Source organism: Vipera ursinii (genome assembly GCF_947247035.1).
Source record: "Vipera ursinii genome assembly, chromosome: 3".
NCBI lineage: Eukaryota > Metazoa > Chordata > Lepidosauria > Squamata > Viperidae > Vipera > Vipera ursinii.
Window position 1 is genome coordinate 174,203,920 of NC_139516.1, and position 68,669 is coordinate 174,272,588.

Below are 68,669 nucleotides of genomic sequence, written 5' to 3' on the forward strand. Positions count from 1 at the left end.
TTGCTGCCAGGCAAGAAGAAGAAACTATAGCAGTGGTCACCGGCCTTTTCAGTTTGGCAACCTGGGGGGGGGGGAAAGAGGGGCTGCTTCCATGCAGGTGGTAGGCGTGCACGCCTGCCACTCACACAAATGGAGCTTTGCACTGAGTGTGAGTGCCCAGTGCACAAAAAAGTGGAGCTGCACACATGCACACAGTCGCCCACTGCTTGCACAGTCTAGTCTCAAATGGGCCGTGGTCCACTAGTGGGCTATGGCCAGAGATTGGGGACCCCTGAACTTCAGGAAGGCATTAATTTATGGAAGATAGAACCAAGACTCCATGAATTAATTATAGCTAGCCTTCAGGGCAACAGTAAAAAATTGCAAGATCAATTAGGGGAAGCAAAAAGAGAAGCCCTAACTTCAACTACATCACTACATCCAATTCTAAAGAGAAAGATTAAATCTCATAGCAAGTATTCTACCTACTTCATTATCCTAGCCTGATAATGATATGTTTGGAAACCAACCCACAAGCTCAGAGAATGAGCCTCCACCTTCATCCTACACCCAAGCTACAGATATTCCCAACTACGTGAAAAGGATTTTAAATTCAAAATGAAATTTATTTTTGTACTGTCTCTGATTGTCCTTTTGATCATTTACATGACTCACAAGTGACCAACACTAGAAAACCATGCTGCAAAAATCACTAATCCATTTCTTCTTCTGGTAATTAATGACCAGGCTAAACCAATTAACCTGCACAAATAATAGAAAACAAGGAAAATCCTTTACACAAATTTCCTTAAATCCACACATGAGTTACCCAAACGTAACCCATACATCAAAGAAAGAACCAAGGCTAACTGGCTGATGGATCAACCCCAGACAAGACTTCACCCAGCCAACACCAGACCATTTTGTCTGGGGGTGCTGTTTCTGGACTCTGCCCACTTTTTTTTTTAATTCCATTTATATCCCGCCCTTCTCCGAAGACTCAGGGCGGCTTACAAGCTTAGCAGTAGCCTTCATTCTATGTATATGCCTGCTTATTAGGGCTTTCACACACACACCCAAGCGGCATTATTACAAAGTCAGCTTAATTGCTCCCAACAATCTGGGTCCTCATTTTACCTACCTCGGAAGGATGGAAGGCTGAGTCAACCTTGAGCCTGGTGGGACGCGAACCTGCACTAATTGGCATTGATAGCATACTTTTGGCTCTGGAAGCAATCCAGGCAAGAAATAAATATATTTTCATGTATCCTCCCAACTTTGCAAAACCTCATTCTGGAAATTTATTAAGAAATGGGAAATATCTTTGCAGCTGAAAAAATGGTCAGGTCAGGTTTTGCCTTTGTTATTTATATTCACTTATGTATGTGGGTCTGCTATCTAGGACAGTGTCCTCCACCTGGGAATGGCATGCTAGCCTAATAGCCTCATCTTAACGTTGTATAATTATATAATTAAATTAAAACAAGGCTCAAGAAGCACCCATGATTATTTTAAAAAGTTCAACTAAATCTAAAATCTTCCATCCCTTATTCAGGAGGGTCAAACTGCTGGCCTGCGGGCTGGATGTGTCATGAGAAAACCGTGCCCACCCCATTGCTGGTAATGGGTAAAAAGCTCCAATACATTGCACAGTGTTACATGACATCACGAGTTTGACACATCTGTCTTACATTGTAAATTCACCTTTTTGGAATCTTTTTGGACTTTGACACCTGACCTTTCACAGGTACTTTGCCAACAGGGAAAATAGAACATGTGGAATTACAACATAAAGAAGGTTCTGGTAAGGTAGGACATACACTTCCTCCACCTAAGATTTTCCTGGAGTCTGTGGCAACAGGCTGATATCCAAGGAAGTAATTTACCAGATTTTGAGGCTTGGAAACAACCCAAACCCTTTCCATCACTTGTCAATTTTCTTAAGGTTTCTTTAACCATTAATCTGTTTCTTGTCTGATCATTGGTCACTGAAGGAAGGAAACCCCTTTTAGATTCAGTTCTGAACTTCCAGAAGTCCATTCTGGGTCTGGGCAACAAAAATTAGCTGCCGAAGTGGTGCGAACCAGCTGAATCCCACCGCTGGGTGTGCTATCCTAAGAGTTTGGAATAAATCTAAAAGCAGTTCCTCTCATAAGATTCCTCTTTGGCTGTCATCCCAGGAACTTTTTTTCAGAAAAGAAATGACAGTGAGACAAAATTGGTGGCCTAGGGTGAAATACATTTCATTCAAGGTGAATCTAATCTCAAGATGAAACAAAAATTGTGTCTGTCATTGGCTCACACACTTACAACCTAAAGATTTGATGTAGAAAATAATAGCTATAGTTATGAATCTGCAAAACAAAATTTGAAACTGCGTTGTGTACTAATGATGAACATGCTATTGCTAAGATTTATAAAATGTGACTGAATCTGTTATGTATGCAGGCATCTGCATAGCAACAGCCATCAGGGGGCGTTGGCCTGGACAGTTTCGGCAGGAAACCTAGGGCCAACCCCATTGGCTGTTAGCTTACCTGGCCAGGTATATAAGGAGGCCAGGTAGCCCTCATTCCCCAGTTCACTTTCCCTTCCAATAAAGAGCTGAACTCACACACCGGCTGGCGTCTCTCTTGCGTCGGACCCACTACACAATAGTGGCGACGAAGGTGGGATTGCTGCCGACCAAGAGCTGAAGTCACTGGGGAAACGCTCCGCGAGCTGAAGGGAAAGGCATTTTTCCTTCTTCCCCCCACGACCGCCAGCCGAACCGGCAACGCCAAGCGCCACATCCACGACCAACTGCCGCCATGGCTAGAGCTGGACAACCCCGCAAATTCGAGACCTGCCGCCCCGAAACCTGGACCCGTTACCTGGCTCACGTTGAACTGTACATGCGGTTCAATCAGATATCGGAGGACGGTGCAAAGGCGGCCGCCCTGCTCTGCCTTGGGGGACCAGCGCTGCTGGAAGTTGCCGCAAACCTGTTCCCCCAGGAGGCCATCAACACTGTCGCGTACCGAGACCTCATGGCCAGGCTCAATGCACATTTCAGGCCCCGGCGCTCCAAGGTGGCCGCACGGTCACAATTCGAGAAAAGGGACCAGCGCCCTGACGAGACCGGCGCCGACTTCCTCGCCGCCCTGCGGGAAGCTGCCGTCGCTTGCAGGTTCACAAATTTGGATGAGCGACTACGGGACCAGCTGATTTGCGGCCTACGCGACAGGCGGTTGCAGGAGCGCCTGTTCGAAAGAGAGGAGGTCTCTCTCCAGGAAGCCGAGGACGCCATCCTAGCACACGAAGCGGCCTGCGGGGCCGTCCAAGCCTGCCAGGGAACCCGGCCTGGCAACCAGGCAACCAGCGTCCACCGGCAAGGGGCCACAGAGGAGGACGACCTGAGCATCGACCTCCTCCAGCGGAAGTCGACCCCCAATCAGCGAGCCAGACGCCCAGACAGGCCCAGGCCTCCCAGCAACACCGCCGTTTCCCAGAGGTGCGCAGGGTGTGGTGGGAACCACATGCGCAGCCTCTGCAAGTTCCAGTCCACCACGTGCCGGGCCTGCAAGAAAACAGGCCACATAGCCGTCGTCTGCCGTAGCCGCTGCCCCGGGAGGAGATCCATGAGCTGCAGCTGGAGGAACTGCCGTTTGTAGGTACTGGGGCCCCCACCAAAACAAAAATTGGCTATGTTGAGAGCCGGCTGGCCATTAACCACACAGGTAGCCGCCGGCTGCTCAAACCCAAAATTAGATTAGCAATCCGTTTGCAAGGCGTCCCTTGCAGCATGGAGCTTGACTCCGGATCAGCGGTCTCGATTATTTCAGACGAGACCCTTAACCACATAATTAGCCGAAGCAAGCAACGGATTAAATTACGGCCTACTAAATTAACCCTGACCGATTTTCAGAATTCGCCAGTCAAGGTGAAGGGGGAGGCCACCATTTCAGTGGGGTTTAAGGGTCGCGAAGGGCACCTGGACGTTGTAGTGGTAGAGGGCCGCAGAGCCAGCCTGGTCGGGCTGGACTGGTTTGAGGCCCTGGGAATCTCAGTATCCGGGATCCATCGGATCCAGGGAGACCCCATTGAGGCCGTTTGCCGGGAGTTCGCCGATGTCTTCGACGGATCATTAGGCAAGTACACCGGGGCCCCCATATCATTCAAGCTTAACTCGAACGTCTCCCCCGTTAGGGTCTGGCCGCGGCAAGTCCCGTTTGCGCTCAAACACAAAATCGAGCGCGAACTAGACAAGTTGGTGGCCCAGGGAATCTTAGAGCCCGTAGATGGAGGGGAGTGGGAAACCCCCATCATGACCCCCCTCAAATCCAATGGGGAAATAAGGATCTGCGCCGACTATAAGTGCTCGGTGAACCGCGCCCTAAACCCGCACGCTTACCCGGTTCCCGCGGTCAGTCACGTTCTTGCTTCCCTCCAAGGTGGCGCCATCTTTGCAAGGCTCGATCTTGCACAGGCGTACCAGCAACTCACGGTCACTAGGGAAACAGCTGACATCCAAACCATAGTAACCCATAGGGGGGCATTCCGGGTGAACAGGCTGCAGTTTGGAGTCAGCGTTGCCCCCGGCATTTTCCAGGAGGTTATGGAAAAGACACTCAAGGGCATTCCAGGAGTCTGCCCCTATTTTGATGACATCCTGATTGCAGGAGCGTCAGCAGAAGAACTGGCAGGGAGGCTTAGGGAAGTGCTGGCAAGGCTGCGCACAGGTGGCCTCAAACTCAAAAAGGAAAAATGCAACATAGGCGTTCCTTCCACAGAATTTTTGGGGTTCAGAGTAGACGCCAGGGGAATCCACCCCACAGAATCCAAGGTGAGGGCCATCAAACTAGCACCCACACCCAAGAACAAAGCAGAGCTTCAGGCATTCCTGGGTCTGCTGAATTTCTACCATACATTCGTCCCACACAAGGCAGCCATCGCTGAACTGCTCCACAGGCTGCTAGACAAACAGGCAACATGGGCCTGCACAGCCACCCATGATCAGAGCTTCAAGGCCCTGAAGGCATTGCTGTCGGACAAGTCCACAGTAACCCACTTCATCGAGTCCAAGCCCATTTGTATCGCCTGCGATGCATCCCCTTATGGTGTGGGCGCTGTCCTAAGCCACCTTGAGCCCAACAGGGCACAAGTCCCCATAGCATACTATTCTAGGACACTGTCTGGAGCAGAAAGAAACTACGCCCAAATAGACAAAGAAGCCCTGGCAATCGTGGCAGGAATCAAGAAATTCCACGATTACTTATATGGCAGGGAGTTCACTGTCTTCACGGACCACAAACCACTCCTGGGCCTGTTCACCACAGACAGGCAAACCCCCCAGATTCTGTCCCCCAGGATGCTCCGGTGGTCCACCTTCCTTGCAGCATACAATTGCAAGCTGGTGCACAAGCCAGGGAAGGAGATGGGCCACGCAGACGGTCTAAGTAGGCTCCCCTTAGACACACACGACCCAGACCCAGCACCAGCCACACAGATCCTAGCCCTGCAGGAACTACCCGAGTGTCCAGTTCTTGCCAAGGACATTGCCAGCCACACAGCCACAGACAACATCATGGGCAGGGTGCACTCATGGGTTTGTACAGGGTGGCAGGACAAATCCCCAGGACCAGAGTTTCAGGCCTATTTCATTAGACGTGATGAAATCTCCACACACAAGGGGTGCCTCCTTTGGGGTAGCAGGGTCATCATTCCACCCGCACTACGCACCAGGGTATTGGACTCCTTACATGAAGGGCACCCGGGGGTGGTCAGGATGAAGGCACTGGCTAGGAGCTATCTCTGGTGGCCCGGGTTGGACAAGGAGGTTGAAGATTGGGTCAAGGCCTGTTATACGTGCCAGAGATCCAGGCCAGAAGTGCCACATGCACCAGTACACCGGTGGGAGGCCACGCACACGCCATGGTCCCGCATTCACATTGACTATGCGGGGCCATTCCAGGGTCAACTATTTTTAGTAGTGGTGGACAGTCACTCCAAGTGGTTAGAGGTAGTCCCTGTCCCCAACATGACCTCAGGGAGGACAATCCAGGTGCTCAGAGCGCTCTTTGCCACACACGGCCTCCCCGACGTAATTGTGTCTGATAATGGGCCTCAGTTTACTGCTGCTGATTTCCAGGCGTTCTTTTTTTTTTTATTGAAAAGTTTTAAGATACAATTTTCCTTTAAAAAAACCCCCTTCCCCCTCCCTCCTCCCCCCCTACCTCCCCCCCTCCTCCCCTCCCTCCTCCCCCCCTACCTCCCCCCTCCCCACCTCCCCCCCGACTTCCCAGAGCTAAATACAAGGTATATATAAAAAAAAGCAAACATAAACAACCATATACTAACAACTATAAATTCTAAAATCCATCACTCTCTAGCTTATATAGGATAAAACAAACCTTAGCAATATTAAATATATATAAAAAACTAAAATAAAAAAAGAAACACTCTCTAGCTTATATAGGATAAAACAAACCTTAATAGTATTAAATATATATTAAAAACAAAAAAAAAAGGAAAAAAAAACCCCAAGATAGAAAGAGAAAAAGAAAAAGAAAAAAAAAGGAAAAAAGAGTTATTCAAATACTACATAATACTTCCCAACCCTATACTTATCCTAAATAGACTCCATCCATTTTGTCCATTCCATGATATAACGTTCTTACAGATAATCTTTCAAATTAACCAAAATCTTCACCACCTCAACCAAATCAGAAAACTTTAAAGTCAACTCTTCTATAATCGGCCGTTCCTCTTCCAGTGCCACATCTATAATTATTCCAAAAAAAAAAAAAAAATTGCGAACAAAACTTTAACCTCCATTTGAGAATCTTCTGTATATTCCACCAAACTTTAATCCAAAAAACCTCACCCTTTCCACAAAACCACCACATATAAAAATATATTGCGTCTACACCCAAACCTTTTCCCACCTCCCATACTTAACTATAAATACGTCATAGAAATTCCATAGACTTCTGCAAATTCTGCTATTTTCTCTTCTTAGATCGTTTTGCAGCAGCACGCGTCACCCTCTGTTCTATAGGATCATCCAACGAGGTTATATCTTGATCTCCTCCAACACCGTTGTCTTCTATCTGACCATCTTCAGCCTCTTGATGCACTCCTTCTCCAGATCCCTTTTCAGCTTCCAGAAGTGTTAATGGCGTTGCATTTAAAACATTATTGTAGAAATCACGCGCTTGCATCACAGTAACCAGACGGTACCTTTTACCTTCGTGCGTCACCATCAACCCAACTGGGATCTCCCATCTGAACCTTATATCTCGTTGCTTGAGCTCTTGCACAAGAAATGTAAAATCCTTCCTTCTCCTTAAAATCTTTGGAGGAATTTCTTTTAAGACCAAAACTTCTTGATTAGCAATCACAACTTTAGTATCATAAGCAGCTCGTATAACTTCATCTCTAGTTTCCCTTTTTGCAAAATATACCACCACATCTCTAGGCAACTTTCTCTGTCCAGCAATCCATGAATTCACACGAAACACTTTATCCATGCCTCCTTTTATTTCAGATGCTGGCTGTTTCAATACTACTTCGAAAGCCTCAGGAACCAGCTGCTTTAGATCTTCCTTAATATTCTCCTTTAAGCCTCTAATTCTAATGGCAAACTGCATCTGGTAATATTGAGCAAGACTCAGTTCCTTTTCCATTTTATCTTCATTCTCCAATACTTTTGCTTCTAATATAGCATTCTTTTGAGTCAAATCTTCTAGCTTTTCCTCCAATTCTTCCACACAACGAGCCACTTTACACACTGAAGACAAGATGTCTACCTTCATCACTCTAAACTTCTGTTCCATCCTCTCCTCCATTCTCTCCTCCAATTTCTCCAATTTCTCCTCCATCTGTGCAAATCTATCATTAATTGATTCCAAAATTACCTGGGTGTGTTTTTCAAGAGCATCTTGTAAGTCCTTTGATGTCAATACATCAGGAGGATGCAGCGCCTGAGTAATGATTGTTGCACCGGCGAAGTTCCAGCACTCCGAAGAGTTTTAGGGGGTGGTTTAGCCGCCATCTTTTACCAATTGTGACGCACTTTCACTTCAGATTTATAATCCAAAAAAGTCCATCAAGCTGGAGAGTAAAATATAATAATCCTCTTCACCTTTTCCTCTTGTATCGCTCTGCCTGCTCCTTTAATCCATAGTCATTCCTTCAGGCAGGGGTGGTCGCAGACACCTGGCTCTGCTCCAAGAAATCAGGAGCAGAGGCGTGGCCAGCTGGGAACAGCCCAGGCTACGGGGGAGTTCAATCCTTCAGCCGCCCAAGCCATAAGCTCAGGCGGCCCTGGAGAACTCTACCCCTACCTGGGAGCTCACCCCCTCCTCTTCTCCCGAGGAGGGGGCTTCAAATTCGCCCGAACAGCTGATCGGCGCTGTTTCGGGCAAAAATAACTCAGCTGAGCCGCGGGCAGCCCGGAGAGGCTGTCTTCGGCACCGCACCGCCACCGGAAGCCGATTTCCAGGCGTTCTTGAAGGCGAACTGGATTATGCACGCCACCTCCGCGCCTTTCCATCCATCTACCAATGGGCAGGCCGAACGGATGGTAAGGACGACCAAAGACGCACTCCGGCGCATCATCAGCGGGGACTGGCACCACAGACTGGCCAAATTTTTACTAGCCCAACACACAACACCATGCGTGGCTACCGGCAAGAGCCCAGCAGAACTGCGATGGGGACGGCGCCTCATCACCAAGCTGGACCGCCTACACCCAGACCGGGTAGCAGCCGAAACCGGAAGGGCAACATCACCATCAGCACCATCACCACCAGCATCACTACCATCACCATTGCCATCATCACCCACACACAGGGTCCTCAACCTGGGGGACCTGGTCTGGGCAAGGAACTATGGGGCTGGACATTCTTGGGTTCCGGGGACAGTGGTCGGGAAAACAGGACCCCTTTCATACATTGTAAGGGTGGAGGGGGACAGACGCATAAGGCGACACATCAATCAGCTCAGAGGAAGAGTCCCTGAGCACGTCACACACGCCCCTGAGCGCGTCACACATGTCCCTGAACTCAACGCACACGATCAACAGGAGGACCACACTCCAGGAGGGGTCAACCCAGCTGAGGACGTCACAGGGCAGGGACCAGAGGAGGAGGACTTCCTGATGCCGGCTCCTTGCAGCCCTGCACAAAGGCCTCAGGAACCCACGGGCCAAGCCCAGGGGCCAAGCACACCCAGACGATCCACCCGTCCACACAGGACACCAGCCTACCTGTCGGACTATGTGTGCAAGTGACCCTCACACAAGGACACCATTGTTTTATATATATATATATATACTCATAGTTATAGTAGTTGCATGTTGTTGTTATGTGGGTCTTCTCTAAGGGGGGAGGGGTGTTATGTATGCAGGCATCTGCATAGCAACAGCCATCAGGGGGCGTTGGCCTGGACAGTTTCGGCGGGAAACCTAGGGCCAACCCCATTGGCTGTTAGCTTACCTGGCCAGGTATATAAGGAGGCCAGGTAGCCCTCATTCCCCAGTTCACTTCCCCTTCCAATAAAGAGCTGAACTCACACACCGGCTGGCGTCTCTCTTGCGTCGGACCCACTACACAATAGAATCTGGGTTCCAGGAAGAGCAAACATGGCAAAGCAAATACTGGAGTGCATAAGACCAGACATGTTACTAGAAGGCAAAATCACAACACTGTGTTTCACTTATTTTGGCCATGTCATGCAGGAGAATTCACTGGAGAAAGCAATTATGTTTGGAAGAGGTAGCAGTAAAAGGAAACCAAACCTCCAAAGAACATGGTGGCTGTACACCATTAAAGCTGACACCAGCTAGAGCATAGAACAACTCAAAGAAATAGTGCAAGATTGAAAGATGTGGAGAGACAGGGATCACAGACTTGCCAAGAGTCTCTAAGCCATTGGACTTGGTGAGTAAAGTAGAGATTAGGCCCCTTCCAAGTAAGTGAGTGATTATCTTAATTAAACATAGCTGGCTGCAGCCTGATTTAAGATGCAGTGCTGACCCATGTTTCTCTGTTGAAAACAATAATCTGATCTCATCCTTTGGTGTTTTGTTCCTATGTATTTTGCTCATGTAAAAACAAAACCTAAAACTCAGACTTTCTGACTGAATGACAAACCTGGCTTGACTCTTTGGATTGGAATAATAATAATAATAATAATAATAATAATAATAATAATAATAATAATAATAATAATAATAATAATAATAATAATAATAATAATAATATCATCATCATTGGAAGGGACTTTGGAGGTCTTCTAGTCCAACCCCCTGCTCAGGCAGAAAACCCTATATCATTTCAAACAAATGGTTAGCCAGTCTCTTCTTAAAAACTTCCAGTGTTGGAGCATTCACAGCTTCTGGATGCAAGTCTTCTGCATGTTCCTGTTGAGAGCAAAACTTTCCAGGCATGTTCTCTTTCCAATAAACTGTGTTTTGATTTATATTCCTTTCCCTACCTGCTGTTTATCTACTTAGCTTTGAAACACCTAGAAACTGTGTGTGTGTGTGTGTGTGTGTATTTGAAATCTAAAACAGGACAAAGGGCTGGCTTCTCCCTGTGAGGGAGTAAAGTTGGAACTGCTGCCTATGCTTTGAAAAAGCAGCTGCAATTAGGCAAAAAAACTTCCGTTGAAAGAAAAATCTTCATCAGAGTCCAGTCCAAGCTGGGAATAAACAAAATGGAGACTGCTTTAGAAAGTAGGTTGGAGTTTATTGAAGAGCAGAGCCAGACAGAAAGGTGGTTCTGGAAAAATTGACCACATGTAGTAGGGAGCGGGTTTTTATACCTTCTGGGGCTCTTGAGGTTGCTTCCTGTTTGAGGCTTTGTATTTCCTGTGTCAGTACTTTGACCTGAATCTGAGTGTGCCCTTTTGGTATTTGTGGGTTAATCCTATTATGTTTCCTGTCCTTAGAGTTTAGGTGGGGGTATGTAGATTTTAGGGGTCTTTGTCATCCTAATCTCATCAGTTTCTTCTAGCTTCCTGGCTCCAACCTTCCTGAATGGATTATTGAATTTGCATTTCTAAACACTGGCCTCAGCCTAGGGGCTGGGGCTGATTTCTGGGGGCTGGTTTCTGTCTTTTTAAAGATCCTCTCCATTATTCCTTTAAGGAAATATATTCTACCTTTTTAATATTTCCTAAAATATTTCTTTCTCTGGATTCTTTCCACACTTCCCTTGAACTTCTCTTAGATAGTGAGATTTCCACTCATACATTTACTCACAGGCATCTAAGATGATGTTGCAGCTGCCTGTACTGAATCACACCTTGGTGTTTTCAAGTATGTTCTGACATTAAGTGGCAGCCTCTATTACTGATGTTAAGCCCCATTCCACCCAGTCTTTTGAGCTTACAAAAGCAAATCCTAAAACAGAGTGGGAAAAGAGGTGATGCAACAGGAAAAATAAAAGCAATCAGCCTACATGTGGGGAAGGGAGGTGATATCTGAAGATTGGCTGTTATTAGATGCAGACAAGATGTGTTTTGTTCAAATGCCAAACCCACAAGCTATGTTGAACATATCCTGGTGAGAGTCCTGCTTGGAGTTTTGAGTTGGAGCTCAGAAGCAACTAGGAAAGGTGCAATCAGCTTGAAATGGTACCTCACCCAAATAGCGCAAGACAATTTGAAAAAAAAGGCAAAGGTTATATGTTATCTTAAAGATTTTGTGACTTTTGTTTGAACTAATAACAGAATTAGTATTCAGGTAGTCCCTGACTTATGACTGATCACTTATTGATTATTCAGAGATATGATAGACCTACCTGGAGGCTACATACAACCCAGAATTGAAGTTCCAATAGTCACACCACTGTAGTCACATGACTGAACTTTGGTGCTCAGCAGCCAGGCAGCATTTATGCATTTGCAGTTTCCCATAGTCATGCGATCACTTTATATGACAGTTTTGCAAAAAAAACCCAGAATTTTTTCAGTTTTCAGTAAAATCACACTCATAACAAACTGTTGGTTCACTTAGTAACTAGGGTATTCACTTATCAACAGTAACAGCTACTTTATAACTGCCACAGTTGCCTAACAACCACTGCAAAAAGGAAGATCATGTGACTGACCTGTTTTATGACCATCACAACTTTCAGTGGTGATGGGTAGTCTCTGTTATGGTCATAAGTTGAAGGCTATCTTTAGGGCACTGAGTATTAAAGACATTTATGTGTCAACATAAGCTGACAAAACAGAAATGTGGAGCTGACCGGAGCAGTAGCCAGTTGTTGAGGAAGGTATGTGCTGTAATACAGTATTTTGTACAGATCTGCTATGCTGTTGTATGTCCAGTCCTTGGAGAGTACCAAACCCACATAATTCCAAACCCTTCCCCCAAGAATGTGATGACTCCCTTGGACACTTCCTCAGATACCTCTCCAGATGTCAATTCAGAGGAGGCACATCAGGAGGACAGTTGGTCAATGGTTCCAAGCAGCCATCTGAGAGTGATTTGGCTGAAGCACAGCTGCAGCAGGACAGCCCTGAGGCTTCAGGTGGGGAAAGCACGTACTGCAGCCGGTCACTGATGAGGAAGAAGAACTGCCTTCTGCATCTGATCCAAGAACATGTAAGGCAGAGAAAAGGCAGGAGCAGTGAAGGTTAGTCCAATTATTTGTGAGGAGGCAGTCTCACCCCTCTTGATGGGCTGCACCAGAAACTGGCTATTTAGCACAGCTGACAGATGGAGACTATGCTGAGAACAAAATATTCATTTCCTTGAACTTTGGATTGTGTCTGTTCAGCTATGGCCTTGCCTTTGCCCTGTGGACTTGCCTTTGTCTTGAAACTTGCCTTTGTCTTGGAAACTTGCCTTTTGCAGCTGTGTGCTTTCCCCACCTGAAGTTTCAGGGCTGTCCTGCTGCAGCTGTGCTTCAGCCAAATCACTCTCAGATTGCTGCTTGGAGCCATTAACCAAATCCCTCCTGGACTTGCCTATTCCTTGAGGACTAATGTTGGCTTCATTTGAGTAGCTTGTAGAACTCATTGGGGTTGAGCTGGTGTTTGCAGAGGAAATTGCTGGGGAATACCAATTCAGGCTTGGAAGCCTTAATAAAGACTCCTTATACCCGTGGTGTATGTCCTTGCAGGAGTGGGACAGCACACAGCACATTACACAATGGGACAGGGAGAGCTTACAATCAATTAATTAGTTTCCCAAGGACTATTACATACTCCTAAGAGGCAACTCATGTCCCAATCTCCTAAGTACCAAACCAATTAACCCTCTATGCTAAAATACTTTATTCTTCATTTAAATATGCAAGTTAATTAGCATGGGTTGGCTAATTTGAATTGAATTTGTATTCACCCCACCCTTTCAGGGAGTGACAACAGAACATTGTGTTGGTTTAAAAACAAATGATATCAGAGTTCAAACTTATTTTTTTAAGGAAAGCGTCTGAAACAGATCCCTTTAGAAAACAGGTGATATACAGGTGAAATTGATTTCCTTTCATTCAAAGGGGGGACTCTAGTTTTCCTTTGTCAATCAATAATGTTATGTTTGTTTATAAATTTACAACTTTTCCTTTAATGTTTTGATACTGAATTCAGAGTAATATTTTTATTATAGAAAGGTTGGCTGGTGAGGGGTTATTAATGTATAAATTACACTTTCATTCTGAAGTAAATTCAGTTGAGACCCATTTTCATCAACTCTTCTAAATGACTTGGGGTGTCAGAAAACTGGATATTATTTTAAAGATTTAATGGACTCTATGAAGATACTTCTCAAATATCTGCAGAATCTAAAATATTACTTCTATTTTCCTTTCATTTATGAACAAAACCAAGATGAGAGGCTGATAATGATACCAGCTATCATAGTGAATGGAATACTGATAGTTTTTGCCTTCTGATAGAAGTTCTTTGAGCAATTAGCTTATAGAAAACAAAGAGAGGAAATACTTATTCCTTCTGTCAGCTGATCAAAGAGTTTCCTTAATGATAGATTGCGAGGCAAGCAGTTTTTTTTAATCTTATTCTGCATTATGAATGGTGTTGGTGAAAATCCTAAATGCATATATGAAGTACTCCTTATTGAATTGTTAAAGGAATGGCAGGCTTGGAGATTTCTGGACCAGGTTCCAGCAGAGAAAAAAGGAAGGTGAATTTCTTGCAAAGAATCTACCATTGATTCCTTTCTAATAAAAATGAGGTGGGGGTGAGAGAGAATGGACATTAGCCAGGAAGAAAAAAAATTCCATGTCTGATTTTAAATAGAGGTTGTCTAGAATTGTCCTGTGTACTCAATAACCCACAGATTGTTTTTAAAGTTAAGTACCACCTTCTATATTGGCATCATTGGCTGGTCATTAAAACTTGTCTTTTTTAGTTGGTTCAAAAATATGTCTAACCTAAGTCTCTAATAATGCCAGTAATGTTTCATTACAAAGATCAATAGTCTGATTGATTGTACTAAGCCTTTATTTGTTTACCCTCTCTGAGCCCTATCATCTCCATAAGGCTATTTGAAAGTGTCATTACCATGTATGCAATACCATACTGATATTCTGCTGTCCTCTCAGAGCTCAATATTGCAACTAATAATAATAGTAAAGAATGTTTGTGTGTTTTTATTTGTCTTTTCCAGGAAGAAATTATTTGTTTGTGAATGGATTTCTATTTATATAGTCTGATTTCAAACATGACTGTGGAAAATATATATTGTACCTTAAAAAATGAATTTGCCATCTGGTCAATTTGCACTTTGAAAGAATACGCAGGCTTTATGTTATATCCCTTAACTTTGATAGGGATTCTGATAATATTATATTATCCCTATGTGGTTGCATTCTTTCTATTATATGTCCACAATGCAATACTTGTTGTATGGAAAAAAATTGGCAATCTGCCAGAAGATATCAATAGCCAAGAATGGGACAAGCCAAAGCAATTTTTGGCACTGGTAACTGAATGGTTTGGAAAGACACTGCACAGTAAGTATGACTTTCTTCATTCATTCTTGAAGGCAGGGTTGAGTAACTTAGCATCATAAGCATCATTCTTTTGGCCAGCTATAATCATTAGTCATGTGTATCTTGGAGCCACATCTGAATCTAATAAAATGTTAATGGAAAACTGAGGATGCATAGTGTCAACTTATGTATAATTCTTTTTGGTAAAAGTGGTTGTAGTCAAGGAACTCCCTTATCTCTATGGCTGAAGAACTGGATAAAGAAGTTGTCTTAATCCATTATTCAGCAGAATAATTGAAGGCATATTTTTAAAATAATAAAAACTGTATATATAAAACCTGTCAGGACCCACCCCAATCCACGTCTTAGGAAGACAAAAACTCTTGGAGTCAGTTCTAGTCCAAAAGGAATCTTTACTAGGACATGCTTGGTTGTGGGAATACAAGACAGGACTTAGTATTATTTTACAAATTGAAATTTTATAAAGGGTACCCAGTTCAACCCCCCTTTCCTCAATCCCATTTGGTCAGACCCCCATCCTTCTACTTCGTGTCATCCCTTTTGTTAAGGAATTTTGTTGTGCAGAGGTCTCCTTGTGCTACCAAAGAGTTGCACAGACAAGGAAGGGTACTGAGAGCAGTAAGAGTCACACACAGGAGTACACTGAGTTATAAAAGCAAAAAGTATTTTACTTTAAGATGGTGTAAAAACAAAAATGCACAGTCAAAAAATAAACAGTCCAAGTAGCAATCCAAAATACAAAGTCTTCTTACCGGTCCAGAGGTCAATACACAGTTCAGGTAACAGAGCAAAAACAGTAATAGTAGAGAGCAGTGAATTCAGAGAGAGAGAGAAGCTACGTTACTAGCTCCCTCTTATGGCCATGAGAACACTTACACACCCATTGGTCAATTAACTTCTTAAAGACATAACATCATGGTTAATATATTTTCAACCCAACATTGTAGGCTAACACCATATGCCTAACATTCTCCCCTTTGGGTAGAATAATATATAACCCTTACAATCTTATGCACATTTTTTCACAATTAGCCGTGTGTTTCACAGCACTTTGTACCTTCGTAAAATGGTCTGCAATATTTACATCAGATGAACAATACTCTAGCTGTATTAATTTATCTTTGACACATTGTCTGACATTTAAATAACGAATATCAGTATGTTTGGATCTTGTTCTTACTGCAGCATTGTCTGCCATCTTTATCGCAGCTTGATTGTCCTCATATACAATGAATGAATCATTTACATTTAAACCCATATCTAACAATAATTGTTTGTACACTAGCAGTTCTGTACATAACACTGATAGACATGAAAATTCAGCCTCCATTGTAGATAGGCTTATGTGTTTTTGTCTAATGGACTTCCATCCAATCAAAGAATCACCCAACATTATAGCCAACCCTGAAGTAGATTTACGAGTGCTTGTCTCAGAGGCAAAACTCGCATCTGCATATGCAGTAAGGATTAACTCATGATTTGGCTCTAAATATAACGAGTAGTGGATAGTCTGCTTCAAATACCTTAATACTCGTTTAGCTGATTGCCAGTGTCTAACAGTTGGATTATTGATGTACCTAGCCAATTGGTTTACACAGTAAGAAATATCAGGTCTAGTCCAATTACTCAGATACATAAGACTTCCTATCAAAGATTGGTACATAGTCTTATCAAATACAGGACTCTCAACATTAGTGTCCTTAAAATCCATAGCCATCGGAGTTTTTGCTGGTTTACACATTTCCATATTGTATCTCTTTAATAACTGAGATATTTTACTGGCTTGTGACACCTTAAAACCCCTATTCGTTTTCACAATATCTAACCCCAAATAGTGGCTTATTTTTCCAAGATTTCTAATTGTGAATTTATTCTGCAATCTTGAAATGATAGTTTGTGCTTCTAACTCAGTTTTTGTTATTATTGCAATATCATCTGTGAATAATAAAAGAAAAGATAATGCTCCGTTGTGTTCTCTTCTAAACAAACAAGGATCAGCATTACTGGCTACAAAACCTATTGCACTCAACTCATTAACTAAACATGTATTCCACTCATAGCCTGATTGTTTCAATCCATAGAGGCTTTTCTTTAATTCCCAACAATATATGGTCTCTATCATTGGTCAATCCTGGTGGTATTCTTAAATAAATAGTATGTTGCAATGGAGCATGTAGGTATGCAGTTTCAACATCTACATGGTTAACCATATATTGGTTTTTAGCCGCCCATACTAAAGCTGCTCTTAAAGTAGTTGCCCTCAGACTGGGTGCAAACACCTTGTCATAATCCTCAGTAGTTTGGGCAAAACCTTCTGCAACCAAATGTGCCTTATGGGTTACGGTCCCTTCTACACCCTTCTTTATTTTATATATCCATTTGCAACCTATAGCTTGCTCACCAGGTGGCAGTTTTGCTTTCTCATAGACCTTAAGATCCTGCAAAGACTTCAACTCCCTGTTCATTGCAGCTTTCCATGATGCCTGTTCCTTTTCAGGATACATCCTGATCTCATCATAGTTAGAAGGTACTGAACTAACTTGACATATTATACTAGCTTCATAGCAATCAGGTGGACGTCTGATGCACGTTGAACGCCAAGGAATTACAGGGTTTTGAATTTCTGACTCCTTTCCTTCCTCTGATTCATTTTTTTATCTCCCCTATCTCCTCTTCATCTTTTATATTTACAGGAGATGTATTATCATTACTATTTACGTTATCAGAGGAGTCCTCAAACATTAGAGGATCAGTATTAACAGTTTCTTGCTCTAACCTATCCCAACCAACGTGCTCAAGGAAATTGGCACTTGCACTGTTATATACATTAGTTGTGACTTGTTCCCAGAAACGATAGGATCTGTGATTAGCTTCGTAACCTACAAAGTATAATTGCCTAGCCCTATGCTGGCCTTTACACCTGAGTTGTGCAGGAATGTGGACCCAAGCTGGGGTGCCAAACGTGTGCAGGTAATCAAGGTTTGGTTTTTTACCATGCCATATTGTGTATGGTATTTTACCAGTAGAAGTATTAACAACTATATTTAGAATATGGTTTGCACATTTTTCTGCCTCCCCCCACAGTCTATCTGTTAAGCCAGAATCTTTTAACATGGTTCTCATCATGGCTTGTAATGTTTGCCCACGTCTCTCAACAAATGCATTATGTTGAGGCCTATAAGGGGCTGAACATTTATGCTCAATGCCAGCTGATTCAAGCATATCAACAAAGCGCTTGTTTGTAAATTCAGTGCCATTATCAGTTATTATACACTGAACCTTTCTCTTTGTTTTCCTCTCGACAAATTTAAGCCAGTTTGCAAATTGTTGGAAAGTGTCTGCCTTTGACTTAAGCAGATAACAAAAACCATATCGAGAATAGTGGTCAAGGATACTCAAAATATAACATGATCCTCCTAAACTTGGTTTCATGGGTCCAATTAAATCTGCAAACACAACTTCCAAAGGAACAGTTGTTTTGAAGCCGTTTAACATGTTTGCAGGAGTTGCCTTACTCTTTTCCTGATTACAGGTATTGCAATTCAAATACTTACTACATGGCTTCAGTTTAATTCCTTTTACTAACTCAACTGTTTTACATAGTGAGTTAAAGTTTACATGCCCTAACCGCCTATGCAATAAATGTATACATTCATCATGTGGCTTCTTGTTCTCACATATTGAATTGGCTTTTACTGTACTAACCTGGTTACTTGTGAGAACAAATAGACCATTTTTCAAATTAGCAGTTACACAGGTTCCATTCCTCTCAATAGTGCATTGTTCCCCTCTGAATGTTACCACAAACCCAACCTTAATCAATTCCCTTACAGATAACAGGTTGAATCTTAGCTTAGGTATATACAACATAGGTAACTGTTCATTAATACATGGACAATAGTAATTACCTTCACCAGAGGCCTTCGTCTTCCAACCGTTTGCCAGTGAAACATATTGGTTGCTGTTTTTCATATTAATAAACCTCTTTTTCTCTTTAGTAATGCATTGTGAAGCCCCACTATCAACAACCCACAATTCATTATTTCTGGATGTTGGTTCACCAGAAATAGCCAAACCAATGCCCTTTTTAGCCTTCCCACTGCTATTCACATTCTGTTTTCTACCCTTCCTACAGAATTTGGCTATATGCCCTCTAGCCCCACAAGAAAAACATTTCTTGACGTTGTAAGCAGTGGTAAATTGCTGCTCCTCTCGTGGCTGTGTCTCTCTCAGCTGGTCTCTGTCACACCTCCTTTTGGACTCTTCAAGCAGTCTCCCAGTAATGTTAGTCAATGTCAGTTCCTCTCTGGTCAGGACTTCCAAAGAAGAAAAATACTCATCATAACTCTCATCCAAAGATGACAGAATAATGTAGACCTGATGCAACTCTGAAAAAAACAGCTCCTTTTCATGAAGCTCTTGAAAAGTTGCCTTCATGTAGTTTAAATGGGTCAGCATATCTCCATTCTTCTGCAGACGAGCCCTAAACAGCTTACGTGTAAGGTGTATATGTGCACCCACACTGTCTCGAACATAAAGCCTTCGCAAAACGCCCCAACACCTAGCAGCAGACTCCTCACCACGAATATGGACAAGCTGCTGGTCATTCAGTGTTAGCCCAATAATGCAAAGTGCTTTTTCATTGTTTCGTTTAACGTTGTCTATCTTCTTTGCATCCTCTTCATTATTTGCATCCCAAGCAGTAGTTTCTGGTGGGTTATTTACAACAGTCCATAGTCCTTCCTTGCGCAAAAGCAAGCAGCATTTCGTGGACCAGGAAACATAGTTTGTCCCATCCAACCAGGTTATCCAGGAGATGCCTGACAACTGTTCTTGTGCCATTTTACACCAAATAGCTAACACAAACTCAGCTAGGAATACTGTGTGTACTTACTCTCAGTACAGGCCTGGGCCCATAACCAGTGATAAGGAATTTTGTTGTGCAGAGGTCTCCTTGTGCTACCAAAGAGTTGCACAGACAAGGAAGGGTACTGAGAGCAGTAAGAGTCACACACAGGAGTACACTGAGTTGTAAAAGCAAAAAGTATTTTACTTTAAGATGGTGTAAAAACAAAAATGCACAGTCAAAAAATAAACAGTCCAAGTAGCAATACAAAATACAAAATCTTCTTACCGGTCCAGAGGTCAATACACAGTTCAGGTAACAGAGCAAAAACAGTAATAGTAGAGAGCAGTGAATCCAGAGAAAGAGAGAAGCTACGTTACTAGCTCCCTCTTATGGCCATGAGAACACTTACACACCCATTGGTCAATTAACTTCTTAAAGACATAATATCATGGTTGATATATTTTCAACCCAACATTGTAGGCTAACACCATATGCCTAACACCTTTCGTGGGGGAAAAAAGGAACTTTGAATCTTTATGGTTATTGCCTTCTTCCTCTCCAGAATTAAAAGAAAACACAAGCCAGATACCTTCTTCTCTAACCCTCCCTTTTGTTCCCCCCAGTTCAAAAGGTTCCCTTGGTCTTTGAAATAACCTAAGGCAGGCTGAATCCACATATGCTTCTCCTTCCTCGGGAGATGGCAGAATCCATATGGGGGGGATAATGTTTTAAACATACATTTATGAATGTGATATAAATGGATTCTGACATCCCGCTCTCCTTAAAAGAAAGATATGTCCATCTGTAGGGAAAGAAAAAAAACATATATAAATGTTAACTCGGTTTGTTCGGATATTCTGTATGTTTGTTCGGATATTCTCTTAAGCAGCTTTGGTGTTTTAATGTGGCACTTGCTGACCCATTTGTTTTCTGAGGAGGGGAGGTGTTTCCAATCCACTAAATATTGGGTCATTCCATGATGTTTCCTGGAATCCAAAATTTCTTTCACCTCAAAATGTTGTTCCCCTTCCACCATGATGGGAGGTGGTGGCGGTGGGATTTTTGTTCGTAGGGGAGATTGTTATTCTCTCTTTATTAGGCTGCAGTGAAAGATTGGGTGTATTTGTCTAAGATTTTTAGGTAGTCCTAATTCAACTGTTACTGGGTTTATGATTCTTTTAATTGGAAAAGGTCCAATATATTTTGGTCCGAGTTTTTTGCAGGGTTGGAGTGATTTAAGGTATTTTGTGGACAGATATACCATCTCTACCACTTTGAACGGTGTGGGATCGGCTCTTTTCCTGTCTGCCTGTGTTTTGTATGCTAGTCTAGCATCTGTTAATGCTTTTCTGACAATAGGTCAGGTGTATTGTAATTGAGCAATCCATTCCTTTAGTTCTGGAATTACCGGTTCTTTTGGGGTTAGTTCAGGTATGGGGTTGAAGCTTTGGCCTGTAGCTACTTGAAAAGGAGTGTAACCTGTGCTGGAGTTGACTGCATTATTATATGCCACTTCTGCGAAAGGCAGTAGGTCTGTCCAATTTTTCTGCTGAAAATCTACATAACATCTTAAATATTGCTCAAGTACTGTGTTAGATCTCTCACATTGCCTGTTACCTTGAGGATGATGACTAGATGTCAATCCTTGGGTAGTTCCTAACAGGGATAAGAATTCCTTCCAAAATGCTGAGGTAAATTGCATCCCTCTGTCAGATATGATGCGTAGTGGTGCCCCGTGCAATCTGTAAATATGCTGTACAAAACGTTTTGCTAATGCTTTTGCAGTTGGAATTTTTTGGCTAGGTATGACATGAACTTGTTTAGAGAACAGATCTGTGACAGTCCAGACAACGGTGTTTCCGTTGCTTTCTGGTAGTTCACTGTGCATCAGTGCACTGGAGGAATAATCTAAAAATCTAGTACACACCATCATTCTTGCTAATGTTCTTCCCTTTGGGGTAGGGAGCCAGTCCAGAACTTCCAGGTGCGTTTGGGAGGACTTTTCCATCTCCCTGTCCCATCACTCTCAGGAGCATTAGGCTTTCTTCCTACCACTCTAGTTAATAACCCATGAAATTGCCTAATGATCAAAACTTGGAGAGTGGGATTGTGGTCATTGAGCAAAGCAGTCACATGGTGTTTCTTAACAACTGCTTCACTAAACAACTGATATTCTGGGCCCAATTCTGATTGAAAATGAAGGATTGCTATAAAGACCTTAGTTTTTAGTCTGTTTAGAAACACATCAACTTTACATTTTGTGCTAATCCATAATTTGTCATGGTTTGGCCTGACACAACATAGACATCACACTTTGTTGAAATAAAAATCTTCATCAGGGTCCAGTCCAAGCTGGGAATAAACAACACGGAGACTGTTTAGAATGGTTCTAATTTATTGAAAAGGAGAGCCAGACAGAAAGATAGCTCTGGAAAAACTGACCACATTTAGTAGGGAGTGGGTTTTTATACCTTCTTGGGCTTTTGTTTGGAGTTGTTCCTGTGGCATGAACTTTGACCTGAGTCTGAGTGTGCCTTTCTGGTATTCTGATGGTGGTGGATTAATCCTATCATGTCCCAAAAGTCATATTCTGCTTCCCTGGGGCTGTGACTGATGACTGTTGGATTTTTGGTGTGAGGGATTGTTGATTCTAGGGATCTTTCTTTCTAATCGAAGCTTCCTGGCTCCAGTCTTTCTGATAAGATTACTACATCTGCATTTCTGCAGATCTGGTTTCTGTTTGGGGCAGAGACTTGGTGGGGGGGGGGTTCTGCCTTTAAAATCCTTTGGGGAAATATATTCTGCCTTTTTAATATTTCCAAAATATTACTTTCTCTGGATTCTTCCCACAATATCCCCCCTTTGTGCCATAAGAGTGTGTGAGTGACACACTTTTACTGGCACAAGATTAAAAAATTATCTGGTCAGGGAGACTTGATAAACAAGTTTTAAACTGTTAATACAAAAAAAGAGAAGACACTAATAGAGGCAGCAAAAAAAGATCCCTGCAGTGGCTCCCAAAAGGGGGAAGCTTTCAACCATGAAGGTCTAAAGCCAGGGTAAAAGATCTTTTATGTGGAAAAGAAATTTATAGTGTCCAATATTCTGTGCCAATTATTTCCAAATGTTGGATGTCACTTTGAGCTTCCAGTCAGGTCTGCACATGCATCTCAAAATTCTTTACAGCCATGTTTTCCTCAGTACATAAGCACTGGCTGCCCATTTTCAAGGGTTGCTTCCTGCCTTAGCTCTTGTTCAGTGCATCCAGATTTGTGATGTCCAATTGAGGTTAGCCAGTGTGCAAGCCAGTCTATTAATTTTTCTTAAATTGCACACAGTGAGGCCTAGGATTCTCACTCTGAGTCCACCAGTGCAACATATTCAAGGCTTGGGTTTGGAGATCTCTTTCCTGCTGCCTCCTCAGTGAAAGCGTATGAATTGAAAATCACCTGAGGGAGCCTGGTTACCTCCCCCTTGAAATTTGCAGGAAGTTGTGCATGCAAAGCTTTAATGCCACAGGGCAACAGCCAGCCTGGAGCTTTACTGAAGGTAGGTGAGGGGATAGACTCAGTGTGTGCATGTGTGCACATAGCTACCCATAAAAACAGGCAATACAAGCATTCTGGACAAATTTTCTCTCCTACCAAACAGAAGTCCAACGTGTTCAGTACTTGCTGTGCCAACCTTTCCCAATGCCATCCCTCCATAAATACATTCAAATGGCTTATTACAATACAAATGAGGCAAGAAAGAAAATCTTACAATGAGTTTCCACCCTTCCCCCATAGTCTTTCCAGTTGTCTTCTGAGGCTTCACGTGGGGGCCAATGGCTCCAGGACTCCTTCCTTCCTATGCAGCTTTCACAGGGATCTGGACAAATGGTAGGACTTGGGAAGATCTGTTCCACTCTGGTTGCATGGTGACTTTCTAGTGGATGGCTGGATCAAAACCCAATTCCATGGCTCAAATGAATGGAAGCAGTGTCTGGGTCAGTATGGTCTGCTTCCAAGGTTTGCAGGGGTGCAGGCTGAAAGACATTAGAACAAGATCTCCTCCCCCCCTTTCTGGGTGGACTCTCTCAGGAGAGGCAGACAAAGGCACGAAGAACAGAAGATAAGAAATTGATAAGTATTGGGGTGGGGGGTAGCTTGCAGGCAGAGTTTGAAAAGACATTACTACAGTTGTTAAAAAAACAGATAAGCAGACAAAATGGGGACAGCACAAATGAGGACAAAAGAGAGGCTGGATTCTGGTAAGAGAACAACAACAAAAATGAAAAATCTCACTTCTGAAACTGAACATTTGCAATATGTTAAAGAGGACTTGCAACTTTAAAATGCTGGTCAGCTTGAGAATACTGAAAGCTCCAAATATTTTTAAAAGCCTAATATTTTAAGGTGTGCAATTTGCCAGGGGCAGGAGACTCTACCTTTTATATTTGTTTTCAAAAATTTTTAAACATCATGACAGCATTTTGCTCAGCATTACCAATGAACAGTTTAGATAAAAATATCACATTAGAGATTTAAAATAAATGCTTATGTGTTCCAGGATTAGTTCCATAGTAGTTTCACTGATTAGTGATAGCATAAGAAAATAAACTTAATAAGAAGGTTATTTCCGTACACAAGCAGACTTGAGCTCATGAGGCTCTTGTACGTAGACACATCTCATGTTTCAGGAAAAGGATAGACAGATAAAACCCATTTACAACATGTATAGAAAAGGAAGAATGAAACTTTTCCTGTAGATGAACTTAAACCATTCCCTCCTGACAACTTTGGGCTGTTCTTACAAGTACACAGAGAGAAATAAAAACAAAAAAACCCAAAATTCTCTTCACCCTGTTTGCTGGCCAGACAAACAGAATGAGGGTATTTTCTTTTCGGTGGCTTATTTTAAGCAGAATTTTAAAATTCTTTTCTCTTTTGATTAGAGACAATTAGCAGTTAACATTTACCTTGAGGATACACAAAAACCTTGACACACATATACACACAAAGACAAGGAAAAGAGAACAGAATAGAGAAACAGAACTCTTAGTTTTACACATCCTGGTCATTCCCACAACACATATTATGTATCTATTAACAGTTCTGGAAAAAGTAAATAGAATACCAAAATTACCTTTTAAAAATATTTTAAAATGTCCATAATTCCTAAGATAATGTTGAGATGTTTGAGATAAAAGATAAGCTTTTATGTCACTTTGATTGGTATAAATCTAACTGAATTATAAAAAATTCTAACAAATTAGAAGGAATATTGTTGTGTAGTGAGTTCTTTGGAGGCAGTAAGTGAGGCAAGAGGTTGCAAACAGAAACATTGCTTTATTGAGGCAAGCAGGAACAGAACTGAAACAGAGGCTTCTGCGCAGCTACTTATACGGTTGGCCACTAGGAGGTGGCCAATAGGTTTAAAGGAACCAATTCCCGTCCCAAATCCTCCAATGATCTTCTTGGAGATAGCTTGTCTGGCAAGTCAGTGACCGTTATACAGACACACCAATTGAGCAACCTTAAGCAGCATTCAAAAGACATGTGAAAGCAGTTCAAGTAAATCCCAATACATTACAAATATGCTGGATCACAAAGGTAATAGCACTGAACTCAGACAATTTTTATTGATTTTGTTACCTAATACGACAGCTTGTAGTTCCAAAAATCACATATGATTTAAAATGTTTACCTTCACAAGAAAGCTAAGAAAAAAGGTCATTTTTCTACGTGAACTTCCTTTCTTCTACAGGAGACCCTTGTGAAACATTACTGAAGTCATTTCATTATTCTACCATTAACAGGTTATGAGGTTTCTGGACTAGAAAATCTACCCAAAGGACCAGCGATCCTTGTTTATTACCATGGAGCTATACCTATTGACTATTATTTTTTTATTCAAAGGATTTATAGACTCACTGGAAGATTCTGCTATTCTGTGATAGATCATGCTATTTTTTATATACCAGGTAAAAAAGAATATTAAAACTTTGGCTTTAATTATTTTCGAATGATATACCTTAGATTCACTGACTTGGGAAGTCCAACTTTTGTTCTTTAAAGACTTATGTCATGGTGGAAATATGTGTATTCTGTTTTCTTTTACTAGCAAGAACAGAATGATTTCTTATGTCTGCTTTTGCAGGAATACGTCTATTCCTCACTATCCATCACACTATTTATTCTACAAGAGAAAAGTGTGTAAACATTTTGAAACAAGGGCACCTACTGGGAATTGCACCAGGAGGAGCACGAGAGCAAAATTATGGAAATAACTACTATAAACTAATATGGGGAAACCGGAAAGGATTTGCTCATATAGCTATAGATGCAAAAGTGGTGAGCCATCACATCTTTTTTCCTAGTGGTCTTTTACATTGGAATATGAATTTTTAGATGCTGTATTTCATTTTCATGTCATCTACTTACCTTTAAGCTATCTGCAAATGTACAGGAAGTTGCAAGCGACCACAAATCAGATTTGACAGGCCAGGAAAAGGCAAATCTTCTTTCTCCCCTTCACATAATCCTAGAAATGTAGTTCAAGAGCATATTACTGTATGAAAATGTTAACTTTTGTTGCACAATTATATTTATATAACCTACTACTTTCTCCCAAAATATAGTCAGTATAGGGCAGGGGTCTGCAACCTTGACAACTTTAAGACAACAGAATTCCAGGAGCTGAAGTCCACAAGTCTTAAAGTTGTCAAGGTTGCAGACGCCTGGTATTGTAAAAACATCTGCTTTAAAAAAAAGTCTTTAAATTATTATTACTTTTATTATCAGATTTATTTTTGTCACTTGATACAAGATAACTCTGAGCAACTTACTATAAGATAAATTGTACAAATATCCAACAATTATAAGTATAAAAACCGACAAAAATTAAAACAAATTTGTTTATTTAGTATATGGCATATCATACATGGACTAGCAATATATATTAACATTTCATCTAGATTAGTAGAACACGATAAAATATAAATGTTAAAAAGTTCTGTATTCAAATACCTATGTCTAGGCCAAACTAAGAAAGCATGGGTTTAAAGGAAGAGGTAGGGTGCCTTCGCTGTTAGTGCACCAGCCCATTTTTGAGTCTTTTCCTAAAGGCTAAAAGAGTGGCAGTGGATCTTATCTCCTGTAGCAAATGGCGGGAGTCCCCTCCTTTGGGAAAAGATGGTTCCACAGATATCCTGGACCAAAGCTATAATGAGTTTTAAAGGTAACCATATGTAAGCAGATTGGCAGCCAATGCAGTTCATGTAACACGGGATTACATGTGCCACCCTAGGGTTCAATCAGAATAAAGCTGAAAGAGACCTTGGAGGTCTTCTAGTCCAACCCTCTTCTCAACCAGGAAACCCTATTCCAAGGGTAGGCAACCTTGGCTCTTTCATGACTCATGGACTTCAACTCCCAGAATTCCTGAGTCAGCATAGCTGACTCAGGAATTCTGGGAGTTGAAGTCCATGAGCCATAAAAGAGCCGAGGTTGCCTACCCCTGCCCTATACCATTTCAGATAGGAGGCTGTCCAGTCTTTCCTTAAAAACCTCCAGTGATGAAGCACCTACAATTTCTGAAGGCAATCTGTTCCATTGGTTAAATGTTCTCACTATTAGAAAGTTTCTCCTTAACTGCTTAGTTGCTTCTCTCTTTGATTAGTTCCCATCCATTGTTTCTTGTCTTGCTTTATGGTGCTTTGGAAAATAAGCTGATCTCTTCTTCTTTGCGTTTGCCCCTCAGATACTAGAATACTGCTAGCATGTCTTCCCTAGTCCTTTTTTTTTCTCTAGACTAGCTATACCCAGTTTCTGTAACCATTCTTCATGTTTTTTAATGTTTTATTGATTTTCTAATTTTACATTTAAGTATTTAAAAAGCAGCATGGCGGCTGAGTTAATAATTCAATGACATACAAGTATCTTTAGTACAAGTCTCAAACTACCACATTAAATATTTCCTCTCTTTTCCCCTTAGTATTTACTGTCTCATGTTTAAACTAATACAATTCTTATATCAATTAAATAAAAATAACATTCTTACATGTATCAATAATTTTTACCTTATACATATCCTGGTTATTTTAACATTCAGTCTATATAGACAATCAATGTCCTAATTAGTTTTTCCCAATTTTTAGTTTCCCATTAATATTTAAATTTAACATTTAATATTTATAATTTCCAAGTTTTAAGTAACCAAAGTTCCCTTTATCACAATTCATCCCAAAATCTAATATTCAGGATACACGTCTTATCTATTTGAATATATTCTATTTCTCATCATTGTACATTGTCTAATTAATAATACAGTATAACATTCTTATTTCTTACTAATTTCCAAATGTCTTAAATTTAATAACCAAAATATCCCTTGTTTCAACATCAAATACTTCCTCTTTTTCTCTTAATGTCTATTATCTCATATTTAAGCTAGTACACTTCTTATTATATCAGCTAAGTAAAAACATGTTTATTACATTTCTCAATAAATTTTTAGCTTATATATATATATATATATCTTAATTACTTTTTTACAAGTTTTATTGATTTTTTAATATTTACATATACATGTATTTGTGAAGCAATATGGTGGGTGGGTAGTCAAAATAACAAATAAGTTGTAAATAGTTCAGGTTACATTAACAGGGATTCCCTCTGATTCCCTTAGTTATCACGTAGTCAAAATAATCAAGTTAATACAGTTCTAGTTGTACCTAGTCAATTAACACAATTTTCAATATATTTTCACTAATACATATCAATATCCTGTTTTTAAATTTTATCTAATTGCAATAAAATATTCTAGAATAGCCTATAGTATACAAAAGAAAGCTTAATTTTTGGGTAACCCACAATTCCCAATTTCAATAAAGAATAATTCTCTTGTCTACAAAACTTACATTGTTTGTTACAAAACATTCTTATGTTTTACCATTAAAGTCTAGTTTTCATCTTAACAAATCACCAATTATTAGAAGTATATTTTTTATCCTAACCATTCAACAATTATTAAAATACTGTCTTTTATATATAAAATTCTAGATTCTATAATATACGGTAGTTCAAAAGTAACAACTAATATCTTCTATAAGTCATCTTAACCGTACATCAATTGTTAAAATACTATCTTTTGATATATCATTTCAATTTCTATAATATAGTTCAAAATTATATTCTAACAGCTTACTTTTGTTTTCCCTTACAGATCAAAAGTAATAAAAATAAAAATAAAAAATAAATATTTTTAGAGATTCCCCTTAATCCATCGAAAGGTATTTTTATACTCTATCTTTAGGAATCCTAAAAAAGAAACAAATTCAGTTTTTGAAATCTAACTCTTGCCTTCCTTTTGTGCCAACCAGGCTTTCCACTTGGCATCTTTAAATTCTCAAATTTCTTCCTATAGCCCTTATTTGAATCCAGGGAACGTACCCAAGTGTCAATTTTGCAAGGAAAATGTCCCCTTTGTAGCCATTGTAGTTTTGCTTTAATAGTTCACTTTTTGATGATTGATGTAATATAGTTGTCATTAGATCAGTCAAGCCTTTTTGTTCTTCCAATTCTATCTGGGTTAGGAAGAAAGTAGTAGCTGGTATTATGATTGTCATTTGATTAGTTGAATTCTCAATATAGTGTATTTGAAGGCCTTTAGAATCTTCACTCTTAGCATTGCTTTCTTCAGATGCTGTTGCTTTTTGAGTTGTAAGTTTTGTAGTTGCCATTAAATTTGGACTTTAAGGTTTTCTATAGGTAGCTTTTGTTGTTCTTTGAAATCTATTTTAGTGTTAGTTTCCACTTCTATTTGGTTTTGGGTTATCTTTTCCTCATTTAAAGTCATAATTTGATTTGGTGGCTTTGAGTTGTCAGATTTTTCTTGCAGTTTGGCTTTAATTTGCTTTGTCATTGTCAAAATCATGTCCAGTATTAATTTATAGTCAAGTGGTGGGATATATTCATCCATTTCGTTATTATTTGCAGCTAAGTCTTCCATGGAGGCTATTTTAATAAGAATCAAGGATTATCCACCTCCAAAAGAGTTTTCAGTGCCAGGTGTTCCCACACTTATCTTTAAGAATAATGTCAAGGACACCTCTGTTATTCAAGTCAGCTCTCACAACAAAAAAAAAGAAATTTACTTGCTGTACCAGGTTTCCCCACACGATGTCATCAATAACATATAAAATGCAATGTAAAAACTTTCTTTTCTTTGTTTCTTAACACATTTTTCTATTTTCTCTAGAAAGGTATCACATTATTATAATATTGATGGAATTCTTTTTGTTTGATGATATTTTTCATTATCTCTCTTTTTAATTGCAATATAATTTTCTGTTTTTTATTTTTACAATTCACATGCTAGCTATATCCATGGTTTATTTACACACTGATTTTTTTTGCTTTATATAACTGAGTTTTATTTCAATTTCTCTTACTGTTAGCATAAATAATTGTCCTTGTAGAAGCTTAAATTTGTTGAGGAATACTATCTTCTCTGGAACTTTGTTTAATTCTTCTGCCTCTGTGACCTTTATTCCACTATTTTTATTACAAATTATATTAAACAGATAAAGCTAATACAAAAACTTACACAGAAAATTGTTTAAAAGAAAAGAAAAGAAAATAGTAAAATCAAAAGAACTGAAAGGTGTGGAAAATACCCAGTGAGCACATTCAACATTGACAACTGATCACTTAAAATACAACCAAGCTTTTGCCAATTTTTTAAAGTCTTTAAAACCATTGCTTCCTTTAATCATTTGTATCAAACCATATAATAAGTCATCAAATAGAACTCTGTGCTCAGGAAGCCTCTCTTCAGATGTAAATAAATTACATCTGGAATTGGTTAAGAACCTTGTCTCCATATATGATAAATTGTAGTGGTGAGCCTGACTGGAATCTTTAGGATCGCAGCAAGCTTAGCTCATAATCCAAACACAAAAACTTCAATTCTCTCAGTCTATTGAATTTCCCAACAAGCGGCGCCACTGCCCGTTCGCGCGGAGGTGCGCGCGCACCTCTTCAAAGGTTTGGGGAGGTGCGCGTGCACCTCTCGGAATGGGCAGCGGTGCCGCTTGTTGGAAAAGCTGCCGCGGCCTGTTTGCAGAGCTGCCGCTTTTGGCAGCCTGCAAACGTGCCGCGGCAGCTTTCCCAACAAGCGGCGCCGCTGCCCGTTCACGCAAAGGTGCGTGCGCACCTCTCCAAAGGTTTGGGGAGGTGCGCGCGCACCTCCGCCCATTCGGAGAGGTGCGTGCGCACCTCTCCAAACGTGCGGTGCCATTCTCCATTTGGAGAGGTGCGCGCGCACCACTGCCCGTTCGAAGAGGTGCGCGCGCACCGGGCGGCTGGGAGCCACGGGTTGCCGACCCATGGTCTATTCATAAGAAGCAACTGTCTGGAGTGCATGTGGGCATTTCATAATGTCTTCTTTTTTCAGAAAAATCTTCACCAGCCACAATTCGCCATCTGCTACTCAATCTCCCCTGCAACACAGTCCTTGCTCCTTCAAGGACGTTTAGTTCTTCCTAGTTCTCACAAATATGGGCAAGGTTTATAGGATAATAAACACACAAACAAAAAAGAATCATAATGTTTTCATTAAACTCTTGTCTCTTTCTTTGACATATCCTGAGTTTAGTAAATCCAAGATTTAACATGAAAACAAAGTTGTGGTTTAATGTTACTTTTTGAATCAAGATCTTCAAAGATTAGATGCATGAGAATTCAACACTAAAGACAGAATGAAGGATAGTTCAGCACGTCAAAAGCTGAGTTCAAACTACATTTAGTAGGATAATGCAGCTGTTGGAGTGATTAAAATCTCCGAAGCAAATAAGGGATAGGAAGTCAAAAGATGCAAAGACTTTAGCGACATATATTATCCACATTAGGTTCCCAAAGATCTATTTTATGTCCAAACAATACCTTTCATTCCTTTCATGTACCGTGACTAAAATGAGTCTCATTATTTGTTTCTTTTATTTCTTCTAGCCAATCATCCCTGTATTTACACAAAATATTAGAGAAGGATATATAACATATGGAAATATAAGTAAGTAAAACCTTATGTATTCTCAGGAATGCTATTACTTTTAAGACTATAAATCTATGCATCTGCATCATTTCCTGCCATTTTTAATTTCAGTGATACTCTAGCTCAAGCAGCAATAGCTAAACCTGGGCTATAAATATTTAAAATATATAATGTCGATCAATTTAGGAATATGTCGATCAATTTGGGAATATGTTCATTTAATTCTTTTAATGAAGATCGATTAAAAAACAAGAAATGTGAGTTTCCTTCTAGAATGATAAAAGACTGTCTAATCTTTTTCATCTACTTCAACAAAATGCTGAATGAATATATAGATATATGAATTTGAAATAAATGAAAATATCTAATTCTGAGTTCTACTGAACTTCAGAGCTTTGCTGGAAAACCTGATTCAATACATGGACACAGGGCTGAGCCAGAAATTACAGAATATACTGTAAATGCATTGTGCTTATTCTGGAAACTCTGTCTGTCTGCTTATCCGTCATCCTGCCATCCAACAGTCTTCTGGGATCTGCGTGTGTGTTTACATGTCTGGATCTAATTTTCAAACTTTGTAAAAATCTAAGCTAAACTTTGCAAATTGTAACACCCAAATATGATAGCTTATTCTCTTCTCTTTCCAGTGGAAAACCTTTACATTAGAAAGTTCTGATACTGCTAGTAAAAATTGCTACTTTTTGAATATAGGTTTCTAACAAAGACTAATATGAAACTTTGCTCTTTTCTAAAATTGTTTCTGAGATTTTCTAAATCTTGTACACAGGACCAATGAGATGGTTATATGAGCAAACTCGATGGTATATCTTTCCATTATATGGAATATTTCCAGTTAAACTTATAACCCATATTGGAAAACCAATTCCATACAATCCAGATATAACTCCTGAAAAATTAGCTGAAAAAGTAAGTGTATTCTATTGTAAGAGAAAAATATACATTCAAATTAACACTTTGTTCATGAAATTATAACTCTATAGTAACAGATTGTAAGCAGTTATTGAAATATATTACCTAGATGTGCATAAGTATAGTTGAGTGTTTGGTACATAACTGTCATTGTAAGACTATGGGCCATCCATCTATCCCTCCATCCTTACATTCATCCATCACTTATTTAAATTAATCAACATGGCTAACTGTAAGCTTAAATAAAATAAATAAATAAATAATAAAATAAAAATAAATAAATAAAAACATCTATGAAATAACTATCATACTAAAGCCCTAAGAACTTTAGTTGCAAATAACTGCAACTTCTTGGTTGTCTTCAATGACATAGAATAAATGAAAACATTTTGAGACATGACAAAGGCAGGAGTCACTATCTGAAAACCTAGTCCAAGAATGTGTACACTTTTCTTACCTGTTGAAGACTGCTTAGGGCACAATTTGAAATTCCTGTTCCAGCACCCCAGCACCTCAAATCGCATACCAACTTTTTCTGGGTGACTGCAAGTTTGTCAAGATCAGAAGACAGAAATTTCATGTGATCAAATGGCTTCAGTATAATAGGAACTCTATCTTGCTGGGATTCAACCCTTAGCTCCTTCTAGTCCTTCACAAATCCAAATACCAATCAAGACTTCGATATATCTCCTGTTCAGCCTCTAATGTTGGTAAATATCACCGCATTAATGATATGAGGCATCTCAGATTGTTGAATGAACTCTCCCAGGTGTTTCATGAATAAGTTAAATAAAATGAGGGAAAAGGTCAAGCCACGGGGCACCTCACAGTCATTCACACCAATAGGTTGTAATTGCCTGCTTAAGAAGGAGAGAAACCATTGAAAACCAGTGCTTCCAATCTCAAACCTAGCATATAGTCCAAAAGGATATCCTGGCCAGTGTTATTCAATCCTGTTAATAATTCTGACAAAATAAGGAGAGGGACACACATGTCATAGAGATACTGGCCACAAGAGATGTAGTTATACCAAGTTGGAATCAATATATAAGGTCTCCCATTAGTCAAACAGAGGATTCCCTAAGCACACCAAAATGTATAAGTTTTTTAAACAATTGATTCCTCATTTCACTCCATTTCTGAAACAGGCAGGAAGGCAGACAAATAGACACACACACACACACACACACACACACACACACACACAAACAAACAAACAGACAAATGGAAAAGTGGGTGGGAGAAAGGGAAGTGGCTTTCTCAGTTCTCTGGGCAAGTATACTAAAACACTCTTGCGCACCATTCCTTCTTTGAAATTATAATAAAATAACATATTTCTGTTCAAGAATGGCAGTAGGTAGAAATGTTTAGAGTTACAAAGTGATTCAACCTATTTGCAGAAATTCATAGCTCCTAGAGCACCTTTCTATAGCACCTGATCAATAGAATGGAGTATCTTTTCCTTATAGGAGAAATGAGCTAGACATAGAACGCAACGTTCTCTCTATAATTCCTGAAACATAAATCTAAATTATATCATTTTTCCCTTTCTTTTTCTCATCCCACTCTACCCCATGCCATTCCATCTCTCCAACAGACTCAAAGGGCAATGGAGGCTTTACGCGACAAACACCAGAAAATCCCAGGAAGTATATTGCACGCTCTGAGGCAACGCTTTGAGACACGTAACAAAGATAAATAGTGATATAACAACCACAATCTCTCTCCATAATATATATGTATGTGTAGATGATGTATGTGCTTGCGTAGTGCAAGTGTTTCCCAAGGCACTTTTCTTTTAAAAAATGAAGAGGCAAGATTAAGAAGGAGCAAGAATATCTGTTTATTTCAACATATTTAAATCTCCAACATCAGATTAAATTTCATTTAAATATACCAAAGGATTACATCATGGTCGTTTCACATCCTTATCAATTATGTTTGAAAAATCCCAATGAACTGGCAAATGACTGGAGGAGACCAATTATTATTCCTATCTTCAAAAAGATGGAAAAGGAAAATACAAGATATAAACTAGTCACTCTGACTTTGAAACTCTGGACAGTTTTACAGTATATATTGTGAACATAAATAGATTTATAATTAAACATAATTATCAGAAACTTGACTTGCCTTATCTAATATTTTTTCAGATAATTTCCTTAGTAGACTGTAGCAATTTTGTAAGGATAATATAGCTTGATTTTTTTTCCCAAAGCAGTTGACAGAATAGTTCATTCTGACTAGCAGGTTACCACAGTAATATATATGCTGCATGGCGTTTAATTGACTGCACTGACTTTGAGTGTACCTAACTGAGATGTGTTGCTAGGAGAAAAGATTGTTTCATATTGTTTCATAATGTGCAATTGTTAAAAAAAATCAGACACATGTTAATAAGCTAATTGTGTCATATAAAATTTTTTACATAAAAAATTCTTTCATTTTGTTTAGTATATTCTGTGTACTGGTTATGTAAAACATGAGATGTGTTCTAATACATATTTATCCTCTCTTTGGTTTTTCTGTCTTTTAAATTAGTTTAAATCATCATAAGAAATATTTTTAAATACCAGGTAATTCCACTCATTTAAGAATTATAAAATCAAGTGAAAATAATAGGGATAAAATTGTATGAATAAAGCACTTTATTCATACAGATACTGCCCACAAGAAATATCAATTTGGAATCAATATATAAGGTCTCCTATTATCTAGAAAGAAAATTCCCTAGGCACATAGAAATAAATAACTTTGTAAAATATGTATATTCTTCATTTCTCTCCATTGCCTGAACCAAAACACACACACACACACACACAAACACACACACACAAACACACACACACAAACACACACACACACAAACAAACAGACCTGAAGAGTGGGAAAGTGTATGGGAGAAAGGGAAGTGCCTGTCTCAATTATCTGGGTCAATATGCTAAAATACCATTCCTTTTATGAAATTATAATAAATAAGCCATATAGCATATTTCTGTTACAGAATGGCAGTATGCAGAAAATGTTTAGAGTCACAAAGTGATTCAACGCACTCACATTTATACCTGTAGCACCCAGTGCACCTTTCCATAGCACCTGCCTCTTTATTTCTCTGATCAATAGAGCAGAGCATCTTTTCCTTAGGAAAAATGGGCTGAGCTTGGAATGCAAGAGAGTTCAGCTGCAGGAGTTAGAATCACACACCTTACAAAGCCATAATCAAGTTCATTTCCTTTTGGATTTGCATGTTCTGAGAGTCCAAGCTAAGGTTTATATTTTCAAGTAAAAGGTAAATCCAGCCAATCAAGCCACAATTAGGAGCAAATTAAATAAGAGGTATCAAACTTCATTTTTTAATTATACGACTGCATGCAGAGAGATAGTTCTACACCATGTACAGTATTTTAATATAACGTAGTTTAATCCAAAGGAAAATTGTGATTTATTTATGTACAGTAGGAGGAGAATAAAAACCTTTGCCATAAGCTAGAATTTTAGGTATATACATTTAAATATGTCATCTGTTCTATTTATCCTTTCATTCCATAGTGTTCTTTCTATAGTTCCTGAAACATAAATCTAAATTATATCTTTTTCTTTCTTTCTTTCTTTCTTTCTTTCTTTCTTTCTTTCTTTCTTTCTTTCTTTCTTTCTTTCTTTCTTTCTTTCTTTCTTTCTTTCCCCCATCCCACCCCACCCCATGCCACTCCACCTCTCCAACAGACTCAAAGGGCAATAGAGGTTTTACAGGACAAACACCAGGAAGCATATTGCATGCTCTTAGGCAACATTTTGAGATATGTAACAAAGATAAAAACTGTGATATAATAAACATAATCTCTGTAGATAATATACATATACAGTATATGAAGATAATATGTATGTGTATGTAGTGCAGGAGTTCCATGAGTTAAATGAAAAGGGAAAGACTAAGATGTGGCAAGAATATTTAGTCTATTTCAATGTGTTTAAATCTTCAATACCAGATTAAATTGTATTTTAAGATACTGAAAGCTTTGGCTGATGATCTTTCTGCACCCTTATGAATTATGTTTGAGAAATCCCAATGAGTTGGCATGATGACTGGAGGAGACCTATCTTCAAAAAGAGGTGAAAAAGGAAAATCACATGACATTTTAGAATGCATACTGTGAACATCAAGAGATTTATCTTTAAACACTTTGAAAAGATTACCAGAAACCTTACTTGCCTTACCTAATGTTTCTTCTTCCTTAGTAAACTGTAGGAATTTTGTAAAGCTATTATATCTTTATTTCATTACAAAGCAGATAACAGAGTACGTCATTCTGACTAGCAGGTTACTAATGCATGGAGATTAATTGGCTGCATGGCTGACTTGAAAATTGTCCTCAGAGAGTGATACTCTCATCCATTGTGAATGTAATATTGGGTACGATCATACAATATTTAATTGTGAATTAATGTTTTTGTTACTGATTAAGATGAACAATGCTTATGAAAAGTGGGATGATTAATACCTAGAACAGTGCTTTTCAACCAGTGTACCATTGGTACATTGGCACCTGGCAGGTGGTATGCAACCATCCTAGAGAAGTGGTAGCAGGGGAGGAGAATGAGCTGAAGTGGTGGTAGCACCGCACAAGCCTGAGCTGCAGGGCTGTCAGGGCTTAGCAGAATTGCCAGGCTCAGCCGTAAGCTCCAGCTGACTGGCGATTTTGCAGGGCTCAGCAGAAGCACCAGGATCAGCTGGAACCCTGCACTGATCCTGGTGCTTCTGCTGAGCCCTCAATCTTGGTGCTTCTGAGAGGAGGTAGGGACACAAAGTATGCCAGCTGCAAACAAACAGGTGAACAGAGTTCATGTCTGATAATTTCCAAAGATGGCTGAGAAATGTAGACATAAAGCAAAGAAGTACAAACCCTCACACACCAGCAGAAAATGGAGTGGCATCACCTGTATTATAGTTTAGTCCTTTCTTTAGAATCCTGTGTTCTGCAATTGATAGTGGGTGGTTGAACAAGTGGACCACTCATTCAGGCTCTGATGTTTCTTCGGTTCTGGAACTGAGTTTAAGGAGTTTGCTTTGCAGTTTGGTTTTTCTTTTTCCAACATTTCTTTGGGAAGTACTCATGATGATGGTGACCAGTCTCTCCATGTTCTCTGATGAGATGGTCTGTTCCAAATGTTCCTTGAAGTTTACTATGATATGGAGATAATTTGTTTAAACTGAAGTGTGCATCTGTGATCATGAGCTGTATCATTTTTCACCCACTTTCTGGACTGTTTCCAAACAACTGTGCAGGTTGGATGTTTGTATCTGATACTGGCAGGTGGGGCATGCTGTTGTAGGTATTCACGCAGGAAGAAAAGTTGTTCCTTGGTGGAAGTGTGCCTGCAGGAAAAAAATTACCATTTGCATACTATCTGAAGCACTTGATGCTTTTAGATCTAGGGCAATACATCTTAAAGATTATATAGTTTGACCAATCACGCTATAGATATTAGTTTTATTAAGCAATTCTTATACTTTGTTTTCAGTGTGCATTTTTCTTTCATATTTCCAAGATAGACGCAGGAAGAGCTCTAATTTTATGATTAATCATTACCATCTTCATCTATACTCATCTTTTGCTCTGTAACTTTATTTCCATAGTTAAACAAAAAATCCTTCCTTTGGGCATGTTGTTTGACTACTAAGTTGTGACTTATGAGTGAACACAATACTCTATAAATTATAAAAATATCTTAGTGGTTCAAAAATTTAAATGTTTGAGATTTAGATGTATAAATGAAAGTCTATGTCCTTTAATCTTAATCAAAATCAAATAAAAATGCACCATTGCTTCTATACATACATGATCTTCAGACAGAGCTGCTAATCATAATTTGTTGCCCAGGACACAGCAGTCTGATTCATATACAGCCTTAGTGGATGCATTGAAATTACAATTCACAAAAAAGATAAATCACATTACACTTTATTAATAGTGTCTTGTGAATTTTCCCTCTACCTGCCATGGAAATACAGAGATATCTGTTTCTTGATATATCCTGATCTAGCAATGAAGAAAAAGGAAATAAAAGTGCATAGCAGTAAATATTTTAATCATAACTTGGCTATGACTAAATTTAGGCAAATTTAAGCCTATAGGAATTCTATAGGCATCTATACAGCTATTCAAGACTGAACATTGACATCTTAGGAATCAGTGAACTAAAGTGGACATGAATGGGTGAATTTAATTCAGATGACCATCAGGTATACTATTGCGGGCAAGAATCCCTAAGAAGAAATGGAGTAGCCTTCATAGTCAATAAAAGAGTAGGAAAAGCAATACTGGGATACAATCCCCAAAATGACAAAATGATTTCATTTCGAATCCAAGGCAAACCATTCAATATCACAGTAGTCCAAGTCTATACCCCAACCACCAGTGCTGAAGAGGATGAAATTGACCGATTCTATGAAGCTCTACAGCACGTTATAGAACTAACACCAAAACATGATGTCCTTATCATCATGGGGGATTGGAATGCTAAAGTAGGAAGCCAAAAGATAAACGGAATAACAGGCAAGTTTGGCCTTGGAGTACAAAATGAAGCATGGCACAGGCTGATAGAATTTTGTCAAGAGAATACTATGGTCATAGCAAACACTCTTTTCCAACAACCCAAGAGACGGCTCTACACATGAACATCACCAGACAGTCAACACAGAAATCAGATTGACTATATGCTCTGTAGCCAAAGATGGAGAAGCTCTATACAGTCAGTAAAAACAAGATCAGGAGCTGACTGTGTCTCAGACCATGAGCTTCTTGTTGCAAAATTTAGGCTTAAACTGAAGAAAGTAGGGGAAAGCACTAGGCCACTCAGGTATGAGCTAAATCATATCCCTGTTGAATATACAGTAGAGGTGACAAATAGATTTAAGGAATTAGATCTAATAGACAGAGTGCCTGAAGAATTATGGACAGAGGTTCACAACACTGTACAAGAGGTAGCAACTAAAACCATCCCAAAGAAAAAGAAATGCAAGAAAGCAAAATGGCTGTCTGAGGAAGCTTTGCCAATAGCTGAGGAAAGGAGGAAAGTGAAAGGCAAGGGAGAAAAAGAAAGATACACCCAATTGAATGCAGAATTCCAGAGAATAGCTAGAAGAGATAAGAATGCCTTCTTAAATGAACAGTGCAAAGAAATAGAATAAAATAATAGAATAGGGAAGACAAGAGATCTCTTCAAGAAAATTGGAGATGAAGGGAATGTTTCATGCAAAAATGGGCATGATAAAGGACCAAAATGGCAGGGACCTAACAGAGACAGAAGAGATTAAGAAGAGGTGGCAAAATTACACAGAAGAACTATACAAGAATGAGCTTAATGTCCCTGATAATCACAATGAGGTGGTGGTCACTGACCTCGAGCCAGACATCCTAGAATGTGAAGTGGGACTTAGGAAAGCTGAGCAACAACAAAGCTAGTGGAGGTGACAGTATTCCAGCTGAGCTATTCAAAATCTTAAAAGACGATGCAGTAAAAGTGCTACACTCAATTTGCCAGCAAATTTGGAAAACTCAACAGTGGCCACAGGATTGGAAAAGATCAATTTATATTCCAATTCCAAAGAAAGGTAGTGCCAAAGAATGTTCAAACTATCACACCAATGCACTCATTTCACATGCTAGTAAAGTTATGTTTAAAATCCTACAAGCTAGGCTCCAGCAGTATGTGGATCGAGAACTACCAGAAGTACAGGTAGGATTTCGAAGAGGCAGAGGAACTAGACATCAAATTGCCAACATACGGTGGATCATGGAGAAAGCTAGGGAGTTCCAGAAAAACATCTACTTCTGCTTCATTGACTATGCTAAAGCATTTGATTGTGTAGATCACAACAAATTGTGGCAAGTTCTTAAAGAGATGGGCGTACCAGACCATCTTATTTGTCTCTTGAGAAACCTATATGCGGGTCAAGAAACAATAGTGAGAACTGGAAACGGAACCACTGATTGGTTCAAAATTGGGAAAGGAGTCTGGCAAGGCTGTATACTGTCGCCCTGCCTATTTAACTTATATGCAGAGCACATCATGAGAAAGGCAGGGCTAGATGAATCAAAAGTTGGAATTAAGATTGCCGGAAGAAATATCAACAACCTAAGATATGCAGATGATACCACTTTAAGTGAAGAAGAACTAAAGAGTCTCTTGTTGCAGGTGAAGGAGGAGAGTGCAAAGGTTTGCTTGAAACTTAACATTAAGAAAACCAAGATCATGGCATCTGGCCCTCTCAATTCCTGGCAAATAGATGGGGAAGAAATGGAGGTAGTGACAGTTTTTATTTTCTTGGGCTCCAAGATCACCACATACAGGGACTGCAGCCAAGAAATTAAAAGACTATTGCTCCTGTGGAGGAAAGCCATGGCAAATCTAGACAGCACACTAAAAAGAAGAGACATCACCCTGTCAACAAAAGTGCATATAGTCAAGGCTATGGGCTTCCCAGTTGCAATGTATGGCAGTGAAAGTTGGACCATAAGAAAGACTGAGCACCAAAGAATTGAAGCCTTTGAACTATGGTGCTGGAGAAGAGTCCCTTGGACTGCAAGGCGATCAAACCGGTCAGTCCTAGAGGAGATCAACCTGACTGCTCTTCAGAAGGCCAGATCCTGAAGTTGAAACTCAAATACTTTGGCCACCTAATGAGAAGGAAGGACTCACTGAAGAAGAGCCTAATGCTGGGAAAGGGTGAGGGCAAGAGAAGAATGGGACGACAGAATGAGGTGGCTGGATGGAGTCACTGAAGCAGTAGGCATGAAATTAAATGGACTCCAAAAGATGGTAGAGGACAGGAAAGCCTGGAGGAATGTTGTCCATGGGGTCGCAATGGGTCAGACACAACTTCGCAACTAACAACAACAAAATATAGCTATTAAATGATATTTTATGTCATTCAATAGAACAATATGCAGTTCAAGGGAGTCAACTGTTTACAACATTTATACACCTCAGTGCAGCATTTATTTCAACAAACAGGATCCCTCTTTGGAAGAAACTAATAGACTTGAACATGGTCCACAGATGTCCCTTTTAATCAAGAGATTATATTCAAATGCATGCCTAACAGTAATGCATAGTTACACATGACTGCATAGTGCCCTGACAGGGAAAATTAGTACCAATAAAGGAATCAGACAAGGATGTATACTGGCTCTCATTTTTTTAAATCTTCATATTAGAGATATCCCAAAGTCCCTTCATTCTACTGATATGCCTATGCCAAAAGTTAAAAATAAACCTGTTAAAATTCTGTTTTATGCAGATGACAGGCTATTCGTGTCATACACCGAAGTAGGTATCAGAACACTGTTACTCAGGTATGTGGTTTATACTGTGGATTCAACTACCTAGATTCAATAAGTCCAAAACTAAGGTAGCTGTTTTTAAGAAGAAGCAGAGTTTGCAAAGAACTGCAGATGGACCAGTGCAAATTCCTCTCATATCCCATGTGCACATTGTGCAGAGGAGCCCACCCTGCATGCTGATTGGTTCTGACTTCCTGCTGGGAAGTGGGGGAAAGCAAGGCACATTCAAGTGGAAAATGTTAAAATATGCTGACATATAAGAAGAACACGTGTAGCTGAACAACAGACACATATGTTCCCTCACATGCAGCCATGGAGAAGTCTGCTCTAGCCTTCAGGGAGAGTGAAATTCCAAAGGGCAGATGCCACAACACAAAATTCTCTTCCCCTGGGTTGCATCAGATGATATTCCTTTGTGGATGGAAGCCACAACATGCCCTCCTTACATTGGATTAGATTGGATCAGATCATAGACCCCAAAAGGTATCATGGACTCAGACTCAGATGAAGCTGCTCCTGCTGAACCAAGTGGAATGTCAGCCTCAGGAGAATACAAAACAAAGAGTCACCTGAGGCAGATTAAACACAGGCACCATGAAAACAGTTGGAGCAGACTTAAGTCTCATTTCTAAAACTGCTTGTTCTTAAGTTAAAAATGAGCCTTAGTTGGCATTAGCTAAAAGGATGATTAATTCAAGGTCATGATTTCTTTGCATTGAGTTTTCTCTCACTCCACCCTCTGAGGGAGGAGAATGTAACCTTTGTTCATTTAAAAACATATTACATCAAACTAAAACTGATTTTCTAAGCAAGCTGTTTGAAAGAGGTAAGGATTCTGACATGCAGGTAGAATTCATCTCCTTTTATTGAATAATACCAGGTGGTTCCGCCCCAGGCGCCTGATGGATCCTGAAAGGTTCCAGACAGAGCTTGGGACATTTCCTGCTTCCCTTGCCCACGACTCTGCTGAGGCCCTAGTAGAAGCCTGGGAGAGGGCGGCTGCTGGGGCCTTGGATCAAGTTGTGCCTTTGCAGCCTCTGACCCGGCGCAGACCCCGGGTGGCCCCCTGGTTTACCGAGGAGCTCCGGGAGATGAAGCACCGGAAAAGACACCTAGAGAGCTGTTGGAGGTCCAGCGGATCTGAATCTGATCAAACACAGCTAAGAATTTATTTTAAGTCTTACCTAGTGGCGATGGAAGTGGCAAAGCGTGTTTACTTTTCCACTCTCATTGCGTCCAAAGATAACCGCCCAGCCACCCTGTTTAGAGTGACCCACTCCCTGTTTAATCAGGGACCGAGGGATGACCCCTTGCAGGGTAGGGCTGAGGAATTTGTACAGTATCTTCAGGACAAAATTGCTCAGATCCGGACTGGCTTGGACTCTGACTGGGCGGAATCTGGCGGAGTGGAGAGGGCAGGTCTTGATCATACCATTTGGGGTGAGTTTGACCCTGTGACTCTGGATGATGTGGACAGGATTATGCGTAGATTGAGCACTACAACTTGTTTACTGGACCCATGTCCCTCCTGGCTGGTTTCGGCCGCCTGGGAGGTGACAGGGGGCTGGCTCCAGACAGTTGTTAATGCTTCTTTGATGGAGGGTATCTTCACCTCTGCCTTAAAAGAGGCGGTGGTGAGGCCCCTTCTCAAGAAGCCTGCTCTGGACCCGGCCTCGTTGAATAACTACCGTCCTGTCTCCAACCTTTGCTTTGTAGCACAGTTTTTTGAGAGTGTTGTGGTGCATCAGCTCCCGCAATTCCTGGATGAAACAGACTATCTGGACCCATACCAGTCTGGTTTCAGACCTGGCTACAGCACGGAAACGGCATTGGTCGCACTGGTGGATGATCTCTGGCAGACCTGGGACAGGGGCTGTTCCTCTGTCCTGGTCCTACTTGACCTCTCAGCGGCTTTTGATAATATCGACCATGGTATCCTGCTGCAACGGCTCAAGGGGTTGGGAGTGGGAGGCACTGTTTTACGGTGGTTCTCCTCCTACCTCTCGGGCCACTCGCAGTTTGTATTGGCAGGGGGATCGATATCTACCCCAAGGCCCCTCACTTGTGGGGTGCCTCAGGGGTCAGTTCTCTCCCCCCTCCTGTTTAACATCTATATGAAGCCGCTGGGTGAGATCATCCGTGGCTTTGGGTTGAGGTATCACCAATATGCGGATGATACCCAGTTGTTCATCTCCACCCCGAGCCAACCCAGTGATGCCCTTGATGTGATGTCCCAGTGCCTGGAGGCGGTGCGGGTCTGGATGGGAAGGAACAGGCTCAGGCTTAACTCCTCCAAGACCGAGTGGCTGTGGATACCGACATCTCGTATTGTCCAACAAGTTCCATCTCTTTTGATGGGGGGGAGGTATTGCCCCCCTCAGAAAGGGCTTGCAACTTTCTGTCCTCCTGGATTCACAGCTTAATTTGGAAGATCATCTAACGGCCGTGACCAGGGGGGCCTTCGCACAGGTTCGCCTAGTGCACCAGTTGCACCCCTTTTTGGACCAAGATGCCCTATGCACGGTTACCCATGCCCTTGAAACTTCTTGCCTGGATTACTGCAATGCTCTTTACATGGGGCTGCCCTTGAAGAACACCTGGAGGCTTCAACTGGTGCAAAATGTGGCCACGCGTGTGCTTATGGGAGTATCTCGGTACTCCCATGTTACACCACTCCTGCACAAGCTGCATTGGCTTCCAGTTATCCTCCGAGTGTGATTCAAGGTGCTGGTAATAACCTTTAAAGCCCTGCATGGCTTAGGCCCGGGGTACTTGCGAGACCACCTGCTGCCATTGTCAACCTCCCATTGCCCGGTTCTCTCCCACAGAGTCAGCCTCCTCAGGGTTCCGTCGGCCAGGCAATGCCAGCTGGTGACCCCCAGGGGGAGAGCCTTCTCTGTGGGTGCACCGACCCTCTGGAATGAGTTGCCTCCAGAGCTGCGGACGGCCCCTGACCTTCGGTCCTTCCGTCATGACCTGAAGACGTGGTTGTTCCAACAAGCGGGCCTGGACTGACTACAATTTTTAATTAGGCTTTTACTGGGTTAAATTGTTTTGTAATTTTGTATTTATTGTTTAATTCTCTTTTAAATTTTTTACTCTATGTTTTTTAATTTTTATTGTTGTGAGCCGTCCTGAGTCCTCAGGGAGAAGGGCGGCATATAAATTTAATAAAATCAAATGAAATGAAATGAATAGGGGTAGGGGGTAAGAGGCTTCCTTTCTATTTTTAAACAATAATATTTTTATTGCAGAAAGGTTGGCTGGTGAGGGATTATTAATATATAAATTATACCTTCATTCTGAAGGAAATTCAGTTGAATTATCCATTTTCATCAACTCTTCTAAGTTCCTTGGGGCATCAGATGAAGTGCTGTAGAATCATTTTGCAGAAAACTGAATGTTACTCCAAGATTTTATCAACTTTCTGGAGAGGCTCCTCAAATATCTGAAGAATCTGAAATATTACTGCTATTTTCCTTTCATTTATGGCCAAAGCCAAGAAGTGATACCAGTTGTCAGAGTACCTGGAATATTCTATTGCTTCTATCTGTCTTCTGCTAGAAGTTCTTTGAGCTTACAGAAAGCAAAGAGAGGAAATATTCATTGCATCAGCAGATCAGGGAGTTTCCCTAATGATAGATTGTGAGATAAGCTATTCTTTATCCTATTGTGCATTAGTCTTTGATGTTGTGGAAATCCTTAAATGAAGCCCATATGAAGCACTTATATCGATCTATTAAAGGGGTGGTGCCTTCTTCCACACTTATGTGACTGTTTGGGCATCTGCTCCTGGATGACTCCATACACATTTCTCCCCCCCCCCCCCGCTTCCAAATTCATAAGGTTTTGAATATCATGTTTGTAACCAATGTTCATTTTTAAAACAATTTTATTAAGCTGAGTAGCACAATGGACACTTTTTGGGTTCATATATCTAGGCTGACATCTTGTTCTGTAGCATCTTTTCTGTAGCATCTTATTTCATCAGAAGCTGTAAGAATAGTTTCATAAATTGCTTTCAACATAGAGACAATCTGTTCCTGATCTTCATTCATGTTCTCTTAGTGGTGTGTTAAATTAAAAGCTTTATGATCAGAGAATGAAAATAATTTTGGCACTGAGTACAGAACACAGCTGAGCTTCTCATAGCTGATATCTGCCAAAGTTGCAAAAGTCTATAGTCTGGGCTTTAAACCAAGTCTCTCTTAGACCAGCGTTTCCCAACCTTAGGAACTTGAAGATGCGTGGACTTCAACTCCCAGAATTCCCCAGCCAGCTATGCTGGCTGGGGAATTCTGGGAGTTGAAGTCCACGCATCTTCAAGTTCCTAAGGTTGGGAAACGCTGTCTTAGACAATAACAAGTTGTAATATCAGGTTTAGCCACAAGATGTCACCCATACCGTTTAAATTTTTGTCTAAGATGCAAAATTTTAATCATCCTTTTTCTAATTTTACTTCTTTTTTGTAAGTAAAAACCCAAATCTTCAGTAAGAATAAAAGTTCTTTTAGTCCTCAAATTTTAAAAAGTTAGAAATCCAGTTAAAATCAGGTTATTTTTTCAGCGTTTTAAACTCCCCTGGATAGTCAGTTGCCGCTATTTTTAGAGGGTGGGATAAAATTTCCCGTCCCTCTCTCCACAGGGGGCAAAATACTTTGGGCAGCTTATACAGGTAGAAAAAAATAGTTAGGATTGAATAGAGGTTCAGATCTCACCCAGTCTCATCCGCGCTGCTTTATAGGTGCCTGGTGGTAAGTTTGACTTCAGCTGTCTGCAGCCTAGTGACGGGCCATATTTCTATGGCTGGTCTTTCGTCTGCCAGCTTAGAAGGCTGCGCCAGATTGAACAGAAGGGCTACCGCTCTCCTGCGATCAAGCGGGGGTCCTCTCTTTGCTTGTCACCCTACAAGGCGACTTTTGACCCTTTCCAGAGTCCCCCAGTGGTGAGAAATTAAAAGTGGATGATGAAGCTCTGATTTGCTAAGCTTATTTAGCTGCCCATCTCACCTATATAACTTTCAGTGGCATAGAAAATTTTAAAAACCATATAACAACAATCACCACAAGCTTTACAACAAAAATCATTTTAAAACAACACATTTCTTTTAAATCCAAATAATAATAATAATAATAATAATAATAATAATAATAATAATAATAATAATAATAATAATAATAATAATAATAATTTAATTTTTATACCACCCTTCTCCCGAAGGACTCAGGGTGGTGTACAGGGCAATACAATAAAATACAATATATAAAAATTAAAAGAAATATTAAATACAGTAGCCCAATTAAATAGATTAATACAAAATGTTAAAATACCCCTAAACCCATCAGACCAGGCCGGCTTGTTCAAATAAATATGTTTTTAGGTCACGTCGGAAGGAGCGAAGGTCGGGAGCCGTCCGGAGCTCCACCGGTAAACGGTTCCAAAGGTCTGGCGTGCCCACAGAGAACACCCTCCCCCTGGGGGCCGCCAGTCGACACTCTTTGACCGATGGCACCCTAAGGAGGCCCTCTCTGTGGGAGCGCACTGGACGAAGGGAAGTTGATACCGGCAGCAGATGCTCCCGTAAGTAACCCGGACCCATGCCATTTAGGGCTTTATAGGTCGTAATCTTGAGATGGTGCACTCAATGTCCCTACCAATGCAGCCACTTTGCAACTTCCATATACACTTTCGCAAAGCCCAGGCCAAGTGGCAAAACCATGTCTTCAGGACCTTCTGGAAGGCCACAGAATTGGACCCAATCTGACCTAGACTGATTTAGAGTTGTACAATTCCCAGTAGCCGTTCCCACATACCTGTGCCAAAAAAGGCCTGATGGATAAGCAGAGGTTGCAAAGAGCTGTAGATGGACCAATGCAAATACCTCCCAAATCCCAAGTGCATGTTGTGCAGAGGAGCCCACCCTGCATGCCGATTGGTTCTGAATTCCTCCTGATCAGATCATAGACCCCAAAAGGTATCATGCAGCAGGACTCAGATGAAGCTGCTCCTGCTGAACCAAGTGGAATGTCAGCCTCAGGAGAATACAAAACAAAGAGTCACCTGAGGCGGATTAAACACAGGCACCATGAAATCAGTTGGAGCAGACTTAATTCTCATTTCTTAAACTGCTTGTTCTTTAGTTAAAAATGAGCCTTAGTTGGCATTAGCTAAAAGGATGGTTAATTCAAGGTCATGATTTATTTGAATTGAGTTTTCTCTCACTCCACCCTCTGAGGGAGGAGAATGTAACATTTGTTCATTTAAAAACATATTACATCAAGCTAAAACTGATTTTCCAAGCAAGCTGTTTGAAAGAGGTAAGGATTCTGACATGCAGGTAGACTTCATCTCCTTTTATTGAATACTGGGGTAGCGGGGAAGAGGCTTCCTTTCTATTTTTAAGCAATAATGTGTGGGTTGTTTATAAGCTTTGGGGCTTCTACATTAATGTTTTGATTCTGAACCGAGAGTAATATTTTTATTGCTGGTGAGGGATTATTAATATATAAATTATACCTTCATTTTGAAGGAAATTCAGTTGAATTATCCGTTTTCATCAACTCTTCTAAGTTCCTTGGGGCATCAGATGAAGTGCTGTAGAATCATTTTGCAGAAAACTGAATGTTATTCCAAGATTTTATCGACTTTCTGAAGAGGCTCCTCAAATACCTGAAGAATCTGAATTATTACTGCTATTTTCCTTTCATTTGTGGCCAAAGCCAAGAAGTGATACCAGTTGTCAGAGTACCTGGAATATTCTATTGCTTCTATCTGTCTTCTGCTAGAAGTTCTTTGAGCTTACAGAAAGCAGAGAGAGGAAATATTCATTGGGTCAACAGATCAGGGAGTTTCCTCCCTAATGACAGATTGTGAGATAAGCTATTCTTTATCTTATTATGCATTAGTCTTTGATGTTGTGGAAATCCTTTAATGAAGCTGGTATGAAGAACTTATATCAATCTATTAAAGGAGTGGTGCCTTTTTCCACACATATGTGGCTGTTTGGGCATCTGCTCTTGGATGACTCCATACACATTTCTCCCCTCCCTTCCAAATTTATAAGGTTTTTAATATCATGTTTGTAACCAATGTTCATTTTTAAAACAATTTTATTAAGCTGAGTGGCACAGTGGATGCTTTTTGGAGACTGATGTAGCGTGCTTTACTCATCCCTGATATTTTCTCTGTGAAAGAACTACAAGAAGAGTATTTTGAAATTCACAGTGATGATGGTCTTGAAGTTAACTTGCTGACATTTTAGAAGTTTGATATTTTCAAATATAACTAGCACCCTTGCTCTCTTCATCACAATCAGCCTGCAGATGAAACAGCTGTAGGTTTGGAGATACCATTCAATGTTGGCCAGGTTCTAACAGAGGGAAAATGAATGTGGGTTTCTTGCAAAGAATCTATTTTATTTTTCAATAAAAATAAAGGGCCATGAAGTTTAAGGAAAAGAATGGACATCCCCAAGGAAGAAAAGGTTTGCCTGATTTTAAACATGATGTCCAGAATTGTTCTATACGCACAATAAGCAACAAGTTGTTTCTAAAGTCCAACACTCTTCTAAACAGACATCTTTGGCTGGTCATTTTTAAACATTTTCTTTCTTGGTTAGATAAAAAAACGCCTGTTCATGCCAGTAATGTTTGATTAAAAGATCAATAATCTGACTGATTGTACTAAGCTTGACTTTTTTTTAACCATCTCTCAGCTGCAATCTTTTCCATAAGGCTATTTCAAAGTGTTATTACCACGTATGCATGCCATCCTGATATTCTGCTGTCCTCCCAGAACTAATAAAGTATGTTTATATGTTTATTTTTCTTTTCCAGGAAGATTTCTCCTTATATAATTCGATTTCAAACATGCCTGTGGAAAATATATATTATACCTTGGGAAATGATTTTGCCATCTGGTCAACTTGCACTTTGAAAGAATATGCAGGCTTTATGTTATATCCCTTAACTTTGATAGGGATTCTGATAATATTATATTATCCCATTTGTTTAATATTCTTTGTATTCTATGTCTACAATGCTATAGTTGTTGTATGGAAAAAAATTGGCAATCTGCCAGAAGATATCGATAACCAAGAATGGGACAAGCCAAAGCAATTTTTGGCACTGGTAACTGAATGGCTTGGAAAGATACTGCACAGTAAGTATGACTTTCTTCATTCATTCTTGAAGGCAGGGTTGAGTAACTTAGCATCATAGGCATCATTTTTTTGGCCAGTTATAATCATCAGTCATGTGTTATCTTGCAGCCACATCTGAATCTAATAAAATGTTAATGGAAAACTGAGGATGCATAGTGTCAACTTATGTATAATTCTTTTTGGTAAAAGTGGTCCTAGTCAAGGAACTCCCTTATCTCTATGGCTGAAGAACTGGATAAAGAAGTTGTCTTAATCGATTATTCAGCAGAATAATTGCAGGCATATTTTTAAAATAATAAAAAACTGTATATATAAAACCATAAAATACCAGAAATATTAAAGCATGTGCATGTTGGGATCATTATATTAAAAAATAGCATTAGAAAAATAAAAATGAATATTTTTCAAGCCTAGTGTTAGGAAACATCAAAAAGCAAATATGGTTTAGTGAATGTTCCTGAGAGAGAAAATCCATCAGTGCACTGGAGGAATAATCTTAAAATCTAGTACACACCATCATTCCTGTTAATGTTCTTCCCTGTGGGGTAGGGAGCCAGCCCAGACCTTCCAGGTGCATTTGGGAGGACTTTTCCATCTCCCTGTCCCATCACTCTCAGGAGCATTAGGCTTTCTTCCGACCACTCTAGTTAATAACCCATGAAATCGCCTAATGATCACAACTTGGAGAGTGAAATTGTGGTCATTGAGCAAAGCAGACACATGGTGTTTCTTAACAACTGCTCCACTAAACAACTGATATTCTGGGCCCAATTCTGGTTGAAAATGAAGGATTGCTATAAAGACCTAAGTTTTCAGTCTGTTTAGAAACACATCTACTTTACATTTTTTGTTAATCCATAATTTGTCATGGTTTGGCCTGACACAACATAGACATCACACTTTGTTGAAATAAAAATCTTCATCAGGGTCCAGTCCAAGCTGGGAATAAACAACACGGAGACTGTTTAGAAAGATTGTAATTTATTGAAGAGGAGAGCCAGACAGAAAGATAGCTCTGGAAAAACTGACCACATTTAGTAGGGAGTGGGTTTTTATACCTTCTTGGGCTTTTGTTTGGAGTTGTTCCTGTGGCATGAACTTTGACCTGAGACTGAGTGTGCCTTTCTGGTATTCTGATTGGTGGTGGATTAATCCTATCATGTCCCAAAAGTCATATTCTGCTTCCCTGGGGCTGATGACTGTTGGATTTTTGGTGTGAGGGATTGTTGATTCTAGGGATCTTTCTTTCTAATCGAAGCTTCCTGGCTCCAGTCTTTCTGACAAGATTACCACATCTGCATCACACCTGGTTTCTGTTTGGGGCAGAGAGACTTGGGGGGGATTTGGTTTCTGCCTTTAAAATCCTTTGGGGAAATATATTCTGCCTTTTTAATATTTTCCAAAATATTTGTCCACCATTGCAACATATTCAGGGCTTGGATTTGGAGATTTGGCTTATTACAATACAAATGAGGCAAGAAAGAAAATCTTACAATGAGTTTCCACCCTTCCCCCATAGTCTTTCCAGTTGTCTTCTGAGGCTTCACATGGGGGCCAATGGCTTCAGGACTCCTTCCTTCCTCTGCAGCTTTCACAGGCATCTGGGAGGATGGTAGGACTTCGGAAGATCTGTTCCACTCTGGTTGCATGGTGACTTTCTAGTGGATGGCTGGATCAAAACCCAATTCCATGGCTCAAATGGATGGAGGCAGTATCTGGGTCAGTGTGCTCTGATTCCAAAGGTTTCAGGGGTCATCTGTGCAGGCTGAAAGACATTAGAACAAGATCTCCTCTCCCCCCCTTTCTGTGTGGACTCTCTCAGGAGAGACAGACAAAGGCATGGAAAACAGAAGATAGGAAATGGAGAGATATATGGGGGGTAGCTTGCAGACAGAGTTTGAAAAGACATTACTACAGTTATTAAAGAAAAGGATAAGCATACAAAGTGGTGATACCACAGGGGTGGTGCTTTCTGCCTTTAAAATCCTTTTGGGAAATATATTCTGCCTTTTTAATATTTCCCAAAATATTTCTTTCTCTGTATTCTTCCCACAACACATATTATGTATCTATTAACAGTTCTGGAAAAAGTAACTACAATACCAAAATTACCTTTTAAAAATGTTGTAAAATGTCCATAATACCTAAGATAGTGTTGAGATGTTTGAGATAAAAGATAAGCTTTTATGACTTTAATTGGTATGAATCTAAGTGAATCATAAAAAAATTAGAAGGAATATGCTGGATCACAAGGGTAATAGCACTGAACTCAGACAATTCGGATTGATTTTGTTACCTAATATGACAGCTTGTAGTTCCAAAAATCACATATGATTTAAAATGTTTAGCTTCACAAGAAAGCTAAGAGAAAAGGTCATTTTTCTACATGAACTTCCTTTCTTCTACAGGAGACCCTTGTGAAACATTACTGAAGTCATTTCATTATTCTACCATTAACAGGTTATGAGGTTTCTGGACTAGAAAATCTACCCAAAGGACCAGCAATCCTTGTTTATTACCATGGAGCTGTACCTATTGACCATTATTTTTTTGTTCAAAGGATTTATAGACTCACTGGGAGATTCTTCTATTTTGTGATAGATCATCTTATTTTTCATATACCAGGTAAAAAAGAATATTAAAAGTTTAGCTTTAATTATTTTCAAATGATATACCTTAGATTCACTGACTTGGGAAGTCCAATTTTTGTTCTTTAAAGACTTACCGGTATGTCATGGTGGAAATATGTGTATTCTGTTTTCTTTTACTAGCAAGAACAGAATGATTTCTTATGTCTGCTTTTGCAGGAATACGTCTATTACTCGCTATCCATCACACTATTCATTCTCCAAGAGAAACGTGTGTAAAGATTTTGAAAGAAGGGCACCTACTGGGAATTGTACCAGGAGGAGTACGAGAGCAAAATTATGGAAATAACTACTATAAACTAATATGGGGAAACAGGAAAGGATTTGCTCATATAGCTATAGATGCAAAAGTGGTGAGCCATCACATCTTTTTTCCTAGTGGTCTTTTACATTGGAATATGATTTTTAAATGCTGTATTTCATTTTCATGTCATCTACTTACCTTTAAGCTATCTGCAAATGTACAAGAAGGTGCAAGCGACCACAAATCAGATTTGACAGGCCAGGAAAAGGCAAATCTTCTTTCTCCCATTCACATAATCCTAGAAATGTAGTTCAAGAGCATATTAATGTGTGAAAATGTTAGATTTTGTTGCACAATTATATTTATATAACCTACTACTTTCTCCCAAAATATAGTCAGTATAGGGCAGAGATCTGAAACCTTGACAACTTTAAGACTTGTGGATTTCAGCTCCCAGAATTCCTCAGCCAGATTTATTAAACTAATACTTCATTTGATTCTATGCCTTTGTTAATACATTCAAGAATTGTATTGGCTTTTTTGGCTGTTGCTGCACACTGCTGACTCATTCTCTAAGTGATCGTCCACTAGGACTCCAAGCAGGAGATGACCAGAGTGTGGGTGACTGAGTGCAAGTCCAGAAAAGGGCACAATTGATGGAGAACATGAAGTTGTGTGAAGGCTTTCTTAGCCATGAATTTCACTTGGTCTTTGAGCAGCAGTTGTTAGTATAGGAGAATCCAAAGTTCCACATTGGGTCTTTCTGGGGCAGGGGTATGCAACCTTGGCTTTTTTATAACTTGTGGACTTCAACTCCCAGAATTCCTGAGCCAGCCATGCTGGCTCAGGAATTCTGGGAGTTGAAGTCCACGAGTCATAAAAGAGCCAAGGTTGCCTACCCTTGGTCTGGGGTATTGCCACCTATCCAGAACTAAAGATGATAAGCTTCTGGATCCTGAATCTCTGAATACGCCCACTTATTAAGATTCAGCTATATTTGACTTGTTTTTAAATATGTGGCTTTCTAAAATTGTGTTTTAACTGTCTTTTAATAAAAATCCTCACTGATACTCATGAATAAATTCTTGTAAAATTATTTTCAGTCTATCAACTAAAATAATTGTAAAGAACATACAGTCATTATTTAATAATGATATTGACCTATCATTTCTTGTAAGAGTTAAATATTATCACTCTTTAGGTATTAAAGCTCTATTGAACTCTTTTTTTAACTCTCTGGCATCTTTCTTTCCTGTCAGATAGAGTTCATCATGGTTTGTAAAGTTGCAAAATTTTATCCTCAAAACATTTAGAATAAGAATCTTATAATCCATATGGTCCAGGCTTAATGTTTTCATAGTTTCAGAAAACTTCTTTGTTGTTCTAGGTCTTCTGTAATCCTCCATAAATTTTGTTTCTTAACACATTTTTCTATTTTCTCTAGAAAGGTATCACATCATTATAATATTGACGGAATTCTTTTTGTTTGATTATAGTTTTCATTATCTCTCTTTTTAATTGCAATATCATTTTCTGTTTTTTTATTTTTATAATTTACATGCTAGCTATATCTATGGTTTATCTACACACTGAATTTTTTTGCTTTATATAATTCAGTTTTATTTCTATTTCTCTTACTGTAGCATAAATAATTGTCATTGTAGAAGTTTAATTAGTTGATCTTTTCTGGAATTTTGTTTACTTCATTTCTCTTTATTTCTTCTAATATAGGTTGTGTTCTCCGTTGGCTCTTATTTTTAATGAAATAATGTGTAATACAGGCTTTATGTGAATTCCAAATTATTCCCAATCTGTGTCTTTACCTAAATATATATTTTTAAAAATATTAATTTCTCCCTTACAGTCTTCCACTATTGCTCTTCTTTCCTGTAGTAATCTTTCATTTAATCTCCATCAAAAAGAATAAGACTTTTTAAAAACCAAACTCACAGGATTATTATCCAAATTGTCTCTGATAATATTGTGAAATCCTTGTAGCCATGTTCGTTGAAATTTAAATCATGTATATTCTTAACAGGGACCTATGACTTTCACAGAAGTACGTATACTGTCTTGAATTGCCATTTTTCTGTCTCCATATTTCCACCACACTAAGGTGTCCATCAAATCAAAGAAAACATTCGGTAATTTGCCTTAAATAATTTGAATATTCTCAGAGGTTCTGCCCACTTGTGATGAGATCACTCCATTTTAATCCCTCATTTGAGGGATTTTTATAAGAGAAACCTATCAATCTGTCCATAAATCATTTATAAAATAATATTTTCTCCTTATTTGGGACTTGGTCCCCTTTATGAAAGTCCCATGCAAATGAAATTCTACCCCCCAAATTTACCATACTCATCAGTCAATATAAATTTATATATAAAACAACTCCATTTCTTTTTATTATTATTTTTTTATTGCTAAAATAAACTTTTCACTCCAAATTTTACAATACATTTTTACATTTAGTCCTGCATATATTATATTTTATAAATAACTTCAGGAGGTGAATGTGTCTAATACTCTCCCATCTTCCTGTTTCCACACAACACCTGCTCTGTGAGGTAAGTTGGGTTGATAATGACTGGCCCAAAATCACTCAGCCAACCTTCATACATACGGAAGGACTAGAACTCACAGTTGCCAGGTGCCTGAAATACTAGACCAGACTGGCTCTATATTTATGACTTTTTTTCATATATTCTTTAATTTTTAAAAAGTGATTTTTTTTTCTCTTTTCAGAAGCATTTGCTCCATTTATATTCCACATTAAGCATTTATCATTCATAATCAAACCAAAAGCTTAGAAAAATGGATACCTGTATCACATAATTCAATATCATCTTTTTCAGTTTCCTGTTGCATCTGTTGGGGTTTTTGTATAGTCTGCTTTGACACCACCATTTGAATCTCCTTCAATTCTTCTTCATATTTCTAGAATTCTCCTGCCTTCCTGATAGATTGAAAACTTTGCTGCCTTAAAGTAAAAATCCAATTTTTTTCAATCAAAATTGGTTCTTTTTAATTTCTCAGTCAAAATACCCCTTTTTCTTATGCAAAACTCTAATACGAATTTCTTCAAGAACAATTATATATCTATTGTCAGTCTTCAATCTTGTATTAAAATGCTGCTACAAAGCTTGATTTCCTGTCTTGTTTCTGAGAAATGCAGCAAAACATTTCTTATTCTCAAAAATCTTCTATTTATTCTATATATTTCATCTTTCTGCCTATGTAACTTTTATTCCAGTATTTTTATTACAACTTATATTAAACAGATAAAGCTAATACAAAATTTTACACAGAAAATTGTTTAAAAGAATAGAAAAGAAAATAGCAAAATAAAAAGAATTGAAAGGTGTGGAAAATACCAGCAAGCACATTCAACATAGACATCTTATCATTTAAAATACAACCAAGCTTTTGCCAAAAAAATTAAGTCTTTAAAACCATTACTGTTCTTTAATTATTTGTATCAAACCATATAATAAGTCATCAAATAGAACTCTGTGCTCAGAAAGCCTCTCTTTAGATAAATTACATCTGGAATTGGTTTAGAAATGAGGCTTGTGTGAAACTTGTCTCCATATATGATAAATTGTAGTGGTGAGCCTGACTAGAATCTTTAGGATCTCAGCAAGCTTAGCTCATAAGCCAAACACAAAAACTTCAATTCTTTCAGTCTATTCATATGAAGCAACTGTCTGGAGTGCATGTGGGCATTTCATAATGTCTTCTTTTTTCAGAAAAATCTTCACCAGCCATAATTCGCCATCTGCTACTCAATCTCCCCTGCAACACAGTCCTTGCTCCTTCAGGGACGTTTAGTTCTTCCTAAGTTCCCACAAATATGGGCAAAGTTTATAGATAATAAACACACAAACAAAAAAGAATCATAATGTTTTCATTAAACTCTTGTCTCTTTCTTTGACATATCCTGAGTTTATTAAATCCAAGATTTAACATGAAAAATAAAGTTGTGGTTTAATGTTACTTTTTGAATCAAGATCTTCAAAGATTAGATGCATGAGAATTCAACACTAAAGACAGAATGAAGGATAGTTCAGCACGTCAAAAGCTGAGTTCAAACTACATTTAGTAGGATAATGCAGCTGTTGGAGTGATTAAAATCTCCGAAGCAAATAAGGGATAGGAACTCAAAAGATGCAAAGACTTTAGCGACATATATTATCCACATTAGGTTCCCAAAGATCTATTTTATGTCCAAACAATACCTTTCATTTCTTTCATATATGGTGACTAAAATAAGTCTCATTATTTGTTTCTTTTATTTCTTCTAGCCAATCATCCCTGTATTTACACAAAATATTAGAGAAGGATATATAACATATGGAAATATAAGTAAGTAAAACTTTATGTATTCTCAGGAATGCTATTACTTTTAAGGCTATAAATCTATGCATCTGCATCTTTTCCTGCCATTTTTAATTTCAGTGATACTGTAGCTCAAGCAGCAATAGCTAAACCTGGGCTATAAATATTTAAAATATATAATGTCGATCAATTTGGGAATATGTCGATCAATTTGGGAATATGTTCATTTCATTCTTTTAATGAAGATTGATTAAAGAACAAGAAATGTGAGTTTCCTTCTAGAATGATAAAAGACTGTCTAATCTCTTTTCATCTACTTCAACAAAATGCTGAATGAAATAAATGAAAATATCTAATTCTGAGTTCTACTGAACTTCAGAGCTTTGCTGGAAAACCTGATTCAATACATTTCCTATAATTGACATAATTTCATGGGGTTTTATGGACACAGGGCTGAGCCAGAAATTACAGAATATACTGTAAATGCATTGTGCTTATTCTGAAAACTCTGTCTGTCTGTCTGTCTGCTTATCCGTCATCCTGCCATCCAACAGTCTTCTGGGATCTGCGTGTGTGTTTACATGTCTGGATTAGTCTGCTTTTCTAAACTCTAATTTTCAAACCTTTGTAAAAATCTAAGCTAAACTTTGCAAATTGTAAGGTCCAAATATGATAGCTTATTCTCTTCTCTTTCCAGTGGAAAACCTTTACATTAGAAAGTTCTGATACTGCTAGTAAAAATTGCTACTTTTTGAATATAGGTCTCTAACAAAGACTAATATGAAACTTTGCACTTTGCTAAAATTGTTTCTGAGATTTTCTAAATCTTGTACACAGGACCAATGAGATGGTTATATGAGCGAACCAGATGGCTCATCTTTCCATTATATGGAATGTTTCCAGTTAAACTTATAAGCCATATTGGAAAACCAATTCCATACGATCCAGATATAACTCCTGAAAAATTAGCTGAAAAAGTAAGTGTATTCTATTGTAAGAGAAAAATATACCGTACATTCAAATTAACACTTTGTTCATGAAATTATAACTCTATAGTAACAGATTGTAAGCAGTTATTGAAATACATTACCTACATGTGCAATAAGTACAGTTGAGTGTTTGGTACATAACTGTCAATGTAAGACTATCAGCCATCCATCTATCCCTCCATCCTTACATTCATCCATCAGTGTTTATATATCGCTTTTTTAAATTACTCAACATGGCTAACTGTAAGCTTAAATGAAAACATCTATGAAATAACTATCATACTAAAGCCCTAAGAACTTTAGTTACAAACAACTGCAACCTCTTGGTTGTCTTCAATGGCAGCTTCACATACAATAAATGAAAACATTTTGAGACATGACAAAGGCAGAGTCACTGTCTGAAGACCTAGTCCAAGAATGTGTATAGTTTTCTTACCTGTTGAAGACTGCTTAGGGCACAGTTTGAAACTCCTGTTCCAGCACCCCAGAACCTCAAATTGCATACCAACTTTTTCTGGGTGACTGCAAGTTTGTCAAGTGGAACAACCTGCCTCCAGAAGTGGTGAATGCTCCAACACTGGAAGTTTTTAAGAAGAGACTGGACAGCCATTTGTCTGAAATGGTATAGGGTTTCCTGCCTTAGCAGGGGGTTGGACTAGATGACCTCCAAGGTCCCTTCCAACTTCTTCTTCTTCTTCTTATGATGATGATGATGATGATGATGATGATCAGTAGACAGAAATTTCATGTGATCAAATGGCTTCAGTATAATAATAACAACTCTATCTTGCTGGGATTCAACCCTTAGCTCCTTCTAGTCCTTCACAAATCCAAATACCAATCAAGACTTCGATATATCTCTTGTTCAGCCTGTAATGTTGGTAAATATCACCACATTAATGATATGAGGGGTCTCATATTTTTGAATGAACTCTCCCAGGTGTTTCATATATAAGTTAAATAAATTGAGGGAAAAGGTCAAGCCACGGGGCACCTCACAGTCATTCACACCAATAAGTTGTAATTGCCTGCTTAAGAAGGAGTGAAACCATTGAAAACCAGTGCTTCCAATCTCAAACCTAGCATATAGTCCAAAAGGATATCCTGGCCAGTGTTATTCAATCCTGTTAATAATTCTGACAAAATAAGGAGAGGGACACACACGTCATAGAGATACTGGCCACAAGAGATGTAGTTATACCAAGTTGGAATCAATATATAAGGTCTCCCATTAGTCAAACAGAGGATTCCCTAAGCACACCAAAATGTATAAGTTTTTTAAACAATTTGGTTCCTCATTTCACTCCATTTCTGAAACAGGCAGGCAGGCAGGCAGACAAATAGACACACACACATACACACACACAAACAAACAAACACACAAATGGAAAAGTGGGTGGGAGAAAGGGAAGTGGCTTTCTCAGTTCTCTGGGCAAGTATACTAAAACACTCTTGCGCACCATTCCTTCTTTGAAATTATAATAAAATAACATATTTCTGTTCAAGAATGGCAGTAGGTAGAAATGTTTAGAGTTACAAAGTGATTCAACCTATTTGCAGAAATTCATAGCTCCTAGAGCACCTTTCTATAGCACCTGATCAATAGAATGGAGTATCTTTTCCTTATAGGAGAAATAAGCTGGACATAGAACGCAACGTTCTCTCTATAATTCCTGAAACATAAATCTAAATTATATAATTTTTTCCCTTTCTTTTTCTCATCCCACTCTACCACATGCCATTCCATCTCTCCAACAGACTCAAAGGGCAATGGAGGCTTTACGCGACAAACACCAGAAAATCCCAGGAAGTATATTGCACGCTCTGAGGCAACGCTTTGAGACACGTAACAAAGATAAATAGTGATATAACAACCACAATCTCTCTCTATAATATATATGTATGTGTAGATGATGTATGTGCTTGCGTAGTGCAAGTGTTTCCCAAGGCACTTTTCTTTTAAAAAATGAAGAGGCAAGATTAAGAAGGAGCAAGAATATCTGTTTATTTCAACATATTTAAATCTCCAACATCAGATTAAATTTCATTTAAATATACCAAAGCATTATATCATGGTCATTTCACATCAATTATGTTTGAGAAATCCCAATGAACTGGCAAATGACTGGAGACCAATTATTATTCCTATCTTCAAAAAGATGGAAAAGGAAAATACAAGATATAAACTAGTGACTCTGACTTTGAAACTCTGGACAGTTTTACAGTATATATTGTGAACATAAATAGATTTATAATAAAACATAATTATCAGAAACTTGACTTGCCTTATCTAATATTTTTTCAGATAATTTCCTTAGTAGACTGTAGCAATTTTGTAAGGATAATATAGCTTGATTTTTTTTCCAAAGCAGTTGACAGAATAGTTCATTCTGACTAGCAGGTTACCACAGTAATATATATGCTGCATGGAGATTAATTGACTGCACTGACTTTGAGTGTACCTAACTGAGATGTGATGCTAGGAGAAAAGATTGTTTCATATTGTTTCATAATGTGCAATTGTTAAAAAAATCAGATACATGTTAATAAACTAACTGTGTCATATAAAAAATTTTACATGAAAAATTATTTCATTTTGTTTAGTATATTCTGTGTACTGGTTATGTAAAACATGAGAAGTGTTCTAATACATATTTATCCTCTCTTTGGTTTTTCTGTCTTTTAAACTAGTTTAAATTATCATAAGAAACATTTTTAAAATGCCAGGTAATTACACTCATTTAAGAATTATAAAATCAGGTGAAAATAATACGGATAAAATTGTATGAATATTGTGATTAATCACCAATAACACTTTATTCATACAGATACTGCCCACAAGAGATATCAATTTGGAATCAAAATATAAAGTCTCCTATTATCTAGAAAGAGGATTCCCTAGACCAGGGGTAGGCAACCTCGGCTCTTTTATGACTCATGGACTTCAACTCCCAGAATTCCTGAGTCAGCTACGCTGACTCAGGAATTCTGGGAGTTGAAGTCCATGAGTCATAAAAGAGCCGAGGTTGCCTACCCCTGCCCTAGACAAATGGAAATACATAACTCTGTAAAACATGTATATTCTTCATTCCTCTCCATTGCCTGAACCAAAACACACACACACACACACACACACACACACACACACACAGAGAGAGAGAGAGAGAGAGAGAAAGAGAGAGACCTGAAGAGTGGGAAAGTGGATGGGAGAAAGGGAAGTACCTGTCTTAATTATCTGGGTCAGTATGCTAAAACACCATTCCTTATTTGAAATTATAATAAATAAGCCATATAGCATATTTCTGTTACAGAATGGCAGTATGCAGAAAATGTTTAGAGTCACAAAGTGATTCAACTCAGTCACATTTACAGCACCCAGTGCACCTTTCCATAGCACCTGCCTCTTTATTTATCTGATCAATAGAGCAGAGCATCTTTTCCTTAGGAAAAATGGGCTGAGCTTGGAATGCAAGAGAGAAGTTCAGCTGCAGGAGTTAGAATCACACACCTCACAAAGCCATAATCAAGTTCATTTCCTTTTGGATTTGCATGTTCTGAGAGTCCAAGCTAAGGTTTATATTTTCAAGTAAAAGGGGTGCTTCCCTGCCGCTTTGAAGGAGGCAGTGGTGAGGCCCCTCCTCAAGAAACCTGCCTTGGACCCAGCTATTTTGAATAATTTTCATTCTGTCTCCAACCTTCGCTTTCTTGCGAAGGTTGTTGAGAGCGTGGTGGCGCGGCAGCTCCCTTTGGTCCTGGAGGAAACTGAGTATCTGGATCCATACCAATCGGGTTTCAGGCCCAGGTACAGCACGGAAACAGCATTGATCACGCTGGTGGATGATCTCTGGCGGGCCCGGGATAGGGGTTATTCCTCTGTCCTGGTCCTATTAGATCTCTCAGCGGCTTTTGATACCATCGACCATGGTATCCTGCTGCAATGTCTCGGGGGGTTGGGAGTGGGAAGCACCATTCTATGGTGGTTCTCCTCCTACCTCTCGGGCCGTTCACAGACAGTGTTGGCAGGGGGGCAGAGGTCAACCCGGAGGCCCCTTGATTGTGGGGTGCCCCAGGGGTCAGTCCTCTCTCCCCTCCTGTTCAACATCTATATGAAGCCACTGGGTGAGATCATCTGTGGTTTCGGGGTAAGGTATCATCAATATGCTGATGATACCCAGCTTTTCATCTCTACCCCGAACCAACCCAGTGATGCCCTTGACATGATGTCCTGTTGCCTGGAAGCGGTACGAATCTGGATGGGGAAGAACAGGCTCCAACTCAACCCGGCCACGACCGAGTGGCTTTATGTATCGGTATCTCGTTTAGTCCAGGATATTCCATCTTTGGTTATGGGGGGGAGAGGTGTTACCTCCCGTTGATAAGGTGCAAAACCTAGGTGTCCTCCTGGATGCATGACTCAGTTTAGAAGATCATATAGGAGTCGTAGCCAGGGGGCCATTTGCCCAGGTTTGCCTGGTGCACCAGTTGCACCCCTATCTGGACTGAGATGCTTTACGTACGGTCACTCATGTGCTCGTTACCTCCCGTGTTGATTATTGCAATGCTCTCTACATGGGGCTGCCCTTGAAGACCACCTGAAGACTTCAGCTGGTGCAGAATGCAGCCGCGCGGGTTGTGATGGGAGCATCCCGATACTCCCATATTACACCCCTCCTGCGTGAGCTGCATTGGCTACCGGTTGCCCTCCAGGTGAGATTTAAGGTGCTGGTTCTTACCTATAAAGCCCTACATGGCTTAGGCCCGGGATACCTGCAGGACCATCTGCTGCCAGGAACAACTTCCCATCGCCCTGTGTGCTCACACAGAGAGGGCCTCCTCAGGGTGCCGTCAGCCAGACAATGTTGACTGGCGACCCCCAGGGGGAGGGTCTTCTCTGTGGGGGCACCTGTGGAATCAGCTTCCCCTGGAGCTCCGGATGAACCCAGACCTCCAGTCCTTTCGTCATGACCTTAAGACATTTCTTTTCCAACAGGCCGACCTGGACTGATGATAAGGGGTGTTTAATATGGTTTTAAGGTTTTATTGGTTGTAGTTGGGGCTATAGATATAGTTTATTTTTAATATTTGTATTTTTACTTGTATTTTACTGTTGTTAGCTACCCTGAATCCTTCAGGAGATAGGGCGGCATATAAGTCCCATTAAATAAAAATAAATAAATAAATAAAAAGGTAAATCCAGCCAATCAAGCCACAATTAGGAGCAAATTAAATAAGAGGTATCAAACTTCATTTTTTAATTATACTACTGCATTCAGAGAAATAGTTCTACATCATGTACAGTATTTTAATATAACGTAGTTTAACCCAAAGGAAAATTGTGATTTATTTATGTACAGTAGGAAGAGAATAAAAATCTTTGCCATGAGCTAGAATTTTACGTATATACATTTAAATATGTCATCGGTTCTATATATCCTTTCATTCCATAGTGCTCTTAGGCAACATTTTGAGGTATGTAACAAAGATAAACTGTGATATAACAAACATAATCTCTGTAGATTATATATAATGTTTCTTCCTCCTTAGTAAACTGTAGAAATTCTGTAAAGCTGGTATATTTTTATTTCTTTACAAAGCAGTTAACATAGTACATCATTCTGACTAGCAGGTTACTGATGCATGGAGATGAATTGGCTGCACAGCTGACTTGAAAATTGTCCTCAGAGAGTGATACTCACTCATCCATTGTGAATGTAATATTAGGTAGGATCATACAATATTTAATTGTGAATTAATGTTTTTGTTACTGACTAAGGTGAACAATGCTTATGAAAGGGTGGGATAATTAATACCTAGAAGACAAAAAAAATTTCAATAATTTAAAAGGGTACAGAAATAGCAGAAAATGAAATTTAGCAGATATTAATGTAGATGTGTGAAATTAAGAAACAGAATTCAGGATTAAAAGATACCAAGCTTGATAATAGTACTTAATTTTTAAAAATGGGGTTGTGGAGAATTATAGTTGATTGCAAATGGAATTTGAGACAACAGAAAGCAAATGCAGTTTCATGCTACTTTAATAGAAGTAGGTTGGTTTATTTCAGAAGCCAGTGGGTTCTGGGTCAGCTGGCAGCTTGAATGGATACCATAAGGATTTTTATACAGTTTTTACAGCGTTTGTTTGTATGCTTTTATTATTGGAATATTTTAGTCTGTTTCACAAAGGCTAGCAATGAGTCCAAAATGTTGGTTTAAACAAATGTAATTAGTTTTACCCCCCCCCCCTATCTTGAGTCTGTCTATGGCTTTTAGCAAGTTTTCTTTGTAGGTAAACAGGCTTAATTTAAGGTTATCGCCTTTCACAATTAAATTGTTTAAACTGAGGAACACCTGAGGCTATTTTTTGTCAGTTTGAAGGAAAAAACCCGGAGTTAGTGTTTCTTTATTCTGGGAGGGTTTGGTAAGTCTTTCTTGCTTTGCGCTTATTCCTGTGTCTTTAGGGGTACAGTGAAGGGATTGGGGGTGTGTGCATTCTTACTACACTCTGGAAAGAGGGTAGCAGGGAGGAAAAAAAGAGAGGAAAGGGACAGAGGGCTGACCAGCCAGCTGATCACCAAGGTAGTGGTGCATATTAATAAATATGGATAAATTTGTCATATATTTCTCAGTGCAAAGGGAAAGTGATTTAGCAAAGGAGCTGCCACCAAAGAAATTAAAACCAGTACTTTTTACCTTTTTTTTTACCATTTGTAACATTTTATTACAGAATAAAATACAAAAATACAAAAGCAAAAAAGGGGGGGAAATGAGGGGGAGAATGCTCTGTTGCAGTAGAAGGAAGCATTAACACCAAAGTTCAACTTTTTACTTTTCCATAATTTTATAAACTAGCTATTTCTATAACAACAAATGAATCTAAACAGTAAAGTCCAAAATCCGCCCCCCTTTTTAAAAAAAAAATATCATCAAGTTTTTGACAACCTGCTAAGCACTGGTGGTACTTGAATATTATCATGTCCTAAAAGTGCTACAATCTCTGAAAAGGTTGAAAAGCCCTGCTCTGGACTACAGTCACTAAATCCTGAAGTCCAAGACTGCTTCTTTTCTGTAACCTAGCTCCACACATTGCAATAAGGCTGAAAACTCTGAATTGGTGAAGATATTGCTGTTGATGACCTATAAAGCCCTAAATGGCTTGGGTCCGGGTTATCTGAGGGAACACCTGCTGCCGGCATCAATCTCCCTTCGTCCCGTGTGCTCCCACAGGGAGGGCCTTCTCAGGATACTGCCGGTTAGGGAATGCCGGCGGGTTATTCCCAGGGGAAGAGCGTTCTCTGTGGGCGTGCCGGCCCTATGGAACCAGCTCCCCATGGAACTTAGGACTGCCCCCGACCTTTGCTCATTCTGCAGGAACCTGAAAACTTGGCTCTTTGAGCTGTCTGGCCCAGGCTGAGGGGTTTTAATTTTTATTAGGCTTTAGTTTTAAATTTTGGGGACTTTATTTAATTAATTGTTTTAATCTGATTTTAATTTTTGTATGTTTGTTTTAATCTTCCCTGTACACCGCCCTGAGTCCTCCGGAAATAGGGCGGTATATAAATTTAATAAAATAAAATAAATAAAAATAAATATTGCCTTATTCATTATGAGTTGCTATAGGAATTTGACACCATCAGGAGTGTGAATTTTTGGGTTGGTCTCTGCAGGATAAGTTTTCATTCCTGCTGATATTAGTTTAATTTTTTGCTGTTTTCCCTCTGGAGCTGTGTGGTTGGTTTGTGACACTCACTGACCCACATGATAATTTCTGAAGGTGTTTCATCAGCAGTCTCCTTTTCTTCTCATTTCCCCTTTTCCCCAACAGGGAAACAAAGGCAAATGACACTGGGTATGCCTGGGAAATGAAAGGAATCACCAAGTCATACGAGTAGGTAGAACCACTTCTCATATCACCTGAGCCAATATGGCCTAAGCTGTGCTCTTTTTAAATAGAGATATGAAGATATAAAGAGGGACGCGGTGGCTCAGTGGTTTAGGATGCTGAGCTTGTCGATCAGAAGGGCGGCAGTTTGGCGAGTCGAATCCCAAGTGCCGCGTAACAGAGTGAGCACCTGTTACTCGTCCCAGCTTCTGCCAACCTAGCAGTTCGAAAGCACGTAAAAATGCAAGTAGAAAAATAGGGACCACTACAGTGGGAAGGTAACAGCGTTCCGTGCACCTTTGGTGTCTAGTCATGCCGGCCACATGACCACAGAGAAGTCCTCAGACAAGCGCTGGCTCTTTGGCTTTGAAACAGAGATGAGCACCGGCCCCTAGAGTCGGAAACGACTAGCATGCATGTGGGGGGGAACCTTTACCTTTACCTTTTATGAAGCTTAAAAGATAGGAAAATCTTGAAACTTTGATCATAACCCATGTTTAGAAATTGCTTTTCAACCATTTATTTCAGGAGATAATAGGACTATGGATATGGCCAAAATGTACATCACAGCTAAGGAACTTTAAAGTGAGGGGTTCTTGTGTTCTCTGAGCTTGCTTGTTTTCTTGCAACCATTTCATTACACAAACTAGGTAACATCATCAGTGTTGATCAGGAGTGGGGTTTTCTCTCAGTTTATATTCTAGTGTCTTGCCCTATCAGTATTGGTGGGGGTGATCGTAGAGGTTCTTTGGTCAAGCTGTTTACTATTGGCTTCTTTGGCAGTGTCTTTCAGAACCCACTCCAATCCACATCTTAGGAAAGAAAAACTCTTGGAGACAAGTTTGTCCAAGCAGGAACTTTTACTAAAACATAGATGACAGTGGATATAATAGACAGGATCTGAAACTGTCTCACAGATTGATACTTTTAAAGTGTTCCTGGGTAAAAACCTCACCCCCAGTCCATTTGATCAGTCCCGGATCAGTCAAGTTTCAGGTGTCAAACCCCTCATGGAAAAAAAAGAAAACCACCAGTACATTTGCAACATTATTACTTTCTCCTCTTCACATTCCATCCGGAGATACAAACCAGAATTCCCCCCCCACCACCACCTTTCTTATTTGCTCATAATCAGATAGGGAGAGGATTTCCTTTTATCGCAAGAGCCAGGATTCTCCCCACCCCCTTTCTTTGTTCTTCGTAGTTCAGATGGAGAGGGTTTCTTCTCGGTCTTTTGTGATGGCCACCAGGCAAGCTGAATAAACAAACATTGCATCTAAGTGAAAGAGATGGGGCAATTAACATCCCTGTCTTCTCTTTCCTCCTTGGGAATGGCAGAATCCAGTAAGGGGGATGAGATTTGGGTTTGCGCAGAGAGGTTAGAAATGAAATAAAAATGGATTCTGACAGTGTCTTGATTGGGGTATTGTTTATTTGATTGTGTGTCTGATGTTATTCTTGGACTTAATCTATGCTCATCTGGGTGCTGCTTGCTGATGGAGAGGTGCTTAGGTCTTTTTGCTTTCTTTTTGGCTAGTTGATTTTCTCTTTTAAATAGTCTATAGATATTGTTTATGTCTATGTATCTATTAATGACTAATTTGTTAGAGTGCCAGTCTTCTAGAAATTCCCTAGTGTTTTTGGACTTAATTTAATATAGGATGGTCACATTTTCCCAATTGAAACTATGGTTAAATCTGTCCATATGTTGTAAAATTAAAGTTTTCATCATGTCTTTTGACTACCAGCTGGTGTTCATGGATGCGTTCTACCAGTCTTCTGCCTGTTCATCCTACATAGTGATTGTTGCAGTCATTATATGCAGTCATGTTGTAGATCAGGGCTTTTCAACCAGTGGTACATGTACCATTGGTAGTGCATTGGCACCTGGCAGGTGGTACGCGACCATCCTAGAGAAGTGGTAGCGGGGGAGGGGAATGAGCTGAAGTGGCAGCAGCACCGCACAAGCCTGAGCAAGAGACAGCTGGAGCTGCAGGGCTGTCAGGGCTTAGCAGAATTGCCAGGATCAGCCGTAAGGTCCAGCTGATCAGCAATTTTGCAGGGCTCAGCAGAAGCGCCAGAATCAGTGCCAGGTTCCAGCTGATTGGTGATTTTGCAGGGCTCAGCCGAAGCACCAGGATCAGCTGGTACCTAGCCCTGATCCTGGTGCTTCTGCTGAGCCCTCAATCCTGGTGCTTCTGAGAGGAGGTATAGCCACAAAGTATGCCATCTGCAAACAAACAGGGGAACAGAGTTCATGTCTGATAATTTCCAAAGATGGCTGAGAAATGTAGGCAT

At 39.6% G+C, this 68,669-nt stretch overlaps 2 protein-coding genes across 2 annotated transcripts; both read left to right on the plus strand.

The window, feature by feature from the left end:
• Positions 1-14,623: 14,623 nt before the first annotated feature.
• LOC310638726 (DGAT1/2-independent enzyme synthesizing storage lipids-like) lies at positions 14,624-34,465 on the plus strand (the record flags this gene model as incomplete). Its single annotated transcript, XM_083360014.1, has 6 exons — positions 14,624-14,948; positions 25,598-25,762; positions 25,939-26,132; positions 31,791-31,851; positions 32,621-32,760; positions 34,361-34,465. 6 exons carry the CDS (start codon positions 14,624-14,626, stop codon positions 34,463-34,465), a joined length of 990 nt encoding a protein of 329 aa, XP_083216140.1.
• An 8,482-nt stretch (positions 34,466-42,947) lies between these two features.
• Positions 42,948-60,352, plus strand: LOC310638959 (DGAT1/2-independent enzyme synthesizing storage lipids-like; the record flags this gene model as incomplete). The annotated part of the gene is made up of 8 exons (XM_083360320.1): positions 42,948-42,953; positions 46,932-47,051; positions 49,942-50,266; positions 52,728-52,892; positions 53,075-53,268; positions 57,467-57,527; positions 58,338-58,477; positions 60,248-60,352. The coding sequence occupies 8 exons, from the start codon at positions 42,948-42,950 to the stop codon at positions 60,350-60,352; spliced, it is 1,116 nt and encodes a 371-aa protein (XP_083216446.1).
• Positions 60,353-68,669: the final 8,317 nt, after the last annotated feature.